Source organism: Motacilla alba, chromosome 26 (assembly GCF_015832195.1).
Source record: "Motacilla alba alba isolate MOTALB_02 chromosome 26, Motacilla_alba_V1.0_pri, whole genome shotgun sequence".
Lineage (NCBI taxonomy): Eukaryota > Metazoa > Chordata > Aves > Passeriformes > Motacillidae > Motacilla > Motacilla alba.
Window position 1 is genome coordinate 5,146,963 of NC_052041.1, and position 69,276 is coordinate 5,216,238.

The 69,276-nt window shown below is 52.6% G+C and overlaps 2 protein-coding genes and 1 long non-coding RNA gene across 3 annotated transcripts; 2 read left to right on the forward strand and 1 right to left on the reverse strand.

The window, feature by feature from the left end:
* The first annotated feature begins 325 nt into the window (after positions 1-325).
* Positions 326-41,049, forward strand: CR1 (complement C3b/C4b receptor 1 (Knops blood group)). Its single transcript, XM_038162310.1, is given in 64 exon segments — positions 326-495; positions 1,989-2,180; positions 2,681-2,872; positions 3,063-3,159; positions 3,329-3,414; positions 3,663-3,875; positions 4,438-4,497; positions 4,597-4,623; positions 4,730-4,793; positions 4,918-5,052; positions 5,252-5,443; positions 5,652-5,747; positions 5,996-6,091; positions 6,964-7,175; positions 8,484-8,488; positions 9,728-9,821; positions 10,435-10,614; positions 11,289-11,471; positions 11,639-11,818; positions 11,944-12,126; positions 12,607-12,789; positions 12,950-13,129; positions 13,255-13,437; positions 13,688-13,906; positions 14,193-14,384; positions 14,624-14,723; positions 15,322-15,407; positions 16,294-16,488; positions 16,838-17,017; positions 17,110-17,255; positions 17,257-17,302; positions 17,891-17,990; positions 18,147-18,232; positions 18,766-18,960; positions 19,444-19,626; positions 19,959-20,138; positions 20,744-20,926; positions 21,057-21,239; positions 21,329-21,511; positions 22,439-22,630; positions 23,168-23,350; positions 23,563-23,754; positions 23,987-24,086; positions 24,618-24,703; positions 25,411-25,590; positions 25,994-26,041; positions 26,257-26,439; positions 26,719-26,901; positions 27,102-27,281; positions 27,689-27,718; positions 27,863-27,938; positions 28,195-28,265; positions 30,419-30,664; positions 31,479-31,670; positions 31,876-31,972; positions 32,599-32,684; positions 33,060-33,266; positions 33,789-33,971; positions 34,453-34,641; positions 34,741-34,932; positions 35,235-35,261; positions 35,898-35,964; positions 37,425-37,522; positions 39,274-41,049. Coding segments are annotated over 63 exon segments (8,856 nt in total). The 5' UTR covers positions 326-413; the 3' UTR covers positions 37,519-37,522; positions 39,274-41,049.
* Positions 41,050-46,183: 5,134 nt separating this feature from the next.
* On the reverse strand, positions 46,184-56,161 carry LOC119711942. The gene is made up of 3 exons (XR_005259777.1): positions 53,881-56,161; positions 51,377-51,482; positions 46,184-46,375 (listed from the first exon to the last, which is right to left on the reverse strand). It is a non-coding gene; the product is annotated as an uncharacterized LOC119711942 (long non-coding RNA).
* An 11,319-nt stretch (positions 56,162-67,480) lies between these two features.
* Positions 67,481-68,295, forward strand: LOC119711777 (translation initiation factor IF-2-like). Its single transcript, XM_038162311.1, has one exon. It carries the CDS (start codon positions 67,481-67,483, stop codon positions 68,087-68,089), a length of 609 nt encoding a protein of 202 aa, XP_038018239.1. The 3' UTR covers positions 68,090-68,295.
* Positions 68,296-69,276: the final 981 nt, after the last annotated feature.

Sequence of the window (69,276 nt, forward strand, 5' to 3'; positions counted from 1 at the left end):
AGGGAAACAGGAAGGTGCAGGTCGGCTGCTGCCCTCTCCTCGGGCTGGGAGGACACATTCCCCTTCCTGCCCTTTTTGGTTCGGGTATTTTCTTTTCCTTTGGGGCTCGGCAGCTTTGGAGGGAGGGGGGTCTTTCCTGGAAGTGCAGAGTAAGGCTAGAAGGAGAGGCTGAGGCAGCAGATTCCCGGCCAGCCGCTCCCTGGGATGCCGGGCGCGCCTGGCACCGCGCACCCCAACGTTCCACACCCAGCCCCGCTCCCCGCCGCGCTCACGGCTTTCGTCAGCGCCTTCCCGGAGCTGAGCTGAGCTCAGCTGAGCCGGGCTGGCCGGGAGGGGCGGGCGGGGGCTCCGCGGAGCTCGGAGCAGCCCCGCGGGAGGGGCTCCGCTGCCCGGGCAGTGCCGGGGAACCCGCGATGGGCTCCGGCCGCCGCTGCTCGCTCCCGCTGCTGCTGCTGCTGCTGCTGCCGGTGCTGCTGCTGCCGCCCGCGGCGTGGGGTGAGCCCCGGGAGGGGAGGGGGCTGCGGGGAGCCGGGCGCTCCGGGCTGGGAGCTCCGTGCGTGCGGGAGCGCTCTCTGCACCCGCGGGTGTGCGAGTGTAGGATCCGTGTGTTATCCAAGGGAGTGTGGGTTATCCATGGCAGTGTGGGTTATCCGCGGTAGTGTGGGTTATCCATGGGAGTGTGGGTTATTCATGGCAGTGTGGTTTATCCATGGCAGTGTGGGTTATCCAAGGCAGTGTGGGTTATCCAAGGCAGTGTGGGTTATTCATGGCAGTGTGGGTTATCCAAGGCAGTGTGGGTTATCCCAGGCAGTGTGGATTATCCATGGCAGTGTGGGTTATCCAAGGCAGTGTGGGTTATTCATGGCAGTGTGGGTTATCCAAGGCAGTGTGGGTTATCCAAGGCAGTGTGGGTTATCCAAGGCAGTGTGGGTTATCCATGGCAGTGTGGGTTATCTGCGGTAGTGTGGGTTATCCATGGGAGTGTGGGTTATCCATGGCAGTGTGGTTTATCCATGGCAGTGTGGGTTATCCCAGGCAGTGTGGGTTATCCATGGCAGTGTGGGTTATCCAAGGCAGTGTGTGTTATCCATGGGAATCAATGGTCCATGTGTTATCCATGGCAGGGTGATGTGTGTGCATGTGTTCCCTGTGTGTGTGTGTGTGTGTGCTCCATGTGCCCCGTGTGTGTTTTCTGTGTGCTCTGTGTGTTATGTGTGTCAGTGTGTGTTATCCATGTGCACGTGCTCCGTGTGTGTTTGTGCTCCTTGTGTGCTCTGTGTGTTCCTTTTGTGGCTCTGTGTGTGCTCTGAGTGGGTTCTCTGTGTGTGCCCCATCTCCCTGTGTGTGTGTGCCCCATATCCCTGTGTGTGTGCCCCATCTCCCTGTGTGTGTGCCCCATATCCCTGTGTGTGTGCCCCATATCCCTGTGTGTGTGTGCCCCATATCCCTGTGTGTGCCCCATCTCCCTGTCCCTGTCTGTGCCCCATATCCCTGTGTGTGTGTGCCCTATATCCCTGTGTGTGCCCCATCTCCCTGTGTGTGTGTGCCCCATATCCCTGTGTGTGTGTGCCCCATGTTCCTGTGTGTGTGTCCCATATCCCTGTGTGTGTGCCCCATCTCCCTGTCCCTGTCTGTGCCCCATATCCCTGTGTGTGTGTGCCCTATATCCCTGTGTGTGTGCCCTATATCCCTGTGTGTGTGTGCCCCATATCCCTGTGTGTGTGCCCTATATCCCTGTGTGTGTGTGCCCTATATCCCTGTGTGTGTGTGTCCCATATCCCTGTGTGTGCCCCATCTCCCTGTCCCTGTCTGTGCCCTATATCCCTGTGTGTGTGTGCCCCATATCCCTGCGTGTGTGCCCCATCTCCCTGTCCCTGCGTGTGCTCCCTGTGCCCCCCTTTCCCACCGGCTCTGTGTGCCCCCTGCCCCGCCCGGGGTACAAGAGCAGCAGAACGAGCCCCGCTAAATCCCCGTTTATTTTCCCACAGGGGACTGCGGGCCGCTGCCGAACATCAGCCACGCCGAGCCCCTAGGGGACACCAAACACCAGCAGAGCTTCAGCGTGGGCTCCACAGTGACCTTCGGCTGCGTGCCGGGTTACACCAAACTCCCCTTTCTCCCCGACACCATCCGGTGCCTGCCGAACTCCCGCTGGTCCAGCCTGCCGGAGTTCTGCGGCCGTGAGTGTTTCCCCTCCTCTGACACAAGCAGGGCGCGGGCTGCCTCCGGGAACACCCGCAGCTTTGGCAATCGCTGCCTCAGGGCTTTCCTCATCACACAGGATGAAGTGGTTTGGCCACTTCTCCTGCTGCCCCTTTTTCCTCCACTCCACCGAGCCGTCGGAGCCACTTGTGTGGCGCTTGTGGGTTAATGAAAATAGAGGAACAGCCGGGGAAGCGCATGGAAAAGGGGAAGGAATGCAGGGGCAGGGCACTGAGTGACCAAAGGGTTAACCAGGCGGGGAGGTTTGGCTCTGGGGGTTTGGAAACCTTTCCAGTGAGAGCTGGCTGCACTTCCCCACCTCAGACAATTCCCTGGTGGAAGTGGCCAGGGAGGAGGGCCCTGTTTGGGGTGTCCATGGGAGGCTCCTGCGTTATCACTCGGATTTGTGTTTACAGTTGAAAGCAAAGTGTTATTTTTGCTCTGTAACCGGACATTTGGGTGTCTCTGTGGTGGCCAGGCAGCTGTCCCCGACCCAGAACCGTGACATTTGCTTCGTTGTCACCAGAAGACAGAATGCAGAATTTTTACGCCGTGAACACCACGGTGAGGTACGTTTGTCGCCAAGGTTTTGAAAACACCACAGCCCAGCCCCCCACCAGCACCTGTTTGGACAACTTAACGTGGACAGAAGTTCCTGAGCTGTGTCAGAGTGAGTGTCCCCATGTCATTTCATTTTCCCCAAAGCTGTGTTCCAAGTGCCACGCCTGTATTTTAAAATCGCTCCTTTCTAATGGCATTTAACATGAAATACCATTAATTGCCATACTGCCGTGAAAACTCAGTTTGTGGGGTTTTTCCCAGCCTCACAGTGTCCTAAGGAAATTCTTACTCTCTTTTAGAGAAATCTTGTGGTATTCCAGCCAATCCAGAACACGGCCAAGTTATCCTAAAAAAACATGAGCTGGGTGCAACAGCCAGTGTGGTTTGTGACCGTGGGTGAGTGTGAAGCCACTGCCCTCTGCTTCCCAGTTGCCTGGCCAGAGTCACTGGGGTGTCAACTGGGACATGAGGCCCTGCCCATGCAGAGTCCTCAGCTCCTCTGTGGTGACACATTCTTGGTTGGTGCCAAGCAGCTGATTTTGGGATGTGCTTTCTGCCCCTGCAGGTACAGATTAAAGGGAGCATCACCTTCTATCAGTTGTCTCCTACAGGGAGACAAAGCTGTCTGGAGTCCTCTTCCAGCTTGTCAGGGTGAGTGAAGTTGTCCAGCGCTTGACTGGAAAAACCAAATATTCCAACCCAGAAATTCTGAATGTTTGGTTTCCTTCACTAAGTGAAGTCAGGTCAGCATCTCTGCAAGGGGACAGCTGCTGTCACAAGCAGGGAGTCCCCGGGAGCATCACTGGTTCCTGCTGCCCGGGCAAGCCTGACAGGAGCAGCGTCTGCTGAGAAGAGCGCCCCGGGGTCACCCCCTGAGTTCTTCCCTCTTTCTCCCACAGTTATTTCCTGTCCCCCTCCTCCAGCCATCCCCCACGGGCAGCACAGCGGGAACAGCTCGGAGGAGTTCGTGCTGGGCTCTGTCACGACCTACACGTGCGAGCCGGGGCTGGAGCTGGTGGGGCAGGACACGCTGCGCTGCACCGGCGACAGCGGCGACAGCGGCGACAGCGGCGACAGCGGCACCTGGAGCGGGGCCCCGCCCGCCTGCCGCGGTGAGAGCCATCCCCTGCTCACCCCCTTCCCCGCTGTGCTCATCCCCGAAGTGCTCATCCCCTTCCCCGCTGTGCTCATCCCCGAAGTGCTCATCCCCTTCCCCGCTGTTCGCTCCTGCCGGGCTGGCAATTGCTCCCGATCCCGTCCTGGCTGCACGGGCGCTCGGCAGGGTTTGTTTCCACCTGCCTTGCAAGGCGCCAGGCTCTGCTGAGGAGCCAGCAGCAGAGGCAGCCACGGTTTTACATTTTCCCTTCGAGAGGAACAGGCAGAAACGTAATGAACGATGTGGGGAATTATCGGTGACTGCAAAGCTGGTGGAGGGGACTTAAAGGATTTATGCCTCGTGTCCAGCAACACCCAGGCAATAAAGCCAAGTGGAACAGAGAATCCCCTCTGCCCTTAAGGCCTGGAGGGGCACAAGAGGTCCCTGCCACAGCCTGAGATGCACAAGTCACCTGCCCGTGTGATGTTTACTCCTCTCTGAACTGTTTTATATATTAAGCACAAGTTGAGCACCATATAAAATCACATTTTGAGTGCTTTTCCTTTGTCTCTCCCTAGTTAAAACCACAGCAGAGACGAACCAAACCAAACCCTCAGAAGAGAATCCTTACTGGCTGGGTAAGAGCCCCATTTCTTAGAAGTCCTGTTAATTGCTCTAATTGCACCACATTTTGGCCTTCACCTGTTTAACATCCCTTTCATTACTTTCCTCCCCAGCAAGCATCCTCATTCCGAGTTGCATTGGTAAGTAGCTTAAAATTGGAAAGATATTTTCCTACCCCAAAGCTGTTTGCTGTTAAATACCTGGAGTCAGTGGTTGATTTCACTCTCCCTTTCCCTTCTTTGTCAGTTCCCCCAGTAGCCCTTGGAATTCTAGCTGGGATCATCATGAGACGGAAAGAGAGTGAAAAGCAGTAAGCTGCCCCTCGAAAATCAGAACTTTCCCTGGGGATTTTTCCTTTCAAGCCCTATACCTTCAGTATATTTGCATGGTTAGCATGACTTTTCCATGTTGCTAAGCTTCTTTTTATTCCACAATTTTCCCCCTTTCTGTCTCTCCAGCTCTTACAATGTGAATTCACAAAAGCAGGAGATGAAGCCAAGGGATGCAGCGGTGCACCCGGAGGTTACAGATGAGAAGAAGCACCCCAAGCCCTGGAATTCCTATTTTTGGTAGGTTTGCTTGTTCACCTGCCCAAAAACTTGTGCCAGACTTCTGCCTATAGCCAGGGGTCTCACTGCTGCTGAGCTCACCTGTGCAGAAGATCTTTGAGCACTTTTTGACTTTCAAATGCCACCCTGCTGTCCCAAGGGTGCTTCAGGGGGGTTTGGGGCTTGCTGGGTGGATTTCCCCCATCTCTCTCCTCCACAGCCACACAGGGAACTGCCACGTGTGTCGCAGCTGTGAGGAGCAGCTCCACGGTGACCTGGCCCCTCTCTCAGAGCCCCCACGCCACGGCTGCGCCGCCTGCCAGGACTGGCTGAGCTCCCAGCCCCAAAAACCCCGCAGCTACTCGGTCCCCAGCATCGGTGGTGGGGACGGCCAGAGCCCAGCAGGCACCAGGTACAGATCCAACAGGGGAGCCCATGGGAGGCAGAACTAGGGGAAAGGGGGAGGAAGCATCTTTGGGTGGATAAAGTGAGTTTTGCAGTTGGAGTTTGTGTGGTTTCTGTTTCAGCAGGAGCTATATCAGGGAGCAGTGGCTCTGCTGGGCAGTAGGTGTTTTTGGGGAGCCACACACTCAGGTTATTCTCTCCCTGTGTGTGCTCAGCTCTCCTGCCAAAGCTGTGGATGTGCTGAGGGCCGATGGCACGGGAGAAGCTGCTCCACGGTGGAGTGAGGCAGAGCAGCCCATGGACCACCAAAGGTCAGTCGTCCACCTCAAAACACCCAGGTGCCACGGCGGGCATGGACAAAAATCAGCGAATTTCGGAACAGAGTAGAAATGTGTTTATCAGAGAATCCCAGAATGGTTTGGGTTGGAAGGGACCTTAAAGCTCATCTCATCCCGCCCCCACACCTCCCACTATCCCAGGCTGTTCCAAGCCCCAGAACCATGGCCTGGAAGGCGGATCCATGCTCTCAGTGCTCATCCTCAATGGTTCCTCTCCACAGCGACCACATCTGTCCCATCTGTGAGAGCTGGCTCCGTGCCCACACTGGCCAGGGTGACAGCAGTGCTGTGACACCGGGGGAGTGGTGGCACAAGGGGTGAGTGTGGCCGGTGCAGGCAGCTCCTGTCCAGCTCCTCTCAGCACCACAGCGTGTGCCCAGTGCCCTCCAGGCTGAGAGCTCACAGCTTCACTCAGAATGAAAGCAGGGGCAGCGGGTGAATGTTGGTTGCTCCTCGCCCCGTGCCAGGGTAGAAGTGTGGTGCTGCTCAAGCAGAGAGATGTGGAACTGGGTGAGGTTTACTCAGATGACGCTCGTGGGGTTTCGCTGGGGGTCTCTGGAGCAGCCTGTGCTCCTCAGCTGTGCTCACCTGGCTCGTGTTCTTTGGGGCTGTGGTTTTGGTTAAGCAGCGAAGAGCCCGGGTGAGGCCCTGCAGTGGGAGCCTCTTCCCAGCCACTGCCCAGTGCTTTTCCCACCTGTGGGCACGGCTCATTTGCTTGTGGCAAGGTAAGGGTTTGGGCCAGGGCAGTGATGAGGTAAAGCTGTTTGCTCGGTTTATTTATTGATTTCTGACACTCGCCCATGCGAGTCTGGCGCTCCCTCAGGCTGACAAAGCTTCTTTAACAGAGTCACCATTGACAGACCCAAATTCACAGGAAAACCCAGATAAACATGGTTGGACACGTGCATCTGCTTGCTTTGGCTTTGGGAAGTGTGAACTCCTTGCTGCTGCACTTGCCCCGGGGTTTTTCCATTTATTCCTGTGAGTGCCTGTTCCACTGGCTGTGAGCCCCAGTTGTGGGGGAGCTGGTCCAGCTCTGCATTCTTGAATCACTGCCTGTCGGGGTTTAAAAAGGGAAATTGTGGAGGAAAGCAGCTTCTGTGGGCGCTGGAGCCTGTGCAGGGTGGTTTGGAGAGGGGCAGGTCCTGTCACAACCCCGCTGGGACTCACCTCACCTCTCTCCCCACAGCCCCCAGGGCCCCGTCTGCCCCCCCTGCACGGACAGGCAGCTCCTGTCCCTCGTCCACGGGGACACAGCCAGCAGCCCCGTGTGTCCCCTGGCCGGGGAGGGGACCCCGGCCCACCTGGTCCCTCTGCACAGCCCTGGCTGCCACCTCTGCCCCGTGTGCTCGGTGCCCACCCACGCCCACCTGTGCCAGCCCCAGCGCCTGGCACCTGATGGTAGGAGCTGCACGGGGCACCCCGAACACCCCGGGGGCCCTGGGGAGGGGGACAGGGCTCCTCACGCCCTCCCCAGGCCGAGGGGCTCCCCCTGATTCCTGCGTGTTTCCCGTTGCAGGATAAACCCAGGAGCTGAGGAGGGAAGGGGAGTTCAGCACCGATCCCCGGCAGGGATCCAGCTCTGAGTGCAATACCTGAAATCAAGGCTCTGACTTCACCTGGGCTGGCAAAGAAAAACCCAACATACTTCAAACCCACCTCTGTGTTGGTTTAATGCCTACTTTTTTGTTTATTTTTGTACGAACAAAGTATTTTTCCAGCTCTTAAAGTGAGACTTTAAAAAGTCAGTAAACGTTTCTTTGCGCTGGGAAAATAATTTCCTCTTCACACAATCTTACAAGATTTATTTGTATTTCTTAAACAACTTCTTTTCAACTGAGGTTCTTTTCCTAGTGTGCAGATAAAAGTGCAAAATTTACAGTATTTCTAGTAAAACTGTTTTGTAAATAAAAGGAATATAAAATAAGGAATACAGATATCTTGGCTCTGGGGTTTTTTTCATGTTTACTAATCAAGCCTTCCCATAGAGTGGCTTAAATGATTTCGCAGTCTCATTATTTGCAGATGTAATCAAGTTCACTAATTGCTTCTGCTCAGTTAATTGCTGCTGTTGCACTGGTGTCCAGTGCCTGAGCTTTCCTGGGAATTGTGACGAGGGAGGTGGGGCAGTGCTCTGCTTGTCCCTCCTGACAAAATGGCCTTGAAGCAGTGACTGCCAGGAAACCCTGGCACTTCTGGGTGGGACTGGAGTGCTTTGGAAGGCACCTGGAATGCTGCTCAGAACTTCTGCAATGCTGCTCGGAGCTCAAAGGCAGCTCCCCCTGTGTGAAGCCACAGAGATGCCAAAGACCTTTGTCCTGGGAGCGGGACTCCAACCCCAGAGCTTTTGGGCACTTTGTTTCATCCTGCCTGCCCCGAGGCACTCGTGGCTGTGCCGAGGATGAGTGTGAGCGTGGACAGAGGTGAGGGAGGGACCATGTGGGCAAAATGCCCTGGATTTGTCTGGCTGATGGCAAGGCCATGCTGAGGTGTTGGTGTCCTTTCCGGGCTGTCACTCAGCTAAACTCAGGATGAAACTCAGGCTCAAGGTCACTGGATAAGCTGTCATAAAATGGAGTTATGATTGGAAGGTTTCCTGTTTGGAAGGGAAACACCACGGTGGTGGAATTTTGACTGCCCAAGCCTGAGATACTTGGACTTTTAGCTGCTGCTAAAGCAAAATGTTGAGGTTTGGGGTTTTGCCTGCAGCAGAGGTAAATCACCCATCTGGGAGCTTCTCATGAGGCACACTGGGAACAGGAACTGTCCAAAATGTGTCTATACAGACCTTTGGTTTCTCCATTTTCCCCTGCTAGCAGGAACACGCCTCTAATAAGAAGGAAACTCACAAATAACCATTTCCATCCACACAGACCCCCCAGTTCTCCCTCCCCAGCAGAGCACTGTCCTGCCCGGCTGTCACAGGGGCACTGCAGATCCTGTTTTTTCAGCCTTGCAGAACAAGCACTTGCACATTGCTGGTTATTTTTATTTCTCTCTGTGACTAAATGGACAAAATACAACCTAAAGCCTCCCAGCTCTGGGTTCTGTTTGGCTTTGCTATTTTAATCCCAGCACATTTATTCCTACTGCATAGTCCAAAGCGATTTTTTTTTCAAATCATTTAACATGTGGTTTGGGGATCAGCTTGGAATCACCTCTCCACTATCAAATGAAAGGAATTGTGAATGCTGAAACATTGTTTACAGGTGTGGTCACCAAAATTTACCATTGGAGAGGGTTTATTTCCTGTATTTGTAATCAGTTGCACATCACTTTTCTTTAGAATCTGAGTGCAAATGACCAGCTGCGATTCTGAAGTGTGAACGCTGGGTTTGTGAGTATTGGAAGCTCTCTGTCAATAAAAGAAATAAAAGGACTTGAGCAGTTCGTGTCGGGCTGCCTGCTTTAGGCTCAGGAAGCGTCACCTGAGGGAGGGGAGCAGCTGGAGCTGCTGGGGCTGCTCCTCATCCAAAAGGCCTGTCTGGGGGTTTGTTCTTCCTGCCAGTGGGGAGGGATGAGCCCAGGGTCAGGTCAGGACGATTTGTGTCCCCAGCTGGTCCCATTTTTATGGGAAGAGGGAATTGCCCACTGCCCATCCCATCCCTGGGCAGGTGAATTGTGCCGTGTCCCTTGGGTGCCACCACCATCCCCTGGGGCTCTGGGACAGAGCCTGGGCCACTTCCCCTAGGGGAGGACGCTCTGCTACAGCACCTCTGCCTGCACCCAGCCCTTTTTCACCCCTCTTTCCACGTCGTCCCCTGCCAAAACCAGCAGCAGCAGCCTGGGGCACCTGCAGCCTCCCTGGGGGTGCTGGGACATCCTGCCTGCACGTCCTGGGGAGCCCACAGGTTCCTGTCCCACAGTCCTGGGAAGTCCCCCAGCAGCATCTCCTTCCTCCCACGGGGGCAGTGGGGGGAACTGGGGTGCCTATATCTGCCCCGTGCCCCCAGCAGCTGCTGTCTGTGCCAGGGATGGTGCCCACCTTCACCCTCTGCCTGCTGGGCAGCTCCGCTCTGCTCCTCAGCACCACGCCCGGGGCTCAAGGTAAGGCAGAGCAGCAGCTCTGCTCCTCTGGGGCCTTCCTCCCACTGCCCTCCTGCTCCTCATCGCTGCTCTATCCTCGCTGACCCCTGTGCCCTTCCCTGCAGAGGGAAACGGGAGCCCTGCACTGGTCCCACGTGGACCTTGGCATCACAGAGCCCCCGAGCTCCTCTGCTGAGGGCAGAGACCCTCTGGGGCCATCAGAGCCACAGCTGGCACATCATCAGAGCCACAGCTGGCACCCCCAGCCCAGCTGGGCACCTCTCTGCCCCCGGCACAGCCCAGATCCCTGGGGGCTGTTGGGTCAGTCCTGGGCTGCCCTGCCAGTGTTTTCCTGGGTGGGATTGGGCCCTCAGGAGGGGCTTCAGAGCCTGCAGAAAGGCAGGAAAGGCTCCTGACCCTGCTGGGTGTTGACGTGAAATCCTGGACACGCAGATTTTGTCAGCTGAGGTGGCAGCGGGGTCCCCGAGGAGTACAGGGAGGGTTCTGCAGCCCAGGGACCCCCAGCCCAGCTGCAGCCCCCCGTGCCCACGGGCCCCAGGCTGCACAGACACCCTGCAGCACGGCGGGATTCCCGGAGCTGTGAGGCTCGGCATTTCCCCTCTCTCCATCCCAGCTGCCTGGTGCCCGATCCCCCGCGTGCCGTACGGGAGGGTGTCCCCTCGTCACTATTCCTACCGCACATGGGACACCGTGAGCGTCACCTGCAACCCGGGCTACACCCTGCGGGGCCCCGGCAGCAGCACCTGCGGGGCTGCCGCCAGGTGGGACCCCCCTCTGCCGGAGTGCAAAAAGGGTGAGTGTCCCGTGAGGGTCCCGTGAGTGTCCCATGAGTGTCCCATGAGTGTCCCGTGAGTGTCCCATCAGTGTCCCATGAGTGTCCCGTGAGTGTCCCAGCGCTGGGAGCAGCGCCGGCCGCGGGGGAAGCTCCTCTTGTGCCCTCTCAAATTCACTGGAAGGCAAAGCCGGGATGGATCTGTCCTGGCTGCCCTCCCCAAGCTTGGCTGGCAGAGAAACAGAAACAGATCCGGTGGGACACGCAGGGGTGGGACACGGGCATGGCTGTGCCCTGTCCGGAGCTCCGAGAGGGATGGGGAGAGGTTAACCCCCTGGGATGGCAGGGTCTGAATCCCGGGGGATTGCTGACGTTGCTTCTGGGGGCAATTTCACCCTCACCTTCCACTTCATTGTGGGGTGGAGAGTAATGACAACCTCTCACTGCTCTCGCTGCCTCCATGCCAGTGTGGGTCCCTCCCGGCCCCTGCGATGTGCCCATGTTCCTGTCGGGACTCTCATTGCTGCCAGGGATTTCTTCCAGGTGCAGCTGCACCTCGAGTGACCTAAAGCCTTGACCCAGCAAACGGAACCCAGGGCAGCATTCAGGAGCTCGCTCTGCTGTCACCCGAGCCGTGCCAGCAGCACAAAACCAGCACAGAGCAGAAGCACAGGAGCCTTTCTTTCCCCCTGCAGAGGTGACATGTCCTCGGCCACCGAGCATCGCCAACGGGCTGCACAGCGGGCTCTCCTCGGACCGCTTCCCCCGGGGAGTGACCGTGTCCTACAGCTGCAGGGAGCGCTTCCAGCTGCTCGGCAATGCGTCCATCGCCTGCACGGACTCCGGGCGCTGGAGCCGGCCCCTGCCCCGCTGTGAAGGTGGGTGGGGGCCTCTCTCCTGGAGTGGGGGGCAGCAGAGGTGCTGGGTGTGCTGCAGGATCGGAACAGGCGGGGTTATGGCACTGAGGGGAGGAGAAGGCTCTGTGTGTGCAGGATCCGGCTCCTCACGCAGTGAAGTTTAAAGGACGCTGTCGCTGCTCCCACAGCGATCGGCTGCCAGGTACCCGAGGTGCAGAATGGGAAGGTCCTCAACGTGCAGAGCACCTACAGGGCTGGAGAGACGCTGCACTTTGGCTGTGATGCTGGTTACAGCACAGAGGACACCGATGAGGCTCGGTGCCAGCCCGGGGGCACCTGGGACCCGCCGGTGCTCGTGTGCCAAAGGGGTGAGTGCTGCTCAGGAGCAGGGGGTGCAGGCAGGGATTTAACCCATCCGTGCACACCACTCTGCCTGCCTTCCCCTCGCTCCCTGCTCTCTCGCTGAGTTCAATCTCCCAACTCCCTCTCGCAGTCCGGCCGTGCCCGATGCCTCCGGAGGTCGCCAATGGAAATCACAACGGCCGGGACAGAGCAGGATTCACCGCTGGGATGTCTGTGCGGTACAGCTGCAATCCTGGCTATTACCTGGTTGGAAATGCCGCTGTGTCCTGCAGAGCATCGGGGAACTGGAGCCAGCCCCGCCCTCGCTGCGAAGGTGAGTCTGGGCTCTGTCCCCCCAGGGGACAAACTCAGTGCGGCTCTGAGCACAGGGGACACCCTCACCGAATCCACTGAGACCTTCAGCGAGAGACTAAATTCCATTTTAATGAAATATATGGGTTTATAATATGTAAAGAACAAGCTGAAATCCACGAGTCCAGAGCCAGCCCCCTCCTCCCTGTGCTCCAGTCATTATCCATGGATGGTGACAGTGCTGACACCAGGCATGGACACGGAGGGGGACGCAGCTTTTAAGGGAGACCAGCTGAGTTTAAATGAATCGTTTCAATACTCTTTGTCCGGAAAAGTCAGAGGAGAGACAGGAGACCCAAAGGCTGCTGGCAGGATGCAGCTGGCAGTACCCGGGGTTTGAGCCCTCTGTCCTCCCAAAGTCTGAGTGCGGGAGGGTGGGGCTGAGCTGGCTCCCCAAAATCAGCTCTCCCAGCCTCTGATGAGGTTTCCCCTCCCGCTGCAGAGGTGACATGTCCTCGGCCACCGAGCATCGCCAACGGGCTGCACAGCGGGCTCTCCTCGGACCGGTTCCCCCGGGGAGTGACCGTGTCCTACAGCTGCAGGGAGCGCTTCCAGCTGCTCGGCAATGCGTCCATCGCCTGCACGGACTCCGGGCGCTGGAGCCGGCCCCTGCCCCGCTGTGAAGGTGGGTGGGGGCCTCTCTCCTGGGGTGGGGGGCAGCAGGGGTGCTGCAGAATCAGAGCAGGAGGGATTATGGCACTGAGGAGAGGGGAGGAGAGGGCTCTGTCTGTGCAGGATCCCGCTGATGAAGTCAGGTTTAAAGGACGCTGTCACTGCTCCCACAGCGATCGGCTGCCAGGAACCCCAGGTGCAGAATGGGAAGGTCCTCAACGTGCAGAGCACCTACAGGGCTGGAGAGACGCTGCACTTTGGCTGTGATGCTGGTTACAGCACAGAGGACTCCGATGAGGCTCGGTGCCAGCCCGGGGGCACCTGGGACCCGCCGGTGCTCGTGTGCCAAAGGGGTGAGTGCTGCTCAGGAGCAGGGGGTGCAGGCAGGGATTTAACCCATCCGTGCACATCACTCTGCCTGCCTTCCCCTCGCTCCCTGCTCTCTCGCTGAGTTCAATCTCCCAACTCCCTCTCGCAGTCCGGCCGTGCCCGATGCCTCCGGAGGTCGCCAATGGAAATCACAACGGCCGGCACAAAGCGTTTTTTACCGCTGGGATGTCTGTGCGGTACAGCTGCAATCCTGGCTATTACCTGGTTGGAAATGCCGCTGTGTCCTGCAGAGCATCGGGGAACTGGAGCCAGCCCCGCCCTCGCTGCGAAGGTGAGTCTGGGCTCTGTCCCCCCAGGGGACAAACTCAGTGCGGCTCTGAGCACAGGGGATACCCTCACCAGAGCAAACAGATCCTCCAAGACGGTGATTCCACTCAAAGTGTATCATGGAATCAATTAATGCCAAGCCTTCCTACGGCTGGGGAGGTTTGTGTGGGCATCGCTCTGATTTTGTGATTCTGAGATTAACAGCCGGTGGTTTTGTGTTTTCTTTTGCTCCTCCTGCACACCCTCATTTCCAGGGAATGTCTGCATCAATCCAGTCGTAGCCAATGGAAGGCAAGTTGGTGGCCACGGGCTTCTCTCTGCACCCGGGCAAACGGTGACATTTCGGTGCCGCGAAGGTTACAGCCTGCAGGGCAGTGCCAGCGTGGCCTGCCAGGAGGATGGCAGCTGGCAGCCCCCTGCTCCTGTGTGTGACAGAGCACTGCCTTACCACGGCTCCTTCACCAGGTCTCCAGGTACCTGACATGACTGCCTCGGGCTGCACTGCTATTTTATGTCCCCTAATCCTGTTTTAAAAATGTTGTTAAACCCTTTGAGGGGAAGATTTAAGCCTATCCTGGGAATAAGAACCTAATCCTCTGCAACCCTTTGGGGAAATGTCTTTATTAATGGCTATATTAATCAAAATGAACATTTTTGCAAGGCAAACCAAACCCCTTTCCTCCTAACAGTGCTCTTTGTGTGCTTGCCCCCCAGGCGCCTGTCCTGCCTGCTCCTCACATCTCTTTTCTCTCTCACCAGGTGCTTGTGGTGCTCCCACAAGGTTACAGTTTGCTGAGCTAAATGAGGAGCACAGAAATGCCATTGATTTTCCTGTTGGGAAGACTGTGCAGTACACTTGCCTCCCTGGATATGCTAAAGTCCCAGGAATGTCACCTACTATGACATGCCTTGAGAGAGGAGTGTGGTCAGAAGCACTAGAGTTCTGTAAAAGTGAATAGCTCCTTGATTTGGTGTCTGTTGGTGCAGGAGGAACAGGTCTCAGGTTCTGTCCATGCTGCCAAAACACTGGCGTTATTCTGAATATGTGACTAGTAAAGCCATGTAGCCCTTTGAAACTGGAAACCCGTGCTGGGGGGAACTGGGAATGTGGGCAGGGGACTGGAGCAATAACTGCATATTTTGTGCTGTGATGCAGAGAGACAGGATATAAGGGTGTTTTCCTTCCCCAGGGAAACAGTGCAGCCACCCAGGCGAGCCTGTGAACGGCAAGATTATTTCCCTGACAAATCTCCAGCTCGGGTCCACAGTGGTTTACGGCTGTGAGGAAGGGTAAGTCCTGCTTTGGAGGTGGATTGGGTAAGTGTCCCCCTTTTTAACCCCTACTCATTCACTCCCAGTACATGGATTCTGTAGAGAGGCCCCTGTACTGAGTTCTGTGCCTATTGTACCTATACACTATAGTGTGTGTATATACATATTTATATATCTATATCTATATATCTATATCTATCTATATCTATATCTCTATATATCTATATCTATATCTATATCTATCTCTATATCTAATCTATATCTATACCTATATATCTATATCTATATATTGATATCTATATCTATATCTATATCTATATCTATATATCTATATCTATATATCTATATATCTATGTATCCTATATATACATATACTATATCCCCTATATATACACACACACACATATACATATATATATACATATATATATATATATATATATATATATCCCCTCTAAATGCAGGGAAAAGGGTCAGGCACAGCAAGGAAGGAATTTCCCCTCCAGGCCCACAGCTCTGCTGCCAGCAGGGCTGATCCCACATCCCAGGCGGTCAGGAGGAACAGTAATTCCAACTGAAATGCCTTGGGGTGAATGACCAACCCTTTCAACACCAGGCACAGGTTAATTGGACAATCCAGCCGGCGCTGTGAGATCTCTGGGGGACGCGTCGCATGGACTGGTCACACTCCCCTCTGTCAGCGTAAGTAGCTCGTGGCTCTGGGGGTTTGCATGGATCTGGGAAATATTTTCCAGCAGAGGCTGCCACATCTTTCCAATCAAAGCTTTCACAGGCAATTTCCCCCCTCTGCGGGCAGGAAAATTACCAGAAGGTTTGGAAGTCATGAGAAAGCAGTCTGGGAAAAGATCCCAAAGCTGAAGGGATTATGGAAAGCAACACCTCAGCTGGAGCTTTTCCAGCAGTGCTGGAGTGTCCTGCTGCTGCCTGACACCAGGAGCCCATTGCAGGAGAGGAAGGGAAAACACGTTCAGCTTAGGGGTTGTTTTGTCAAACCCAGAGAGACCCAGGGTCAGTGCTAAGGGGAGACAGAGCGTTGAGGCAGGGCCAGCAGCGAATCCCAAAATCCCGGACCGTGGGTTTGCTTCCTCTCTCCACCACTGGTGAGTGCCCAAGAGCCGCTGTGCTGCTCCTCTGCAATTCCACCTGCGGGCTTCTCTGCTCATCAAGTAGCGGGGCTGATCAGGGCCGTTCCATACGAAGAAAGAACATTTGCTGGTACATTTTGGGGTTTTGAAGCATTTCCCAGATTCTCCAGGTAGGTGTGAACCACAGGCGACACACAGAGTGTGCCTGCTGCACAACCTGGCACCGGGATTCTATACAAGTGATGCTGAAAAAGAATTCGATCTCTTATTTCTTAAAAAAGTAGAAAATGCAAAGCATGCAGGTGTTTCCTCCACGGAGCTTTGGTTACTGCTCTGCCAGGGGGGTGGGATCCTGTTCCCAACCAGCTCTCACCCGGGAGGTCACTTCATCCCACCTTTGGAACGAGTGTTCGTGCCCCACAGCCTGAGGGGTTCCAGGAGCTCCGGTGCTGCTGTTGAGTCGAGGTTCTGCTCCTCTGCAGGCATCCCTTGCGGGCCACCCCCGGACATCCCCAACGGGCAGCACTCGGGCCGGCTGCTGAGCGAGTTCCACTACGGCACGGCCGTGACCTACACGTGCGACCGCGGCTTCCCCCTGCACGGGGAGCCCTCCATCCACTGCACCACCCGCGACGGCCGCAACGGCGTCTGGAGCGAGCCCCTGCCGGCCTGTGGAGGTGGGCTGGGCTGCCTGAGGGCGCGGGGACCCCCAGCCATCCTCCCAGCACTGCCGCTCCGTGTTGGGAAAGATTGGGAAACTGCAGCCAGCTGGAATTCTTGCCCCAGCATTTGCCGGGGCTAAAGCAGAGGCCAGGCAGAGCAGGGGAGGCTGGAGTGCCACCCTGCTGCCCCAGGGTCCCCTTTGCTCTTGGAGATGTTTGATATTGCAGGATGCAGGCACAACATCATCTCTAGGGAAAATGATTTTCAGCCTTGTGTCTTAAAATTGCAACCCTTGGCGGCTTCGCAGCTGCCCAGCTCTGCCCGAGGGCCTGTTCTGAGCACCTGCACCTCTTTCTCTTCCAGAGGCGAGTTGTCCTGTCCCACAGATCCAGCACGGGAGGATCGTGGCTGCCAGGTCTGCCTACGCACACAGGGACACCGTGACCTTCGAATGTGACCCGGGCTATGCCCTTCGTGGCCACAGAGAGATCCAGTGCCAGCCAAACAACACCTGGGAGCCTCCCGTGCCCGTCTGCGAGCAGGGCAAGTGTCCCAACAGGACCTAACCTTCCCCTGCTCTCCCAAACCCACCTTTTGTGGCTCTTTCACAGCCGGGCTGTTCTCTGTCCTGGCAGCTGGCTGCAGAGCCCCTGCCAGGCTGGGCTTTGCCGAGCTGAAGGAGCCCTACAGGAACCAGACGGTGTTTCCTGAGGGGAGCAGGGTGGAATTCGAGTGCCAGCCTGGCTACACTCAGCTCCTAGGGGGTGTCACCAGCCATCACCTGCCTCAGGAACCAGACATGGTCTGCAGTGCTGGAGTTCTGTAAAAGTACGTCCTGCAAGTGCTGAAAGCCTGAAGTGCGAGGCTTGGCTGGTTTCCACATGTCCCCAGCTTTGGGGGTGTCTCTGCCCGCTCTCTGTGCTGACATTCCTTGGCTGGTTTCCACATGTTCCCCAGCTTTGGGGGTGTCTCTGCCTGCTCTCTGTGCTGACATTCCTCGGCTGGTTTCCTTGTGTCCCCAGCTTTGGGGGTGTCTCTGTGCTCTGCCATTCCTCGGCTGGTTTCCACATGTCTTTGTGTCTCTGTCTCTGTGCTGACATTCCTCGGCTGGTTTCCACATTTCCCCAGCTTTGGGGGTGTCCCTGCCTGCTCTCTGTGCTGACATTCCTCAGCTGGTTTCCTTGTTTCCCCAGCTTTGGGGGTGTCCCTGCCTGCTCTCTGTGGTGACATTCCTCGGCTGGTTTCCTTGTTTCCCCAGCTTTGGGGGTGTCCCTGCCTGCTCTCTGTGGTGACATTCCTCAGCTGGTTTCCACGTTTCCCCAGCTTTGGGGGTGTCTCTGCCCGCTCTCTGTGGTGACATCCCTGCTGGGATGTGAGCACAGCTGAGGGCTGATGGAGGCTGGCCTTCCCTTCCAGGGAAGCAGTGCCCCAGCCCAGGGAACCCAGCGAACGGCAGAGCTGTTGTCCTGACAGATCTCCTCATCGGGTCCAAAGTTAATTACACTTGTGACAAAGGGTGAGTCCTGCCCTGGGGAGAGTGAAGTGGATTTTCAGCTTTACGCAACCCAGTTCCCAAGTCAGAACTCTTGGCTGCCACGTACAAGGGTTGTGAAGAAATCTCAAGTTGACAAAATCTCACTGTTAAAATAATTAATCCTTCTGTGTGGTCCAGGTACAAGCTGGTGGGAGGCTCCCAGAGAATTTGTGAGGTCTCTGGCACACATGTCTCATGGAGTGGGGATCCTCCTGTCTGCCAGCGTAAGTAGGCCACCACTACAGCCCCTTGGAGGTGGTTTACAAGATAAAGTGGAACTTCTTTCAAGCCAAGGGTTTTATTGCAAAAGATTTCTCAAGTCACTGAATGTGTAAAATATTTCCTTTTTCTTTTCATTTTGTTTTGGATATGCTTCTGAGAATGGTTTCAAAGGTCTTTTATTTATTCTGGTGCAAACTGGGAAGAAACATTAATATTTTAAGCTGCCTTTTAGTGGGTAAGTATTTCTCATGGGCCAGTCTCTCTCTCTGTGCCACCAATGGTTATGGAAAGGGAGGTAAGAATTGTCCCAGTGCCTCCAGACACGGGCAGCAAGGAAGTGACTCACAGGAGGGGACAGATTCCTTCCTATGTATGATTTCATCCATGCAAAGTTTGTTCCTGGAGAATCGGGTCATTGTGTCACTGCCGAGGTGACGCAGCACCATCAGCTTCCCCTCCATCCGTGCCCTTCCTGGGCAGCGTGTGTGCCCTGCAGCCCCGGGCAGTGCTGACCCTCCCCTTGTCCTGCCCACAGGTGTCACCTGCGCTGCCCCTCCGGCCATCCCCCACGGGACACACAGCGGGGGCTCCAGGGACACCTTCTCCCTCGGGGACGTGGTCACCTACACGTGCGCCTCGGGGCTGGCCCTAGCTGGAGACGCCTCCCTGTCCTGCACCTCTGCGGACGGGGAGCATGGCACGTGGAGCGGGGCAGTGCCACGGTGCCAAGGTAGGCTCGGGGCGTGCCCACAGCCAGCTCTGGCTGTCCTTGGCACAAGGGACAACCTGTGGCGGGGTCTGCACCCATGGGGACACAGCTCACACGGCTGATTTGATTCATTCGCAGCAGTTAATGTCAGTGTTCAAAACAAGTCAGAGAATTTACAATTTTTTAATCACTTTTCTAGGCATGAAAGGCTTATTTGCTAGCACTTCAGCATAACAGCTTTTTCTCTTTGATGCTGATGGGGGAGTACTATTACTGCTTCAGTTTTCATTACAACTTAATTTGACGTATTACTTCTGAAGAAGCTCTAAAAACCAGGGCGTTGGTCTCTGATGGAGCAAAGAGCTAAAGAAAATTCCTGGGAAAGTTACATATCCCGACTGATTGCACTTGTGTTATCTCCCTGTTTTGCTTTCAGGAGGTTGGGTTTTTGCTGTTTATCTTGCCCTGCCCTATTTCTCACCTGCCTTTCCTTGTTCCCGGCAGAGGTGAGGTGCCCTGCCCCGCCGAGCATTGCCAACGGGCAGCACAGTGCCAGCCCCGGGGCCGGGCACCGCCCGGGCTCGGTGGTGCTCTACACCTGCGCCGAGGGCTACTCCCTGCTGGGCAACGCCTCCATCCGCTGCACCGCCAGGGGAACCTGGAGCCGGCCCCAGCCCCGCTGCCGAGGTGCGTTCCCTGCCCTCCTCTGCCTCCTTCCTCCTCCTCGGCTCTTCGTTTAATCACTGCAACCAAATCCCCAGGGAGAGGCAGAGGGCAGAGGTGCCAAGGGCAGGAGGAGCCCCACGTGCCCCCGTGGGGTTCCCTTTCTGTTCTCACTGAGTACGAACGCTCAGGAACAGCTGAATAATGACATTTAGTGCAAGAGCAAGAGTCAGTAATGTTGAAATGCCCGTGGCAGTGATGGCAAGGCCCAGCGCTGCTCCTGCCCAGTGCCCCTCCACAGCCAGGAGGGGTTTCACATCCCCAGCTCTTCACATCCTCGTGCTCTTCCCTTCCAGCAATTGGCTGCACCAGGCCAGAGATCAAGAATGGAAACGTGACTGGGTCAGAGACCACCTACAGCCTGGAGGACATCGTCGTCTTCGAGTGCAACCTTGGTTACGCCTTGAAGGGCTCTCAAGAGTCCCAGTGCCAGTTTGGGGGCAAGTGGCACCCTCCTGTCCCCACCTGTGAGAAGTGTAAGTGCAAATGAGGGGCAGCTGATTTCTGAACCTCTGGGTGGAGGTAAAGGGGCTGCTCTCAAGGGCTGGAAAGGAAAAACACGCACATAAATGTCCTGCCATCCTCCTAATCCCCACCCAAACCCCTGAACAGGCCTGGGGACGTGTGGGCATCATCTGGCACCATCCCTGGAGGGATTTAAAAGACACGTGGATGTGGCACTTGGGGACATGGGGTAGTGGGCATTTCAAACCTAAATGTTTCTGTGATTCAGACCCTTGTTAAATGTAGGGCTCTTTAAATGAATCCACAAATCCAGGGTGGTGCCTGATATCATTCACAACCTCAGAAAGACCAGAGCAAGCTGTTAGGGTCACAGATGGAAACTAAGCACTGTAGTTGCCTGAATAGTGGGAAGCTATCATTTTTATGTCAATAAGCTCAGAAAAGATGAAGGCTGGAAGGTAAGAGAGGGTAGGATGGAAATACCATTCAGCAGCAGCCCTTGTTGCTGTTGAGCAGAAATTTATGGGAAAGAACAAAGTTAAAAGGCTGCCTCACCCTACAGGGGGGTTCGTGGTACCAGCTCTTGGCTAGCTGGGATGTTTTCCTCTCCTTGCAGTGCCGCCGTGTCCTTCCCCTCCGATCATCAGAAATGGCCAGCACGACAGCAAGGGGGTGACAGAGTTCATCCCCGGCACGGCAGTGAAGTACCACTGTGACCCGGGCTACGTCCTCACCGGGAAAACCACGGTTTCCTGTTTGCCATCGGGAGTCTGGAGCATCCCTTACCCCCGCTGTGAAGGTGAGCTGCCATGCTGCTACCCTCGGTGCAAAGGGAGAGCACTGCACTCACACGGCCTCCCAAAACCAGAGGAGGACCCTCAGCTCTGGCAGCCGTGCCCCAGCCCGAACTCTGTGCTTTTCCCTCCCAGTGATCACCTGCAGCAGCCCCAGCATCAAGGACGGGGTGGTGGCTGAGGGCCGGAGGGCTGTGTACCACCCTGGGGACAACGTCACCTTCCGGTGCCACCCAGGCTTCGTGCTGAGGGGCAGCCGTGGGGCCACGTGCCAGCCCGACAGCCGCTGGGTGCCTGCCGTGCCCACCTGCCAGCCAGGTGAGCCCGCGTGACGGGGTTGCTGTGGTACCAGTGCTCCTCCTCTGGGTGGAACCCCTAAACCTCTGCCCTCTGCTCCTCCCTGGCAGTGCGGCTGTGCCCTCCGCCCCCCGTCATCGCCCACGCCACGCTCAGCGCCGAGCCGGGGACCAACTTCACCAGTGGCACCTCCGTGAGCTACAGCTGCCAGCCCGGCTTCTCCCTGCTCGGGGACCCCTCCGTGCTGTGCACGGCCTGGGGCAACTGGAGCCTTCCCTACCCACGCTGTGCAGGTGGGGCTGCCTCAGCATCCATCCCGTGCCAGGCTCAGCCTCCATCCCATGCCAGGCTAGCATCCATCCTGTGCCAGGCCCAGCATCCACCCCGTGCCAGGCCCAGCATCCACCCCATGCCAGGCTAGCATCCATCCCGTGCCAGGCTAGCATCCATCCCGTGCCAGGCTCAGCATCCACCCCGTGCCAGGCTCAGCATCCACCCCGTGCCAGGCCCAGCCTCCATCCCGTGCCAGGCTCAGCATCCACCCCGTGCCAGGCTCAGCCTCCATCCCATGCCAGGCTCAGCATCCATCCCATGCCAGGCCCAGCATCCATCCCGTGCCAGGCCCAGCATCCATCCCGTGCCAGGCTCAGCATCCACCCCGTGCCAGGCTCAGTCTCCATCCCGTGCCAGGCCCAGCCTCCATCCCGTGCCAGGCCCAGCCTCCATCCCATGCCAGGCTCAGCATCCATCCCAAACCAGGCTCAGCCTCCATCCCATGCCAGGCTCACCCTGGATCAGGCAGACCTGCCAACCTGCAGGGTTGCATGGCACAGGGAGAACCACAGCAGGAGCTGTGCTCACTTTGGTGGCACTGGGAATAAGCTGGTGGCATTGCTCAAGTTTCCCAAAAGGAGACAGGCTTGGGTGTTCTAAATACTGAAATTGAAGATTTCTGTACTCCACAGCCCAGAGTCGTGTGAAGGCAGCATTCTGACCAAACAATTTTCTGGGCATTGTTTTATCCTGTTTTTTAAGGCCACATAAACTAGGTGCCTGTGTCCTTGCATGCTGGGTGTCATTTGATGCAGACAAATGTCAGACTACATAGAAGATGCATTAATAACTTGGGGTTTAGCAGCGCCTATCAGTGCACCTGTTTCTCTTTAGCTGCATTTCACAGCCAAGGACATTTTCCTCATGCCCATTTCGTTTCTTGGCAGCTGGTTGTGGCACACCAACACCGTTGCTATTTGCTGAGCTAAGTGAGCAATATGAAAATCAGACTGAGTTTCCTGTTGGGGTGACTGTGAACTATACTTGTCGGCCTGGATATGTGGAACAGCCACAGATATCACCAACTATCACATGTCTTGAAAATCTGACATGGTCTGAAGCCCAGGAGTTTTGCAAAAGTAAGTTTTGCAGCTGCTTCTGATTGGTTTAAATTGTTATGTTCCGAAGCTTTGTAATTTCCCCTTCACCACTCCCTCCTTTGGAGGGTTTGGGCAGACTCCTGAAAACAGTGATTCTTCTCCTGTGCCACTGAGTTAAAGAAGCTTAAAATGAGCTTGTTTCAGCCCCTGCCATGAGCACCTTCCACTGTCCCAGCTTGCTCCAAGCCCTGTCCAGCCTGGCCTTGGACATTTCCAGGGATGAGGCAGCCACAGCTGCTGGGCACCCTGTGCCAGGGCCTGCCCACCCTGAAAGGGAGGAATTCCTTCCCAATATCCCATCCAACCCTGGCCTCTGGCAGCGGGAGGCCATTCCTGTTACTCCATCCCTTGTCCCAAATCCCTCTCCAGCTCTCTTGGAGCCCCTTTAGGCACAGGAAGAGGCTCTAAGTTCTCCCTGGATCCTTCTCTTCAGGCTGAACAACCCCAGCTTCCCCAGCCTGTCCCAGGGTCACGGCCCTGCCCTTTTCTCAGTTTTGCTTTGTCCTCTCTCTTTAGTGCTGCAATGCCCTTCACCTCCAAATATTGACAAAGGAAACCACGACAGCCAGGACTTGGAGGTTTTTCCCACTGGGATGGTTGTGAACTACAGCTGTGACCCTGGCTACAGCCTCCGGGGAGAGGCATCCATCTACTGCACCGACTCTGGCAACTGGAGCCTCCCTCTGCCTCAGTGTGCAGGTACACTGGGGTTCTAAGCTTGGACTTATGGATAGCCTGGGAGTTCTACCTGTAGGACTCATCCCTACCCTTCCCAAAATTCGGAATCCTTTACCCTCCCCCTTTTTTACCCGTTTTGCGCAACGATTTTAAGCCGTACATACCAAAATACATTTTAAAACAATTTTTGTAGTTGACATCTCCATTTCTCCCTATGTTTTCTCCCCTGATAGGTGGCTGTGGTGCACCTCCAAACCTCACCTTTGCTGAGCTAACCAGGGAATACAAAAATCAGCTGGAATTTGCTGTCGGGGACACCGTGCGCTACAGCTGCCGGCCGGGACACTTGAGACGCCCCGGAGTGCCCCAAACTCTGACTTGCCTCCAAAACCACACGTGGTCTGAAGCCCTAGAGTTCTGTAAAAGTGAATAGCTCCATCCATTTGGTGTTGGTTATTGGAAATTGTCTCTTTTGTGGGTTTTTGAAGGAAAGATTCGTACATGGCTTTACTAGTCACATGGTCTGGGCCGCTTTGGGCCTTTTTGAAATCACATCTTTACTGGTGGCAGAACTTGGACAGAGCCTTAAGGTACCTTCTCATGGTGTGTTACACAACCTCAAGAGAGGAGTTTAAACTCAGCCTTGTTCTTTCCCAGGGAAGCAATGTAGACAGCCAGAACCCCCCAGGAATGGCAGAGTTGTTGTTCTGACAGATCTCCTTTTCGGGTCAACCGTGAGCCACACGTGTGATGAAGGGTGAGTCCCACGCTGCCTTCGCTGCCTCCGTGTCCGAGTTTGGTGTTGGGTGAAGGATCAGAGCCCACTCTTCTGCACAGCTGTTCTCCCACAGCCGACCTGAACTGGAATTTTGGGTCCCATTCCACCGTAGTTGGCTGCTCCAGAAAAGGCAGAATTGTCTCGTTTTTCCCTCCTGTGCTCAGCAGATTACTTTGCCAACCAGTTTCAGTTTTCCTTCTCAGATGGCCTCGAGCAGGAGCTGAGAGTGGGAGCAAGGCCGTGCTGCAAGGAGGCTCCAGCCCTTTGGAAATCAGTTGGTCCTGATTTATCACCTGACCTATCTAACCCAGAGTTTTTGGGGTCAGTGCTGCTCCTCTTGGATCTGGGAAGAAGGAACTCGGTGTCCTTCATTCCCACATGTCCAACCAGCAGAGAGACCTCGGTGATCAGCTGGAACCAGGAGGCTGCAGAAGGAAACCTCTGGGGAGGGGAAAATGCAAGCTGAGGGACTTGGTATGAGCTTGGATATTTCTCTCTCTGCACCTCCAGGTACAGACTGGTTGGACAGTCCCACAGGAGATGTGAGAGTTTGGGACGAGATGTTGCCTGGACTGGTCTCCCTCCCATCTGTCAGAGTAAGTAGGTCACCACTATATTGGGGCCAGAATTGCCATATTAAGTCCTTAAAATTAAAAAGCGTTTCCTTTAAATAAATAGAATTAAATGAATAAGACTATTAAAGGATAATATTCCTCTGGGATAGTTTTTTTTTTTTTTTAATGCTTGTATATTTGGTTTCTCCTAAAAACCTTCTAGATGTAAGCTTTGATCTGTCACAGCAATGCAGACTGAAGAGTTGTGAGATGCCTGCAGGGACTTGTCCCTTTTGTTTCACAACAATAAAGGAGAAATCAAGTTTAAAAATGTGTTTTGTAGAAGAGTGATATTTTGAGTACCACTGAAGTGGAATTTTCCAAACTCTGTACTGTTATCTGAAGCACAAGGATGTTTTGGAGGGGTTGATCATTGCAGTTAGTCTTTTTTTCAGATGGAATTGCTTTTTGAGGTTGGGATAGTAAGGAATTCATGAGAGTGACAGTGCTGACAGATTTCTACCCAATTTCATGTATTTATTAGAATATATTCATACCATCTATGTTTATATATATACCCTTAAGGTACCTAAAAGAACTAAAACCCCTCAGTTCTTGGAATTATTCTTATCTGAGTCTCTAAGTGCTACCAGTGAAACTGCCCTGAGCACCCTGAGAATGGACTCCAGGATGTGTTCATTGCAGCACCCCCACGGCTTTGTACCCCTAAATAGGAGTTTCTCTTCCAGGGGTGGTGTGCCCTGCCCCACAGATCCAGAACGGGAGGGTGGCTGTCCCCAAGCCCCGCTACACCTACAGGGACTCTGTCACCTTCAAGTGCCGCAGAGGCTTCACCCTGCGAGGCCACCCCACGTCCCAGTGCCGAGGGGACAGGAGGTGGCACCCACCTGTACCTGTCTGTGAGCAGGGTAAGAATCAGCTCTTGGGCTTGCTGGGATTGCACATTCCTCCTGGATTCTCCTGCCCACTCACCGAAGCCAAAGCTGGTTTTATTTTTCCTGTTTGCTCCAACTGCTTTAAGGAGAACCCAGAAATTTTTCCCTTTATTTATGCCTCTTTTCACACCCAGGAGATGAGCCAGGGCTTGGGTAATGCTGTAAGTACTGGCATGATTTGCACTTTCTTACACTGCTCTTTGCAATCCATAATCCACATTCTCTTAATTCTTAATTTGGTAGCTGCAGGACACTGACTATCAGAGAGCTGTGAATTTTTTCCTGGAAATGTAACACCAGGATGATGGGAAATGAAGGTAAATGTGTGCATTTTATTTGCTCAACCATGTTTTTAAACTCTTACTGCTGCATTTAGATGGAATGTCAGAACGTTATCACCACCCTGACACCACAACAAAGCCAGGTAGGTCTCGTACCTGAAGAGGCAAGATTTGATTTACTAATCACTAACTCCTCCTTCCAATCTGTCCTGCTTTTTTGAGGGAACTTTGCAGAGGGTTGGGCAGGGCTGTTGGGGTCAGTGCTGTGGGAGGGAGTGTTCATCCTTCCCCAGCTGCTCAGAAGTTTTCCCTCTTGTCTCTCTGAGCTCTGCTTTGATCTGCACGTCTCTGTTTTCAGTGCTGCACTGCTCCAAGCCTGCAGACATCACCCATGGGTCTTTCCGTGGCCCAGCAAAAGCAGTTTTTACTGTGGGAACATCTGTAAACTACATCTGTGAGCCTGGCTTCTCCCTCCTGGGGACAGCATCCATTTATTGCACAGAATCTGGAGCCTGGAGCCATCCCCCTCCTGTCTGTCAAGGTGTGTTTTGGCTGCAGAGAGCAAAGAACAAAGGACGTTTAACAAGTCTTGCCTTAGGGGAAGGTCTGTAGAAGGTCTAAATCTGAGTACAGAATGTGTGATGAGAACAAACTCGAGTTTTTAGCCTTTCAGAAGCCTGCTGGAGTTACAGGGGTCCGTGCTGTTGAGTGCAGGGGAAGAAATTCAAAGGGAGCAGCCGAGGCTGCAGAGGGTCAGTGCCTCAGCCACTCCCTGGCCACCCTTCAGCACCCTGTTGGTTGTCTCTCCCTGACTTTCCAGCTGTGAAGTGTCTACAGCCTCCAAACATCACCAACGGGAGGCTGAAAGGCAACAGCTCTGCCACCTTTCCCCCCGGAGCCGCTGTATCCTACAGCTGTGACCCCGGTTACTCACTGGTTGGGAACGCTTTCATCAACTGCACGGGGTCGGGATCCTGGAGCCAGCCCTTCCCGCAGTGCAAAGGTGAGCCTGGGCTTCCTTTGATGTCTGCAATTCCACGTGGGGCTGAGGCACTTCCCCAGTTCTGCAGAACGCGGAATGAGAATTAATTCCTGGCAACCCTCAGAAGGAATTCAAGAGCAATGTCCTAAATAACCCACAGCTGTGTTTCTCATATTTTGTGTTCCCTCTAAATGTCCTCTTTTTATTGCTTCCAATTTCAGAGATCAGATGCGAATTCCCGGATGTCCAAGGCGTTAAAAAAGCCATTAAAGGAAGCACTTACCGCTCTGGCACTAACATCACCCTTGAATGTGACGATGGTTACGTGCTGGAAGGCATCAGTCACACCCAGTGCCAAGAGGATTTCAGCTGGGACCCTCCCGTGCCAGCCTGTAAACTGAGTGAGTGGAATGTAAACAAAGCAAAGAGCAAACAGAAGCATGCAAATGTATTTCCAACATGCAAATATCTGTCAGTATTTTTTTTAAAAAGGAAGTATACAAGGGAGTGGTTTTCAGAAACCTGGTGCTGTGGGTCTTAGCAGTGAGACGCTGGCAGGGGGAAGCTGTGGCTGCTCCTGGATCCCTGGCAGTGCCCAAGGCCAGGCTGGATGGGGCTCGGAGCAGCCTGGGACAGTGTGAGATGTCCTGCTCATGGCGGGGGGGGGGAACTGGATGAGCTTTAAGTCCCTTCAACCCAAACCATCCTGTGATTCCAAGAGGTTTATTGGTGCTCGTTGAGGACAGTTGAGAAACGCTGTATTTTGGTAGAACAGTTTGCTGATTTTCCTTTTTTCCCTTCCCTCCAGCATCCCCCAAGCCCGGGTCAGTAGGCTTAGGTAAGCAGCTTACAAACATTTTTGTCCCCAGCTCAGTGGCCCCAGTGGCACAGCCTCCCTCTGCTTACTCGGCAGATACAACCTGTTGTGCATTTCGTGTGCTTCACACTCACAGTGAGAATAACCCGGGTTCTTCTCTCTCAGGAGTGGCAGCTGCAGCAGTTCTGCTGCTCCTGGGGGCAGGTGTTGTCTGGAAAATAATTTCCAAGCAGAAGGAAGGGTAAGGCAGCTCTGGCTCTTTGTTCCTGTCCCTTGGTGCCAAGTCCCAAGCTTCGTAACACTTGATACACTTGAAATATTTGCCTCAGTGTGTCCGGGCCTTGTAATTTTGTACCTTCAGCTCAGGCTTGCAAATGATACAACCTGGAACTCATGGTGGGGTTATGTCATTTTATTTCAAGCCTCTGTTTCTTAAAGGAAACCAAACCGAGTGTTCTTTTACAAGGCAATTCATTGTTTTCTTCTTTTTCACATAGCTATTATCATACGTATGAAAACTATAATTACAGAACCCCCCTGAACCCAGACACTGAACACAAAGACTCCTGTCTGCCATAGGAGGTATGGATTTATATTCCTCAGCACAAAATACCAGTTAGAGCTGCAATAACTATACTGTCCTTTGTTTACATTGCTGGCTGCTTCGTCTCCTTGAATGACTATTTTCCTAACACAGCCATTCAAGTAGAAACATCTTTCCTTTTTGTCTTCTGATAGAATATTTTCTTTTGCTGAACAGAAGATGTTTTGAACATATTGGGGTTTAAAAACATCCAGTTTTCCTTCTGACACCACCCCCAAAGTGTGCCTTTCCTTTTCTACAGTCTGCATGGTTGGTGTGCACAGGTCAGACTTCCAGACCAGTCCTTGCTTCTGACTTAAAGCTGCTTTTAATTTGTACAGGTTATGAAAAAGCTGAAAAGCTGCCTCAGCAGTAGCAGAGTCACAAAAGAACACTGAACTTGATTCCTGGGGTTTTTTATTGCTTTCACACTTACTACGATGGTGTTTTTACTTACAAGTGAATCTGTTCTCTGTGGTGGCTCTATTGCAGCCAGCAGTGAATTCTCACTGTTAGCAGCACTTCACCTGCAAAGTGGGACATGTAAACAGTATCAGCTTTGGGTTGCTGTGGGTGACTTCTTTGAAACAAAGCATTTCCCAGAAATTCCCTCCTCCCTCTCTGGGCGGCGATGGAATCTCTAAACACCGGTACAAAACCAGGAAATCCCGATTTCAACACCAGGATATCATTTCTTTCCTAGGCTGGAAAGAGATCTCATCCCCGCTGCTGCTAACCCGGCACCCGGCTCGTTCCCTGCAGCGAGGAAGCGCCGCTCACGTAGAGACTGGAATTCTGTGGCAAAAAAAGGACATTTTACTGTAAATCTTCAATGCTCTTCTGCTCTCAGCAGTTACTGTAGGGATCTAGTGAGGCTCAGACTGCATGCAGTGCGGGTGCTGCCTCGGAGGGAATTCTGTGCGCTGCTCCTGAAACGTTCCTGAAGAATATTTCCTTTGTCCCCCAAAAACTGGATAACCAAGTGGATAACCCCAAGCCGTGGTAGGGAGAAACAATCAATAATGCACTGGCCCATTCCCTGTCTCTCTGTGCCCACCAAAACATACCTGCACAAGGGTGGGAGTAACCAAGTGTTAATTAACATTTACATCTTTATTTCCTTCCAGCAACGCTTATGTGCAGTGTTCCTCTACCAATGCTTAACCTAATAAAAGCTGATGATGACAATTGTGTGTCTTCTTTTATGCCTACCCAGACTTTAAGTCTTTTCTGTTCTGTTTTTTTTTTCTTTTATAATTTTTTTAAAATTTTTTGGCTATTCTATTTTAATGCTGCTCTGCCATACACGGGATTTAATTTCCAAAGGCGAGCAGCCCTGCACAGGATGTCCATCCTGAGCTGGCTGTTCTTTTTAATTTATCACTGTTGGTTCCAAGTGTGGCGCCTAAACACACTTTGATTTTTTTCCTCTTTCCTTGAGCTGCCCGGGAAAGGATTCAACCTCCTCACACCCAGAGCTGTAACGCACTGAGGGTGTTGTAAAATGTGGAATATGTCCACATATTCCAAGATCACTTTAAGTCAGGGCATTCTTTGGTGGAAGACCTTTGTGTACTTTCAATCTTAATCCATAAAAAAGCAGCAGGCAGGAGCATCCCTTAGGAGCATACCTTGGTCAGGAGCATCCCTTAGTCAGGAGCATCCCCTAGGACCATCCCTTAGTCAGGAGCATCCCTTAGTCAGGAGCATCCCTTGGTCAGGAGCATACCTTGGTCAGGAGCATCCCTTAGGAGCATCCCTTAGTCAGGAGCATCCCTTAGTCAGGAGCATCCCCGAATTAACTAGCTTTAAGGATGAAGGAAACCAAGGTGCTGATGTATGTATTTGGCAAAATACTCAAGGCCGACGTGTTCTTCAGCTGAACAAAGATTATTATCCAGCTAAAATTCACTTTCGGGTCAAGCAGAGCCTTCCCCGAGCATGCGTTGAACTGAGCCGGGACTGCGTCATTAGCGTGGCAATTAACTCATCACAACACAGCGGCCGCGCCTGGAAACCGCCCTGACGCTGCAGTGCTGTGTGTAACACCGGCACGGAGAGCTCGCTCCGTGGATTCTCAGCGACCCCCGGCCGAGCGAGGCCCCGAGCTGTCCCCAGGGTGCCGCCCCGGCGCTGAGGGGACCCGGCGGGCGGGCGCGGCCATGGCGGCGCCGCGCTGAGGGCGGGCCGGGCGGGGCGGGCCGCGCATGCGCACCCGGCCCCGCGCTGCGTCTCCGGCGGCGCCGGGAGCGAGCGGAGCGGCCGCAGCCGCGGCCCCGCTGCGGGCATGGCGCGGCTCTCGGTGCCCGTGCCGCTCTCGGTGCCGCTGCTGCTGCTGCTGCCCGTGCTGGTGCTGTGGCAGCTCGGCGGAGCCCGGGCTGAGGGTGAGGCAGCGGCCGCTCGCTGTTTGCGGTGCCGGTGGGGAAGGGGCGCTCGGAGCGGCGGGCGCGGCGCGGAGCCCTCAGGGGGCCGCGGCTGGGAGGAGAGATCGGGATGGGGATGGGGATGGGGGTCGGGATCGGGATCGGGATCAGGGTCGTGCCCGTGCCCTGCTCCCCGCTGAGGGTGCCCTCGGGGCCTGCCGGGGGGGCGAGGGAGGCGGGAAGGAAATGGCTCTGGGGCGGTGGTGCCGCCGCGAGGGTTTGGGCGGGTTTGAGTCGGGGAATTGTGACATTGTTCGGGTGGGGAGGGACCTCGAAGCGCATCCCGTTCCACCCTGCCCTGGGCAGGGACACCTGCCGCTGAACCTCCGTCCAGCCTGGCCTTGGAGCCGATTTTAAGCTCCGCTTTCTGTCCCTTAGACCCGCTTTCCTTTTTCCTTAAGAAGGGACAAAGGGCTCTGTGAGTGGGGCTGGCTTGTTTGTTTTTCATGCAGCAAACGAAATGGGTGTACGGTGAGCGAAGTCGTGTGTTTAGCTACAAAAAAAGGCAAACAAACAAAAATCTGAAAATAGGATTTGCAGGAAGTGCATTGTCTGGGTAGAGTGACTAAAGAGCTTGAGGAACAATGAGTAACGTGCCCTATACGTGTGTAGGGCTGGATGCTGCATGCAGTTAAAACCTAAATTAAAAAATTGGAAACGACTTAAACATATCCTCAAGAGCTCTTGGATGATTCTGTCTCCGGTGCTGTTGCACCTCAGTGTGTTTCTCTTCTTGTCCCTAAGGTGCTGTGTTGTTTTTTCCTTCCTCTCCCAGGCACGTGTCCCAGGCCAGACCGCCTGCAGTACGCAGAGCTGGATGAACGCTCCAGGGAAATCCAGGATTTTCCACCTGGGACCAAAATCTCCTTCATCTGCCGGCCAGGATACATGAGGGTCCCAGGGAAGTCACTGACCTGGACGTGTGGGAATGACTTGCAGTGGTCACGCACAGACGAGTTCTGTACAGGTAATTTGTTGTACCCCTTTTTTCCCGCTGATGTTTAACAGTTTCAGTTGATTTGCAAGTGGGAATTAGGGTTTTGCCGTATTTTAAATGAAGCTTGGAAGATGCTGGTGTGGGTAAGAGCAATAAGTACAAAAGATTTTGTCTTTGTATGTAACTACAAAAATTTAGATTTTTTTCTTTTCTTTTTTTCCCCCCCTTTCCCCAGTGAGAAAATGTATGTACCCAGGAGACTTGGAAAATGGTTATTTTGATGCAGCAGATCTTACATTTGGTTCAAAACTGACATTTCAGTGTAACGAAGGGTAAGTGTTTTGGTGAAGTTAATGATTCTTTTTTTCTTCTTTTTTTTTTTTTTCATGTTTGCACCAGATTTGAAATAAACCCAAATTTTCTGTTCCCGTTCTGCCGTGAAATCTGAATTCTACCTGTAGCAAATGAAATTTAAATTTACAGCTAAATTTGATATGATTTCCTGGTTTAATTACTCTTTGCATCAACCCTAAGCTTTTTGGTGAGGATCTGTGGAACTGCAGTGTTACCTCTGGTGACTTCTTTTAATGCTCCTGTGGCAGAGGGAGCAGATATATATTCATCATCCTTCATTATTGAATAATTAAGTCAACAACACTAAGGAGGTTTTTTTTCCCTTTTCCTTGAGTATTAGTAATTTTAGGACTTTAATGTTAGAGGGTATTTCTGAAAATGGTAAGACTTCCACAGTTCCTTAGTGATGTCTCTTCTGTTTCTGTTTTGTTTTCAAAGTGAGACTGACAGCAAAATAAACGAGATTCTGTTCTCATTACAAAACCTTGCTGTGTTATGTCTCTGTAATCACAGAACAGAATTATTGATAAGAACCAATTTTTTGGTGCTTGTTGGAGAAATGAGAAATTGAAGTTTCACTTCTTCAAAATTTTTACCTGTCTAGATATAGATTACTGGGTAAGGAAGAGATTTCCTGTGAAATCAAGGGTGAAGGTGTTGGCTGGAGTGGACCTCTGCCTTACTGTGAAAGTGAGTAAATTACTGCTGTGTTTGATTTTCTGTTCAGAGAGGGGTAAGTTCATTTACAAACAGCTGTGCCACCAACTTTCCAGTATAAAAAAGGATGGGAAAACAGGGATGATTTTTTTCTTAACTACTTGGCTTGTGTCTGAGGAATGACCACTGAGAAATGTCAGTTTTGGTGGTAATTTTCTCATATTAAAATCATATTATCTCATATTATTATCTCGTGTTAAAATCAACCTCCTGTTGAGGCTGAGCTTCTGTAGTGTGACTTTGAGTGGCTGTGTCAGATTTTTCAGTGAAATGACTGGAAAACCAAGGCTTGCTCTTTGAGATGAACCAGCTAACACAGCAAAACCAACGTTTGTGCTTTATTGACAGGAATTCCTTGTGAGCCACCTCCCAAAATAGCCAACGGGGACTATGAGGAGAGCAGCAGCTACGTGTACCAGAGCTCAGTGACCTACAGGTGTCGGGATGTCCCCAAGGGCAGTGATCCCTTCTCCCTCATTGGCACGGCCACGATTTACTGCACATCTGATGCCCACTCAAATGGAGTTTGGAGTGAGCCGCCTCCAGAATGTCGAGGTTGTTGGGATTTTTCATTCTTTGTTACCCTGTCTGTTCCCTTTCCTTGGAAGCAGGGTGGGGAGAATGGACTTTGCCTCTAGGAAAGAAGGAAAAAATGCTCTGGTACGAGGTTTGGTGCAGTTCTAGGGGAGCTGGATTATGGCACAGAATATGACTAAGATTTAGGTTAAAGCTTGAAAAATATCTGTGTGAGTGTCTTGTTGGTAGAAGTGACAAAGCCAAAGTGAAGGAGCTGGGACACCACAAACCCTGCAGAAAAATCGTGTCAAGGGCAAGGATGTGGGGGCTGGATTAGGACTTGTGAAAAGCTAAGGAAGAACCCTGTTCCTAAAAACACAGCCAGTATGGAAGAGCAGGAATCAATGTTTCTACAAAGCTCCTCCAAAACAACTTGGGGAAATTGGCACGTAGGGAAAAGGATGTTGTGCTTGGTGCAATGTTTGTGTTAACAGGCGTTTCCAAGCTTTGTTTTCATTTGTTAGCAAATGTTTGTGTTAACAAATGTTTCGCCTCTTTCAGTGGTCAAGTGTGAAGACCCCAGAGTTGAAAATGGGAGAAAAATATCCGGATTTGGACTTGCCTACAGATACAAGGACTCAGTTGTGTTTGAGTGTAATCAAGGCTATTTCTTGGTTGGAGCAGAGGTGATTACCTGTGAAGCAAATAACAACTGGCATCCTCCAAAACCAACTTGTGAGAAAAGTAAGACTTTCTGTGATATTCCCTTTTCTCTTGTGTGTTGAAGGTGTTTTAGCTTAAATAGAGCATCCTGGTTTTCTGGTGATTCCATGGGTGAAGGCAGGAGGGAAGATTTGATACAGAGAATTAGGAGTATGCATGGTGAGGAAAGCTGTAGCATCCTTCTGGAGTAGTTGAAGTCTTTGTGTGTGGTTTTTTTATGGAGCTCTTCAGCTCCTACTTTCTAGAAATGATTCTAGAGAAGTAATGAACCAGTGAGGATTTCTGAGCTGCCACGCCACAGGATTGCATTATCCTAATGAATATCTACAGTGGTGTTTAAGTTTTCTAAGGGGAATATTTGTACTTAAAATTGGGGTAAAGTTATCTTCTGACATGTGCTGAGCTATTTTTCTGACATGAAGGCAGCTTGTGTTTGTGGAATGAGTGACTGAGTTAGAAATAAAGTTTATTCTCACTAAACTGGTTTAAATTCCTGTATTAGTTACTGCAGATGTGTGTCCTGCCCCCACGATCCCCAATGGGGTCCTGGTTCCAGCCAAACCTGCCTATGCAAGAGGAGAGTCTGTGCAGATCAGGTGCAATGCTGGCTGCTCCTTCCCTGGTGGCTCTGCAGAGATGACAGTGACCTGTCAAGGGCAGAGTTCCTGGGGTGCCTTACAGCACTGCTCCTGTGAGTAAAATTGCTCCAATCAGGACAGACTGACAAGTGTTGAATATCTGATGTTGGAATACATCTATTATTATTTTTTCCCCCCTCTTTTCTCTCCAGGTGAGTCTGAAGGTTCCGGTTCCACTCCAGTCATAAGCTATGGGAGAGTGATAGCTGGACAGAAGCCTTCCTACTCCGTGGGGGATTTCATCACCATTGAGTGTTACTCGGGGTACACCCTGCACGGGGAGGCTCGCATTCAGTACATTGGGAACAACCAGTGGGCCCCTGCAGTGCCAACCTGCCAGCTCAGTAAGTATGGGCTGCCAGATCTCCCCCGGGTGAAAATTCATCTGACAGAACAGCCCTTTGATATTCAGGAGAAATAATTGAATGCAGCTTCCTTCTTTATTTTGATGTGAAAAATGGGGTTTGGTAAAATGAATTGAAATATTCATATTCTGAGTTAAATATTATTATTTAAATTAGTCTGCCTCAAAGATTGTGTTGATAGAAGTACTTGGCTTGAAATTGCTCTGTGAATATTTTTATAATAATGTTTGAGTGAGAAACACCTCTGTTCCTCTTGTGATACTGATTCTTTCTGTTTTTAGGTGGATATATTATAGCCATCATCTGCGGTAAGTATTTTCTAAAACCCTAAAAAAATACTGTACAAATTTTTTATGTGAAAATCTATTTTTGATTCCAATCACCTGGGACTGCAGCAGGGGGATTTTGAAGTTTTGGTTAAAGCTGCACGATTCAAAGAAAGATTGCTTAGCTATTATGTTTAATTTAGTGTGAAATGTGTATTTTCTCATGTGGTGAGGTCACATTTCAAAGGCACTTTTCAACAACTTGGCCACTTGGATGAATTTCAGAGCTTGGGTTTACTGGGGGTGTGAGTAAATAACTCTGTCAGTGAACAGAGGTGTTCAGTCCATCCTCTGTCCTTGCTTGTGTTACTCAGATTTGTACAAACTTGTAAAGTAACCCTGGGGCCTTGTCATTCCTGTTTTAGTTTCTGGGCTGGTGGGTTTTGCCATCTTGGTGGTTGCTGGTTCTGAGCTGACCTGTCTTGAAGAGTCAGATATTTAACTGACATGGCTCATTCCATAAATAAGTCGGGTTGTGGGGTTTTTTGGGGGGGGTAGAGGTGGGATAGACATGAAAACAAAGCTATTTCTGCAAAATTTTTGTTGCTTTTTTGTGGCCTGGAGATGATCTTTATCACTCTAAGGTGCTTTTTTTTTTCACTTTAATTCTTCCTGAAGTGATTGTGGTAGTTGTGGTGCTCCTGGCAGCCTTCTGGATCTACAAGAAATTCTTCTCACAGAATGGGTGAGTAAGCTTCCTTTTTATTAACACTGCAAATTTCCAAATGACTGAGCCAAAGCTGTGCTGATGTCTAAGTCTCTTGAGCTTTGTGTGCCCTTTCTTTTGCAAATGTCTGATTTTGTGTGAGCTTCTCCCAGCAGCTGATGGAAGCTAAAGCCTAACCATGAATTTGACTTTGGTTTTGGATCTGCTGTTCAGCTAAGCTGCTAATTAACTCTTGCACTAATTTCAAGGAAGGAAAAACCCTGTTCTCGAGCTCGTTTGGCAGTGTCCACTTGCCAAGGAAATGATTTTGTCCATCTGCTTCAAACATATCAGTTTATCTCCTAAAGCCAGGGGCAGTCTTGGTTGTGTGGGCTCGTGCTGCCAGGTTTTCAGGTTTTTATTCTCCTCCTTCAGCCCCAGTGTTGGTGTCCCTATGTTAAAGACTTCCAAAATCAATTTTAAAGTATTAGATTTGTGCACAAGCAATTAGTGTTCTGTTTTTAATGAGACATGTAGGGTGTTTTAAACTTTTTCTTCAAAACAGCTGGGGTTTAAGTGTGGTTTTTGATGGAGAGGCAGGAGATTTAAATTCCTCTTTGTGCATTGCTTTTTGCTGTGATGTCTGATTTTATCTTCTGGAAAAAAACCTTTTTGTCAGAGAAATATTTTGTGAAATGCAAAACACTGACAGTTCAGAGAGGTTTGGTGGTAGGCATGGAATGTCAGGAGGAGCATCTCATCGGAACAGTGTTGTCTTTTTCCAGAGTCTGTTGGGATTTATTTGGAGTACATGGAGCAAAGGAAGGGATGCTTTAAATGAAGCAAACCAAAGGGAATATTCCTGTGGTTCGTATTTGTAATGAAGCCCACACAGAGGACTTGGGAGAGCCCTGGAGGTGGTTTACAACCAGTGAGATTTTAGCCTTAAAAACAGGCAGTGCAGTATCAATCCAAGGGCCAGGGTGTGCTGCTCAGCAATTTGGTGCTTTTGCCACTGCTTTTATTCAGTGCTTGGATATTCTGCAGCCTGGACGGGCCCGAGCAGAGCTCTTGGCAGTTCAGGGAGCTCTTGCTGCCTTCACCTGTGGAGAGACTTCTCAGGGCGTAGAGAGCAGGAGGGATCTAAAGCAGCATCATCAACAATTAAACTCTGACTCTGCTGAATATCTGACAGCATGAAAAGCCTTATTGTGCCTAGTGCTTCCCTTCATCTTCCTCTCTGGACATCTGACTGTTAAAGCTCTTTCTTGTCTGAAAAGCCTGATCTAATCTCCTTTTGTGAAAGCCTCCATCTCCCTGTTTAGTGTCCTGAGTTCCTGATGCAGCTGAGCCTTTGTGACTCTTGTGCTTCCAGCCCCTGGTCCTTGCTGGTTTGTAGCCTCCAAATGAGAGCAGATCTTTCCTTGGCCTCTCTTTTGTGTGTGACATGCCCTCGGATGGGACATTCAATTAGACCTTTCTCCCTTTCTGCTGTTCAGCTCGTACACAGTTGATGAGAGTTGCAAGGAAATTTGTATTTTAAAAGCTAATGCCCCAGCTGAGATGGAAGAAACTGCACAAATGAATAAATGAAAAGGTATAACTTTCCACTTCATTTGGACTTTTTGCAATGCAGCTTAAGTGTCTTTTTTATTGTGGTTTGCTTGGAATTTCAGGAGTGTGGAATCCATCTAGCTGGGAGCCTTGGCTTCCTGTAGGGAAGAATATCTTAACTTTTCATTCATTTTGGGAGAAGAGGATATAATCCATAGAGAATTATCATTTAGCAGTGTCAGTAAGAGCTTCCAATGACTGTAAATCACATTTCTTGGTGTTGTGTTTGAAGAATGAGTAGCATATTGCCTACAACACTCAGAAGAATGTCTGCACCCATCCCAGTGGTGAGTTGCTTTTCTTAGCTAATAGTTTCATTCCCTGTGATTAGAGGCTGGAGCCACCTTTGGGCACTGAAACTCTAAAGGTAGCTGTGCATCCCTTCAGAGAAAACCAGATCACATCTCTCACAATTACTGATTCATCTGCATTTTTGCTTTCTAGAAGAGAATAAAGGAAGGGTCTAACAACATCTTTTGAAACCTTCTTATGAAAAGGTGATTTCTTTTTCACATTCAGAGTTCTGCAGCCCTGAAAAGAATCAAAATTCAGTTGCTTTGAAGCTGATGTCCTCTCCTGTATTTTTTGAGATGCATGTGATGAATGTTGGGGTTCCTCCTGCACTTGTGTAGGGTCAAATGAGCTCTTCCAAAATCTGCCTCTTCCAGCCTTGTTTGAACAGAACACTTTGCAGACAGAACAGCTCAGTTTGATTTTCCTTGCCAGCGTTTTGTCGTTGCTATCTCAACAGAGCTGGAACTACAAATATTTTTTTTTAAATCAGCATTTTATTTTTTTTTTGTTGTTGCTTTTCTCCGTTGCACAAATCCTGAGGCGGTGATGGGTTCTCTTACTGCAGCTTAATGCAAAGCTCTTTTCATGTGCATAATCTTGATTTTATTGACTGGTAAAGGGCAGGTGAATTTTCAGTATTTTTGGTGAGTTTTTACATGAACAGTAGGCTTGGAGTTTATTCCAAAATGACGTCTAGATTAAGGAACATCTAAATTAGATGCTTCTAATTAAGATAGGATCTGCTTTTTGGGTTAATTTAGCTTATTTTTGGAGAGAAAAAAAAATGAATGAGGAGATAAAATAGAATTCTTCATTCCAAACTTACCTTTACACACAATAAGAGAAATTACTGGTGTGGTGTGTCAAACCACTGGTAATTCTGAAAGTTTTCTTGTGGAATGTGGAACTCCTTAGAGCCTTGCAGTCATAGCACTGAGGTTTGGTATGGGGTGGGTTTTTGGTAAAGCAGAACAGGAGTTGTTCAGGAACTTGGGACACACAGAAGAATGTCATTGTGAATTTTAGTTCTTGTAGGTTTAAGTGTTGTAAAGCTGCTGTTAGTGGACTGCAGAATCAAAATCCACACAAACTAATATTTCATTTTTGGTTAGAAAATATATACTAAACAACACACTGTAATTAAAATGAATCCAGGGTGCAGCTGGTGGAGTTATGGGAATCCTGTAACTGTTCTGGTGTTAGTTTTGGTATTACCAGCCATCACTTGGAATGATCCCTTTGGATCCCAGGCTCTCCTTGGGTCATTGCTGACAGTTCAGGATGAAGCTAAAATCTCAGTCCAGCAGTTGCTTGGTGAAGAGAGGCTAAAGACTGACCAGGTTGTGACTTTAATGCCAAAGCTAAGGATGTGCTTTCAGTGTAAATGTAAAACCTCTTGCAATGCAAAACCTCTGATCTGACTTGTTTTTTTGTTTGTAGGAAACGTGACAGCACTCCCAGTTCTGCCGAATATAAGATGTGTAAAGCATGACTGCCCTTGCTGGGGGGTGGGAGGGTCCCTGTCAGAGCTGCACAAGGACTGAGTGCCCTTGCAGTGAGTGGCTGTCCCTGTGTCTTGCTCTGCTGGTGAACTGGAGGAGGAGATGCTCGATAGGATAAAAAGCGTGTGTGCATATAGCTAACCCAGATCCTGCTTTGCCTTCTGGGCCCCTCGCTGTCCTCCTGTGCTCGTCAGCTGGGGAAAGGCCATACCTGTAGCATGCCAGAGTCTGTGGGAGTGCTGCAATGTCCCTGTCCCCGTGCCAGCTGCTGCTGCCCGCTGCCTGCAGTGCCACCTCTTGGCTTACAGAAGATGTCCAATATTCTGCTCTCCTGTAGAGCCCTGCTCACTCAAACCTGGCTGTCCTTCCCATCCCTTTTTGCAGTAGAGGTGGTGGAAATGGTTCTGTTGTTTTTGTTTCTGTGTTGTTGCTCACTCCCTGAAGAGTCTGGTGCCCTCGAGGGCGATGTCTTTTGGAAACTGTCACAATCAAGATCTTATATACTCTACCTCTTTGGCAGACAAAGTTGGTTGCTGTGTATATAATGAATTAAAGTGTGCCTTGAAATCAGAGTTTTAGAGCTTTTCCTTTGCTTTTAAGAAGGAAAAAAGCCATATATATTTCTGATTCTTTGCTATAATCTCCCAAAGACTGTGGTGGATTTGTTGGACCTGAAAACTGAAGGGTTCTGTAGCAAAGGCATCTCCTGCCTGTTGACAGGAGATGAGCACAGTGCAAGTTCCTTCGGGTGCTCAGTTTTAGTGAGCCTTGATGTCATGTCTGGAGATCTTCTGTTGCTTTCAGGGGTAGAAATGGGTGCTGTGGGATCCACCTTCCTTGACGTAAAGTCACGTATTTCACATTTCTAACCTCTGGCTGCAGACTGGGATGTTAAATCAAGCTCTGAAAAGCTGGGTTTAGCATCAGATTCCTGTTTAGAAGCAGAAGCTTTTCCCTGTCTCTCGCTTTTCGTGTTAAAGGAAAACCAAAGCAGTTCAGTTGTGTGCGTGCTGGGAGATGTGGTGGTCTCTTGTTTGCTGCTTGGTGCTTGCTCATCAAATGTTTTAGTCCAGATTCTGATCCAGGAGCTCCCACCACTGCGTTTGCCATTAGTTTAGAGTCACTGCTACTTCTAATTCCTCAGCAAACCCCACATCTTAACTAGAACAGGTTTTAGCTCCGTGAATCTCGCTGTCAGCATCCAGGCAGCTTCTCATTTTCACAGAAAACCCAAACAGCCTCCCTTCAGACGCCTGAGGCAGCATTGGAAGTGCTCTGGCTTGTCTGTGGCTGCTTGGCACCGCTCTCCCTGTCATCAACAGATTGTTGGAGTGGCACAGAGCTGTTTGGGGCTTTATAGGGCTTTTTGGGACAATCCCAGCAGTCTTATTGTTGGAGTTCATAATAGGCTGTGGTTGTTAGAAAGGGGCTTTGGCTCTGCAGAAGGATTTGCTGTTCGTGGCCTGGCTGATAGCTCAGTTTGAGAGTTGTTTGTAAACACTGGGATGTGTGACTGGGCCTGAGTGTGGTGCTGGTCAGGAGCTCAGCTTGCTTTGTGTGGCATCTGCAATGTGCTGAAATACACTGGAATGTTCTTAATTGGGAAGTGAAATCACTGTAAAAAGGGGCCGTGTTTTTGCTCTTCTTTCTGGATGTAAAGATTAGCCGTGATCTGTAATATTCCAAATAAAAATGTTAAATTATTTAGCAGTAAGTGTTTGTCTTTCATTCATCGTTGTGCTGAGCAGCTCTTCTCCCATTGCTATCCAGATGATTTTTCATGTCCCAAATGTCAGGTGGAAACTGCTGAGATTGAAGTTGGCAGTTTGTACACAGAATTACTCAGTGGTAGTGTAGGGGATGGGGTTTAATTTGCTGAGCATTTTTGGGGTTTCCTTCTAGAACTGCAGAGAATTTCCCAGAACCTGCAGAATTTTAGTGTTGACTCCTGAAAAAATTGGTGAAAAGTTGATGGAGAAGAGGAAATTGGGGCTGTTCTGGTGGAGCACTTGAGACAAAGCCCAGAGGGTGCTTTGGCCCTTTTTTCCCAGTGTGTGACAAATACAATCCTTAGGGAATACAGCTCGGGTGGGTTTAGGTGAGCTGTGAAGGAGAGGATTTAGGAGTTGTGTGAGTTTCACACTTGAAATGGACTGAACTTGTGTGGAGTCAGCTGCCTGACAGAGTGAAGCCTCTCAGAGGTGGAATAGAAGAAATAACTTCATATGCTGTGTGGCAGTGCAGTTTGTGCTGGGGACACTCAGAGTGAGTTGGTGTGGAAATGGTGCCAGACTGCACAACTTTGCCCTGTGGAGTTTGGGTTTGCAGTGAGCATTGAGGGGATAGCCAGAGTTACTGGGAATGGGGCTCCCTTCCAACCCAAACCATTCTGGGATTCTGCTCTGGGATTCTGTGAATCTGACTTAAACACTGCAAATTAATTGGGCCTAATTGTCACGAGACCTGTGCTGTTTTTCTAAAACTCAGTGCTGCATGAATTATTTCCTTTTGGAGTCTGGAACTGATAATTAAAGGGATGTGAACTCTGCTAAAGGAAAGCTGCATGGAATAAAAATGAGCTGTTGCCATCTACTGGTGACAGGGCAGCGGGAGTAACAAAACAGGTGCAGAGTTATCTGGTTTAGGGTTAAATGATGTGGATTGTGGTTGGTGGGTTCTCAGTGTCACACTTCAGATCAGTATAAATTAAGGGGTTGGAACTGGATGATTTTAGGGTCCCTTCCAAACCAAACCATTCTGATTCTCTGAATCTGAACGCTTCTGAGGGTGGTGGAAATGGAGCTGGGAGCTGAAATGAAGAGACTTGCAGCACTTAGGTGTTGTCCAGCAGGGAATCAGGTGATCTCTCTACCTGAGACAGAGCCCAGGAGCGTAGAGCACACAATTTTATTTAGAAGGAAAAAAAAAAAAAAATCTGTGTAAAGAACAGGTTAAGGCAAACAAACAGCACATGGAGTAGAAGTGGTCAGAAGGTTGGGCGGCTGTGTTGTCACACCCAGGCCCTGGCTTGCTTGAGTTGAAGAAGCTGAGTTATGTTTGAAGAGATGCTTCTCTCTGTCTGGAAGCATCCCATCCTCACGTGAAGGGGATGCTGACTGTCCTCCTTGTGTGCAGGATGTTCAGCCTGTGGGGGAACTTCAGGTCAGAGAACAGCAAGCCAGTGGTGTTGGGCAGGCCAGGTGGTGCTCTGGATGGTGTTTGTTTGTGACCTGGGGGGTGAGGGAAGGAAGCTCCCCATTGCTGTTGCTTTTCCCCCTACATCATAACCGATTTCAAATGGTGCTAGACAAAAACTGAGACTCTGAACACCAAGAGAAATCGGTCAGCCTGTGTAAGAGACGTTTTCCTGGCTCACAGAAGGATCCTCTTGTAGATGACTGCTATGCATTCTTTAGAGATGACTACTCAGTGCTCTGATCAAACCTTCGTCCACACAGGGATCAGCTTTTCCATGTCTGGGAACACGCTGGGCAGCAGGGAGGGCAAAAAAAAAGAGTTCAGCTTCATTCTAGGTTGGGCTGCAGGGCTGGAGAAGTGAAATATTGCCAGGAGGGACCAGCAGCAAACTGGGAGATTATTCTGGAAAGAGGAGTGGGTTCTGTGTGTGCTGGAAAGTGATTCTGGAAGAAGGAGTGGGTTCTGTGTGTGCTGGAAAGTGATTCTGGAAAGAGGAGTGGGTTCTGTGTGTGCTGGAAAGTGATTCTGGAAAGAGGAGTGGGCTCTGTGTGTGCTGTGTGGCATCTTCGTGATGCCCATGGCAGGGGCTTGGAACAGGATGATTTTTAGGGTCCCTTCCAAGCCAAGCCAGTCTGGGGTTGCTGAAGGCACTTCTGTGTCTGCCTGCTGAGGTCAAATACTTGGAGGGAACTTCTGTGTTTGCAGAGCTGTGGAATGACAGTCCTGTGGTGATGGAGCCCCCAAGCAGAGGGTGGAAATCCTTTTGCTCTGAGGCACTGAATTCAAGGCTGATGCTAGTTGTTGGGTATCAAACATACTCTGCCTGTCAAGGTACAAGAGATACCACGTTGGTTTTCATGCAACCTGCGGATCACTTTACTCTGGACACCTTGAACTCATATCCATTGTTTATTGAGCAGAAGTACAGGAGCAGGAGGCTGTGCTGGTGTGGCCCTGCCTTGGGAGGGTGCACACAGGGGTTGGAGAAGTGTCTAGGAATCAGATGATGTTACAAAGTGGATGGCTGGCAAAAAAATCACCTTTGGAAAAGGGGCCGATTTGAGGAGCAGAGGATGTTGTTGGAGTGAGCAGGTGCTTGGTCTCCTCCCACGCTGTAATTCTTGCTCCTAGAACACTGATTTCAAATGGTGCTAGATACAAAGTGGGAAAATCTAAGCCACCATGTGAAACCAGCTTCCAGAGGAAGACACATCTTGTGCATGGCTGCAGGCTGAGGGAGAAAATCCTTCATCTCCACCGTACCTAGAGAAAAATTCATTTATTTAATTTTATCAGACGGCAAGACAGTTACCTCGGGCTTAGCTACTGTGTGGATACACAATTTTGTGGCATCTTGTGGATGGTTGGGGCTGGTGTAGGAGAAATGAAATGTGTGGTGAGGAAAACCCCCAGCCTGGCAGTGAGTGCTGTTTCCTGCCCTAGCCAGGTGGAATGCACTCAAGTTCTTCCCAGCAAGTGATGATCAAGGTTTTGTTTCTTGCTAGTGCAGAGCACGATGCTGATGGGCTGAGTGTGGGAAGTTTGTGTTTTTCTATTTCACTGCAGATGAAACCAGGTTATAAACCTCATCCTGTCTAAGGCAGAGAGTGTTCTGGCTTTCTGTCACTTGCTGACCAGAGAGTACAGGACAGATCAGGTGCTTTTTGTGACAGGGAAGGAAAGTGTGAGTGTCCTGATGGAACTTCCTCTCTCAGCAGTCCCTGTGCTTTAAGTAAGCAAGGACTTGCAGATCTTTGTGAGGCAACTTTCAAATTCCGCAGGCAGAATGAAAATAAATTGGGTCGAAGGTACTTTGAGTGTGGGTCAGAACAGAAAGGGAGCGTTCACAAATTGAACTGTAAATGGTTCAGTGGAAGTTGTTGAGGAAGGAGAGTGTGAAAATGAGTGGCTGATGGTTCCTGGAACTGCAGCAGAGCTGAGCACTTAACCTGCAGTGTCCACAGCTCAGAGCAGAGGGAATAGAGGGGGTGTTGAGAAGCCTCTGAACCGCTCCACACATGCATAATTCAGGAGCTATCAACCTTTGGCTAAGTGTCTGACCTGTGCTGGAGTAGAGGCCAATGTGAAATGGAACAAAGCACAACTGGAGGCAGCAGTTTCACTTATTGATGCCCCGGCGTTTTGGCAGCTCTGTGTATTCCTGTTGTAACCACATCCAAAAATCTGCTCCTGTGCCTCCATCCTAATGCACACTCCCAGGCAGCAGAGGGAAAGCTCAGAGACGGGAGCTTGTCCTTCCAAGAAAGAGGGGTGGAGGAAGGGGAAATGACTGGACTAGATTCCTTGTCTGGATATTTACTGTCGTTTCTAAATCCATTATCTGGGGCAACAGGGTGAAAGACGAGTGGAAAGCAGGTTCCCTCCCCAGTGCCTGCTGTGTGGCACAGTTATTTAGGAGGCACCCTGGATTAGCAGGTGAGATTTACTCCTGAAAAGCTGCACCAGGAGTTGCTGCTGAGGGAGGCAGGTGCAGAATCACAGCAGCATCTCTGAGAAACAGGCTCGCAGTGAGGCTTGCTTTGGTTTTTCCTCAGTAGTAAGCATTGCAAAGAAATCTTCATTAGGGTTTTGAAAAATAGTTGGAGGAAATGTCACTCGATTTTGTGCTGCTGAAAATGGGAACTTGTGTCAAAGTATGAGACTTAGAAGGACTGAACACCTCTGCACATCTTCCCCTCTGCAAAGGAGACCAACCTTTCCAGAAATATCATGCAGCAGAGGAAGACCAATGGCTCATTTATTATTTATAGTTTTGATGAAACCAGGTTTCACTTCAGCATAATTAAGATGCTGCTGCCCCTCCTCCAGGCTACCTGGAGTTTGTCCTGTTGCCTTCACAAGCTCCCCAGAAGGTGTCAGCCCTTCTTGGCAAGGTGCAGGTGCACATTTGGGAAGGGTAGATCTGCCTGTGCTCTCCTTTCCAAGGCTCCCAGTGTGTCTGGGCAGGAGAAAGGAGCAGTTCAGGATGCTGTGATCCACGGCTCCCTGCTGGGAACGTGCACATGGGCAGGAAGACAGGGACACAGGATGGTTTGGGTTGGACGGGACCTTAAAGCTCACCCAGTGCCACACCTGCCATGGGCAGGGACACCTCCCACTGTCCCAGGCTGCTCCAACCTGGCCTTGGACACTCCCAGGGGTGTGGCAGCCACAGCTTCTCTGGGAATTCCATCCCAGCCCCTCCCAACCCTCGCAGGGGAGAAGATGAAGCAGTGCTGGTCTCAAACATTTGCTGTGTGGAGAGCAGCAAATACTGTCACCTGTGCTTGGCTTTATCACAGTGGTCTGGACTTCCCAATAAATAACAGTAGGGAAAGTACAATATCATTCCGTGGTTTTCCTCTTTTTCAGATGTTTTAGTGGCAGTGCTGTTCTGTAGCTTCTTTCAGAGGAGCAACTCAAAACCTTTCATGTACTTCACACTGCTTTATACATTCCATAGGAGACAAAGACAAAAAGGGAATCCCTGCCTTCCCTGTGAAAGGGAACTTCCTCTCTACCCTGAGACCTTCAGTCTGCAGGAACAAGGCAAGCCTGGATGTCACAGAGCTGATTTTTCACAGCCTGCCCCTTCTGTAGAAAGGCAGTTCCAGGGTTTTTACAGAAAGCAAAACAGATCTCAGTGTGCATCGTAAATTTTCTCCTCCATTTTCACATCACAGGGTGAAACTCGTGGTTCATCAGGCTCTGGTCTCCCCTGGAGAAAATAATCCCTGTTTCACATGCTGAGAATCTGAGCTTGATGCATCATCCTCCCAGTGAAGGAATGAATCAGCCCAAGGCCAGGTGCAGGACAAGGGTGTGACAGTACAAGTGCTGACCTGTAAGGGGAATGGAAATGAGTGAACTTCTAAGGTTTCAAAAAAAGCCTCCTCGGCGTGGGGAGCCTGTAACTGCATCTCTTTGTTGTGCAGGTCTGGTGCTGCGTGGGTCAGCTGTGGACAAATGTGCTCTGGCTTGCACTGGGAGCCAGTCCTCAGTGTGGAGCACTGGTGTGTCAGAGCGCTGGCCTGGGCTGAGCGGAGGCAGAGGAGGGGCTGCGCTGCTTAGGAAAATGATATTTGTGCCTAGGAGATGGCTCTGGAGAGGCCACTGCTGTTACGGGCAGCGAGAACAGGTACTTCCTTCACGAGTTTGAAGCGTAAGGGAGATATTTTTTTCCTTTATTAAGACCACAATAAAAACTCCACATTCCAATCCTGAATTGAACGTAGCCTGTTCCTTCAGTCCTTCTCTTGCAGCCTTACAACTGCAGAACGAATGGAGTTAAAAGCCAGACACTCTGTGTCTGAAGCCCCCCAAAACCCCAAGGCAGGCTGAACACTGGGGCAGGATGGGGGTAAAAGCCTGTGGAGCTTTGTGTCCCTTTTAGCTGTGAGCAGTGGGACAGTCGGGCCTGCTTGGTTTGAGTCACTGATTTCAATTCCTGTTAAGGGGAATCTGTCAGAGCACTCTGCAGTGTCTCTTTTGGCATGGTGACCATCAGAGGTGTGCTTAGATATTAGTGCTGTAGTTCCCCATCTTGTGATCCCCCCTGCTCATCTGAAATTGCTTTGACTTGCCTGGATTCATCCAGTTCTCCAGCTTTGCTCTCAGGAGAGTTCCTGGGCAAAGCCTGAGCCTGTTTGGAGGGCACAGGAACTGCTGAACCCCTGGATGCTGGGGAGAATTCCAGATTTCACAGGGAGCAGTGAGGTGAAACCGGGCAAACTCAAGAAGAGCACTGCACTTACATGGCCGAGGTCAGGGAAGGGCAGTAGGAAAGAAAACTCATCAAATTTAGCCCTCCACAGCCTGAGTGAGCAGCACATTGCAAAACTCGCTCCACTCAAACAAATGATCCACCTAAGCAGCTGCACCCAGAAAGGCCATTTTCTATTCCTAACTCCTGTACCTAAGCATCGCTTTAGAATGTAAAGTACTGATTGCAGGGCTTGAAAGCTCTCACAGGGAGATGATTGTTGTGATTTGTACAGTCAGTTCAGGAACATGGTGTTCCCCCAACACCACTGCTCCAGCTCCTCCAGGTAATGGCAAGGGAAGCCATATTTTTCTTTTGTGTCACTCTAGAGACAAAAGAATGTCCTGTGCCAGGGAGGAGCATAAGGAAACAAACCCAGCCAGATGTTCACTGAAGTATAACCTGCCTTTAAACCAGGCATCTGAAAACAAGCCTTTAGTTTAACACTGCCTGCAGTACAAGGGCCTGGCAAAACAGCTGGAGAAAAGCACTGACCAGACACTCCTGGCTGGCTCCCCCAGGCACACGAGCTGCTGGTCTGTCCCTGTTCCCAGCATTTCCGTCCCTGAAATGTCACCGTGTGTCCAAGAGCCACTGTCAGTGCTTAAGAAGCATTTGGGCTGGATATCCAAATGCAAACCCAGTGGCTGCTGTTGGACTCCTGAGCGCCATGAGTGTTTGTGGGGGGAGCTGCAGAGATGAGCCTCACTCAGAAATAGCTCTTCCTTGGAAAGCTGGAGGGCTGAATCACAGTGTGTTGGCTCAGTTTTTAGCAGACGAGCCATCACATCTGCCTGCCTGTAGGCGAGGAGCCGTCACTGGCATCGGGATTGGCAGCCAGGTTCTGTCCCTTTGGAAACCAGGGAGCGATGATGGGGAAGGCGAGGGCTCAGCGTGGGCAGGGTCAGGCTGGGCTGGCAGCTCTGGGAGCAGGAGGGCTCTGCTCATGGTCCTGCTTGGCCTGCACTGCTCCCCTGTCCCTCTCTGTCCCCCAGGTTGAACTTTGGGCACTAAATGAGTTCTTTTGCTCAGAGGCATTAGCCACTGCTCTGCTGCCTGGGAGGCTGAGACAGCCAGAGCCATCCCTGAGCGTATCCATGGCTGGTGCTGTCCTGAGACAGCTGAAAATACGAGTGAGATGGGCAAACAGGAGCACCAGGGGAAAAATGGGGAAACCTGGGAGGGGACAAAACAGCTCCTGAGCTGAGGTGTCTGAAACTGAAAGCAGCTGAGAGACACCCCTGGCTTGACAGGCTCTGGGGAGCCTGCAGAGTCCACCTGATAGCCACAGAAATGCAAATGTACACAGAGGTTTTCTTCCTAGAACAGAGTGTGAGCCCTTAAATACATGTCACTCCTGGTTCCCAGAAGTCCAGAGGAAGTCTTGGGGGAAAAGGGGATGAGGGAACTAGTGGAAAGTTTTTGGAGCTAGCAAAGAAACAAATTAGAGATACGGATTTTAAAATCTTTCAGAGACATGGGATTTTTTTTTGGAGCTACGGTTTTGGGCTCAGTGCCCCCACTGCTGCAGTAATGTTAATTTTCAGGCCTCCCCTCCAGGTTCAGGCATGGGCACAGTCGCAAGAGAAGTAGATTGGGAGTTCCTGAACCAACTGGTTGCTGACCATGAGTCAGGGGAATGACCTTGCAGCAGGCGGCTCACGGTGCTGCTCTCGGAGCCGTGCCAGGATAAACGGCACTGGCATCTCTGAGTGCTGGTGGAACCATTTTGTGACATTCCAGCTTGGCCTTTTCTACTGCTGCCTTTGCACCGAAATTGTTTGGGTGGGTAGGAATGGGATAGAGTATTCCCTTTTTTCCTCACAGCCTGGGCTTGGGACTGTCTATATATAGAGATAAAGAGGACATGGACAACTCTTATCTCTTGCTTACATCCTTGTCCATTAACATCAGCATTACAGATATTTAACCAAATTAAATCTTACTCTCCCCCCCAGCCATACCCATATTAAACTGTAAGAAAACACCATGATAAAGTTTAAAAAATCCTACGCAGCAGCACTGAATTTTCTGGATAGGTCTGGGAGAGATTTGTCAGAGGAGAGAGGGTAGAACATTTGGCATTTAGACGTTTTAATGAATGTTCCCAAATAAGAAAAGAAAAACATTTGCTTGTAGACTTTAAGCTTCTCACAGCATCAGAAAGCTCCTGACACAGAGCCCAATGCTGTATTTGTATAACATGGAAATGAACAGCAGCAGCAGCAGAGCTGCAGGCTCCGAGCCTGCTCTGCCAGCAGCAAAATGGCCCGGGGTGCTGGGGCTCATCCGAATTCCTTCACCATTTGGGGGGGTCACCAGGTGGACCTGATACCCCTGACCCTTCAGGTGTGGTTTGAACTCTAACATCAATATGAAATGAATATTTCTAACCGTATTCAAGCTTGTGTCCCCATCAGCTCCACTCCCTAAAGCACCGACAGGAACCAACAGCAAAATTCGTCTGCGTCACAGATGTAACATGACCATCGGCAAAACAAGAGCAGGAGGAGATCATGGCTGTCTCGTCCCTCACAGAGCCTTCCTTCACTAGCAGACAAGAAGAGGTAATGCTTTCAATTTATACCATGGGCATGTGGAATCCTGCCCTTCCTTCCCCGAATCCCGCGGTCCCCGAGCGGTCAGAACGCCCGAGAAAATTGCGTGTGTTTTGTCGGCGTGGTACCGAACGCTGCGTCACGATGCTGCACCAAGGCCGAGGCAGAGCAAACCCCACTCCCCGGAGCAGGGAAACCCAGATACAGGCAAATGAATCAGCTCATACGGTGTCACACACACAAGTGTCAGAGGGAGGGAGAAATCACAGCTTTCCCCAGTCCTTTTGCGGCACTGTGCGGAAAACGATCATGGAACAGTTACCCAGGTACAGCTCACGGTGACAGTGCCACCCCTGTGCACACACTCACTGCTGTCCTACAGAAATATGCCGTGTCCCCTTCTTAGCCTTGTTTCCTGCCAGTCCCACAGATTTACCTGCTGACAGTAACCTCAATTCCTGAGTAATGAGATTTACAGCTGGAGTTTAACATTGAAATAACTCCTCTTATATCCGTCTCCCTACCCTCCCTGCGTTTAGGCACAGTTAAACCCTCGCTGTGGCCAAAACGTGGTGGCAGAAGGAATTAAAGCAAATACATCCCTGCGCTGAACACACTCGGCAGCCAGTGGCACCTCCTTGAAAGCCATGAAACAGCACCAGCTTCACAAAGTCAAGGCTTCTCCACCTCACAGCCACGATGGGAAAAACCACAAAAAGCTGTCCATGCAGCCAACACTCGGCAAAAGAGACTCAACACACCCATCATCCACACAACCCAGCGTCATGCCTTGGTCCAGCTCCTGGCAGAACCCCCTCCACAGCTGCCTGGGACTGTTCTCGTGTGTGTGTGTGTGTGTGTGTGTGTTTATGCCTGCCTGTCTGTCTGTCTGTCTGCAGGGACCACCGTTGTCACTGCTGTTCCTGTTGTTCCCCTGCTCTGCGGATCTGGCGCTGCGGGAGGCGAGGATGCTCCGAGGGAGCCAGCTACAGCCAGCGAAGGCTCAGTGAGTCAGGAGGGGTTGTGATGACTGCAGTAAGAGGCTGAAATTCCCTATGGAATCTGGCAGGAAAGGAGGGGAAGGAGGAAAGATGGAGATGGGAAAGAAAGTGGGGAGTGGCACGTACAGCCTGGTGGGTTCTTCCCTCCCCGTCCCTGCGCCGCACTGCCGTTGGAAATGGCGGCCCTGCGCAGAGGACGGCGTCGCGAAAAATCCGCAGCGCCTGCGGCCTGCGCCGCCAAACCTCCGAAATTCCGGGGTGTAAATCCAGCCCTGCCCTCTCTCCCTGTCTCCCAGAGCACCCTGCAGAGGCCAGGCTGCAGCCCAGGCGATGGGGACGGCGGCCGCGCGGTGCCTGAGCCCAGCGGTTGTTGCTAAACAACCAACCCTGACGCTGGAGATGTCAGCCAGTGAGTAAGAGAGATTAAACCCTCCTGCTAGCACATCCTGAAACTTGGGTAAGCCTCAGAACGATGAAAGGCTATGGAATAATGGTCCCTGTTGTATGAGAAAGCAAAGTTACCACTCCACTGCATAATCGGGAGGCTTCCTCGGCCAGAAGGACCAAGCTCAAGGCTGGCTGTGTCCTCAGCACTTCCAGGCAGAGCTGCCATCTTCATTGCTGGGCGCTTTAAGAAGAGAGGTGAAAAAATAGTATAGTAAATGGTTAAGAGGGAAAAGTGTTCTCCCCTTCACTTCCTTATCCTCTCTCTGGAGGTGCTCTCTGCCCTCAGTCTCCCATTCATCCTTAACCAGTTCCCAGTCCTTCCATCCTTGCTTTCTAATGCTCTTACTCCTTTGCAAACCTTTACAGACCCATCACTGAGGGCAGTCTCCATCTCTCTGTGATGTTACCGAGCCTGTGGCAAACTCACACTTGTGCAAACAAAAGCTGAGTTTGGGCAAGAGTTGTTTTCATTTCTTTAACTGTTCCCACAACATAATTTCCAGGTGCAATCCCTGCCCCAAGCAGTTCACAGTGCTGCCAACACTCCAGCACCTCACAAGAGAGAAGGAAGCGAGGAGAAAAGCCCTGAACCCCAGTACTTTCCCCTGCACCGTGAGCTGCAGCTCTGACACGTCATCGTTGTGACTGGACGGCGAAACGAGACCTCCTGGGAGCACCCATGGGCCAAGGGCTGCGCCCAGCACAGCCAGCAGTGACCAGCTCCTGCCCTGCCTGCTGCCCGAGGGACGCCTGGCATCCCGGGATCCGAGGTGGGCGCGGAGCGAGCAGCGGGCAGGGAGTGGTGGGCAGGGAGCTGGGAGCAGGCAGGGCGTGGGCAGAGATTGGGCAGGGAGCAGCAGGCAGGGAACGGCCATGGAGCATGCCAAGGAATGGGCAGGGAGAAGTTCGGGAATGGGCAGGGAGCAGGGGGAGCAGACAGGGAGCAGACAGCGAGCAGGCAGGGAGTAGGACGGGGGCAGCTGCTGGTACTCGGAGTACTGGGATCAACATTCAGGTTGCAGAGGCAGCCCAGAGCTCACACGGCTGCTCTGCTGATGCCCACGGGCAGGGAGCAGGGAATAGGGAGCAGGGCATTTGGCAGCGGGCAGAGGGCAGGAGCCCGGCACTCTCAGGGATGCTCCTCTGACATGAGCAGGCAGTGAGCAGGCAGGGAATGGGGAGCAGTGGGGAGAGGGCAGCCCCGCTTGCACGGCTGCTCTGCTGACACGCGTGGGCAGGGAGCAGGGCAGTGGGCAGGCAGGGAATAGAAGAGCAGAGAGTGGGCAGAGGGCAGAGGTAGCCCCACTTGCTTGCCCGCTCCACTGACACTCGCAAGCAGGGCAGGGAGCAGGCAGGGGATACAAGCAGGGAGCGGGCAGTGAGCAGTGTCAGAGGGCAGAGGCAGCCCCGCTCGCTGCCTGCTCTGCTGACACCCGCGGGCAGGGAGCAGGCAGGGAATACAAGCAGGGAGCGGGCAGTAGCAGCGGGCAGCGAGCAGTGTCAGGGGGCACTGGCAGCCCCGCTCCACGGCTGCTCCGCTGACACCAGTGGGCAGGGAGCAGGCAGGGAATATAAGCAGGGAGCAGGCAGTGGCAGGGGGCACTGGCAGCCCCGCTCCACGGCTGCTCCGCTGACACCCGCGGGCAGGGAGCAGGCAGGGAATGGGGAGCGGGCAGCGGGCAGTGGCGGCGGGCGGCGGGCAGCGGCGGCGGGCAGTGGCGGCGGGCAGTGGCGGCGGGCAGTGGCGGCGGGCAGTGGCGGAGGGCACCGGCAGCCCCGCTCCGCTGACACCCGCGCACGGCCAATGGGCTCGGGCGCTCCACCTGCCATCCCCGGCGCGCCCAATGGCGGCGCGGCCCCGGCGCTGCGCCCTCCCCGGCCAATGGGAGCCGGCGCTGGCTCTCGTTAATGATGCAGCAGTCCAGGGAAGACTATCACATGTGAGCTGGCCGCCTGCCAGCATGGAGACACCGAGAGAGCAAGGTAAACAACTTTCCAACGCCAAAATGATGACATTTAATCCCTAAATGCTGGCTTCCCGGCTCGACTCATCTTTAACCCCTTTCGGCTGGTGTGGAAGCGTCTGGAAGGCACCCGTCTACCTGTCCCCAGTGCTTTTAAAAACTGGACGACGTGCCCTGCAATGATCACTGCGTCACCGTTTGCCACTTTGCGAACTACGCAGTGACAAACCTCCGAGCTCCGAATCGCAGGGCGCCCGTTAACCCCTGCACCGAGCCCTCGCCGACACGCCAGCCTCCGGGGACACGGGGGGGGGATAAAAAGCCCAGACAAACCGGGAAAACGGCAGTCTTTGCAAAGTTGTCATCTCTCCCCCACGACTACTACCCTCCTCTGCAGTACAGCAATGCCGGCAGGAGTGACATTAGTACAACCTGTGCCGTCGCTCCATTGAGAAAACAGCTCTGACGCAGAACAGAGCAATCCTACCCAGCCAAAATAATAATAAAGGCACTTTGGGATCCCAGCTTAGGGACGCCGGGAGAAAAGGGACGCCCTGCAAATAATCCAAATACGTGGCTGCAGCTCCAGCCCCATCCCGATCAAAGGGTACGTACGTGAGGGAGACGAACCGGACCGAGGAGCCGTGCCCGTGCACCATCTGCGCAGTCCTCAGCCCTCCGCTCGCTCTGGAGCGCCGCAGAAGAGAAGGTTCCAGAAATTTCCTTCCCGTTAACCCTTTCGGTGTCTGCCCACTCTCCCTCCCCGTGGGATTAAGCGCGCCGGGTCTCCAGCATCGTCAATGGGCGAAGCCTCCTACGCCAGGCGAGCCCGAGGACGAGGTGCAAATGGCAGTGGATGGTGGCAGGAGCCCAGTCCGTGGTGTTGGTGCCACTTCTCTTCCTGGAGCCCTCTCTGCCTCTCTTGCTGCCTCTCTCCCCTCTTGCTGCAGCAGGGCTGTTGCTGGTAGACCTATCGACGGAGCTTGCTCTCTCACTCTCTCGCTGAGCTCTGTGACGCAGCTCTAAATTCTCCAGCCTGCTCCTTGTGTTATAAGAGCGGAACTGCAGCTTTCCAGGGAGCCCGTGCCAGCGGTGCCAGGGCCAGGCAGACCGGAGGGAACGTCGCTCCTGGACTCTGCACCTTTTTTTGGCAATTATTCTGTTCCTCACCTCTGTTTCTGCGCTTCCTCCCCGGCTCTCAGCCTCGCATCTCCTTCTCTGCTTCTGAGTCATACTTAGCAGGTTAACTCTTTTAGGATTGGTAGTCAGCAGTACAAATCTCGAGCGATAGCAGCTGAAACCACAGCCAACTTTTTTGGTGTTTTCTGCTTTAAAAAAACCAAAGCAAATCTTGCTGGCTCTAAAAAACAAAAACACGTGCACGCACACACACGTTGCAGTAGAGAGTTGGTGCTTTCTGATTAACTGTTTCGGTGACAGGAACCACTGCTTGACTTCCTGAAATAAAATATTTTAGGCCCACGTCCTGCAAATCCTCAGCAGGCAGATCCCCTGAAGCACAAGGCAGCTTAAGAGGAGCTGCTGCTGTGATCAAATGCAGGACTTGTGGCCATGAGGCGACTGCTGGTCCCACAAGCCCCTGCTCTGCTGGCCACAAGACGCTGATCTGAGCGTGGTTTAGCTGCTGGGCAGATGCGTGGCGTGAGATAAGGTGCTGAAAGTGCAGGAAAGCCATAGGATCTTCTTAATCTGAACAGCATTAATAAGTGTTATCGCACACACAGATTCAAAACGCTCGGCGTAGGCAGGGGAACTAATAACTGCGCTCCTGGAGTCACCAGAATCCAATAATCCCCAACAAAGGCAGTCCACAGGCAGCGCTGCATTTCAGCACAGCAGGCATCATCCCCAGGCAAGGAGCCTTTTGCAGCTGCACGCTCTCTCCTCGCCTCTGCCCCCCAGATCCCTGGAATAACTCCGGTGCCTCCGGCCAGCCCCGGCGCCCGGCAGGGGAAGCAGAGCTCTGCCAGCACCGGGAAGTGTGGAGGAGGATCCGTGGTAGGTGCAGCTCCTGGGAATCGGGGAAGCTGATGGAGAGGCAGCACTGAGAGGGAGTTGATGTGCACACACGGAGCAGCGAGGAGCAGTCCGTCAGGAAACACGGAATGCAGAGAGATCCCTGCTCCACTCCTCCGTCTGCCATTTTAATTCTGACTTCGGAGCCGGCTGCGAGCATTGGGTTTTTCACTACAACCAAAGCTGAAGTAACCACGGTTTTTTCTCCTCGCAGCGTCTGAAGAGCCTGAGCTATTTTGGGATTTGTCTGTACTACACTGAAAATGACACCTGTTACGCACAGACACAAATGAGGAAAATTACAAGCGCCCGGTTCCTCTGGCAGGATCCTACAAAAAATGGGCTGAGATCCCGTGGGTCAGGGCTGGGTGAGCAGCAGGGGCTCTGCCCTGGGGTGAAGGGGATGACCCCGGTGAACTGAACAGACACCACTGTGAGAAATGTAAAGTCTGTAGTAGCTGATGCAAGGGGAAATCAAGCCTCCATGTGACCAGAAGAAGTAGTGCATGATCAACTGAATGCCACAATACATGGTTTCTTATGCAATCGAGCCCATGGGACTCCAGGCCTTACACATCCACTTTGTGGCCAAAGCTGCAGGGATTAACTCCTTCCTTAATGACTGGGAGCGAGCACAGGCTCCTGAAATGAGTCATCCCCTCCGAGCAGGCCGGGATTTGCTGAGACTGGAGCTGCCTGTGCTGCTGCAGTCACCCCCGTTCTCTCAGGAGCCCCAGCACGCAGGGCCAGGGCGGGTTCTCTGTGTTCCCACTTCTCCCCGGTGGTTTGCACCAGGCTGTGCAGGCAGGCAGAGCCCACCTCGAGGTGCAGGGAGCTCCAGACGTGACAGAACGAGATGAAACAGTGAAACAGCAGAGCCAGATGAAAGCTGGGAGCCTCAGAAACAGGGCAGTTCACTGGTGCTGTCGGCTCACACCGCTTTTGTCAGGCCTGTGATGCGTTAGGAAGGTGAAACCAACTTTGATTTATCTCAAAAGTCTCTTTCTGGTTGCTTTCAGGGGAAATGCAGCGTTTATTTTATGGTTTGCTTTCCTTTGAAAATCACCAGCCCTGAATGTTTCTATCTTTGCCTGGCTCTGGGTGCTTGCTGGTGGCACTCAGGCTCCCAAGAAGAACTCAGAGCTCTGCTGCCCTGGGGAACAATGAACTACGTGAGAAATCTTGGGGCAGTGGAAAACTTCAGCCCACAGACCTGAGTGATGAGGCCTAAAAACATAAAGTCATTTTCTGACACTCTTGGGCAGGATTTGGCATTTTCTGGTTCGAACATCTTCGACATTCCACTATAAAAATCTAGGCTGCTTTTCTGGTTTAACTGGAGCCCATTTCCACGTGTAGCTACTGGTTTGGGTTGGTCTTTTTTTCTTTTCCTTCCAGATTTTAAAAGTAGGAGGCAGAGCTTTGGTTTGGTAAGAACTGCCTATGAGGGTGCAAAGTGCTGGGCTAGAAAGGAGACTTGGAAAACGGGAATAATCCATGGCTGTGGTCTGAGACAGGGGAGATCAGTGTCACCATCAGAATGGAAGGGTAGGAATCTTCCAAAACTGGGAGTGACCCCGTGGCTGATCACAGCTGGGCCCTGAGTGCTTACAGTGCTGATTAATAAAGAAAGAATTTTTTTAGTCCTGAACATTCTAACAAGACTTCAGGACTTGCAACTGGGATGGTTTGGGCTGGATGTTGGGGGAAAATACCATTTTTTGAGGATGGAGGGAGGGGATTGTCCCTCCAGGCTGTCATTGACAGTTCCCTCAGCACCACGAAAGGATCAGGGAGCCATTCCTCAGCCTCCAGAGGAAGTTTGGGCTTGCCCTGCTTCTGTGCCAGGCTGTACCTGGAGGTTCATCCTCACTTCTCCAGCGTCTCCCGTGCAATTTTCTGCTGTCACGCTACGATGACCTTAATAGCAACAACAAATGGAGTCTGACGCTCCCCAAATCTCAGCCTCGTGCACGTCTTTATTGCTGCTGGGGGTGATAAAATTGACCTGAGGGAGACCCTTGGTGTTTTGAGTGCTGAAGGAAACCCTCGTGGTCCTGCCCGCACTTCCAGCTTCCTGCCGGGGAAGCCTTGGCTCGGGTTTCGGTTCGAATGCCATCGGCCACACCTTCCCCCAGCGCAGGAAGCACGATTGTTAAAATCAGGGCATGTTCCTGTTTAACTGAAAGGCTGAGATAAATAATCCAAAGGCCTCGTTTATGCCAAGCGAATTCCTGCCCGGGCTGGAGCAAGTCTGGGCAGCTGTAAATGTGTAACCCCTCGACCTCGCGGCCTCGGAAGGGGAGCCTTGGCACATCCCCGCGGGAGTGGCTGGGCACAAACGGAAGGAGCAAAGAATCGGGCAAAGGTGGACAGGGCAGTGGAAAAGTTTCTTCACTTTACCAACCCAGAGGCTTAAAAGCTGCTTTAAAATGCAGAACAGTCAGTTTTTCAAGTGCTGGTGTGGGGTACCTCTTGTTGGATTTGCCAGTAATACTTCATTACCAAACACAGCCTCAGTGAGGGACAGAGTCACAACAAATGTTCAGGTTTCGTTTCTTTCCAAAAGGTTTATTGTTTTCCAGATGAGGTTCTTTAGTGAATTGCTGAGAAATGGCCAGTGAGTCCTTTCTCTGCCAGCCCAGCAGAATCAGAATGGTTTGGGTTAGAAGGGACCTTAGAGCTCATCCAGTGGCACCCCTGCCATGGGCTGGGCCACCTTCCCCCATGCCAGGGTGCTCCAAGTCCCATCCAGCCTGGCCTGGGACATCTCCAGGGATGCAGGGACAGCCCCAGCTGCTCTGGCACCCTGTTCCATTTGGAACACGCTGCTGCTCTCCCTGGGGTCCCAAGCAGCAGGAGGAAGGGCAGCAGGCACATAAAGAGCAGCAAACCCCTTCCCAAGCAGTTTCAAAGCCAATTCTGTGTCTGTTTGGGTGTGCACAGCTGACAGCCCCACAAAGAGGGGGTGGGGGGTTCACAGTGCCCCTCGGGAGGTGCTTCAGGGAATTGTGTGGAACAGCTGGTGCCGGGATCTGCCGGCGCTGCCAGAGGTGCGGGATCGCTCCCGGGCGCTGTCGGGGATGTGCTGGCACGGCTGTGCTGGCACTGGGGAGTCACATTTGCATGGAGCCTTTGCATTCTCGGTGCGAGCCCAGCCCACGGCTCAGAGCAGGCACTGAAATGGGAGCCCGCAGGTGAAAACCTGGCCCTCCCTCTGAAAACCTGGAATTTTTCCGGCGAAGTCTAAGAAACCCAGCTGGAAGAGCCAGGATCCTTTCCACAGAGGTGGCACCGCGTTAACATCGCAGCCGCTTCCGAGCACCGCGTCGTGGCCTGTGTTGGGGCCGGGGTATTTGGGATGCTCAGCCCGCACCAGAATTCCCGGTGGGCACAGGGACACCGCCCCCACCCCCGGGACCCCCGGCCGCCCTCCCCGCGCTGGCAGCGGCTGTGGGGGCAGCTTTCGCTGCCTCCCGATGCAAGGAGCCAACAGCGCGGAGACAAAAGGAATTATTTCAGCTATTAGCTGCTAAGAATAGAGGCGGCGGGGGTGCTGAGGTGCCTGACAGCGCAGCCGGAGGAGCGGGGATTGCAGGGGGAGCACGGAAATAGCCGCGCTCCAGCTCAGCACCCGCAGCTCCGTGAGTCACCCCGGCCCGGGGGGCACGGCTGGGGCGGCACGGTCCGAACCGGGCAGGGTCCGAACCGGGCAGGGTCCGAACCGGGCAGGGTCCGAACCGGGCAGGATCCGAACCGGGCAGGGTCCGAACCGGGCAGGTCCGAACAGGGCAGGGTCCGAACCGGGCAGGGTCCGAACCGGGCGGGGTCCGAACCGGGCAGGTCCGAACCGGGCAGGGTCCGAACCGGGCAGGGTCCGAACTGAGGAGGGTTCAAACCCGAGCAGGATCCGAACCGAGCAGGGTCTGAACCCAGCAAGGTCCGAACCGGGCAGGGTCCGAACCCAGCAGGGTCGGAATCCCGCAGAACCGGCCCCGGGCTGGGTTTGCAGGGCAGCTTTCGGCTCGGGATCCTGGTTTTCCCTGCGGAGCATCTTCCCAGTGGCAGGAGATGCCCGAAGAGCCGCCCTGGCTGCCCCGAGCTCTCCGAAGGTGCCGCTCCCCGGGCAGCGGGTCCTGCTCTGGCACGGGGCAGGAGGATTTGGGAAAGGCAAACATTCCCGGGCCGGAGGAGCCTCTTGATGTCGGTCCAGCTGTGTTCCAGGGTGTTTTCCCAAGTGCTAATCTCGAAGTTCCCTTTGCAAATACCTCATGAAAGGTTAAAGATACGCACGGCAGGTATTAAAATGCGGGGTCAGTAAATGGTGAGGTGCTCAGAGATGGCTTTAACATCTTGTCCTGCTGCTGGTTAACCAAAATCCTTTTGCTATCACTGCGTGGTTTTGTCCAATATAGCTTGGAAGAGGCAATTTTCCTTCTGTGCTGTTTGTGCAGCGCAGGGTACAACACATTCCTGATCTATGATGAGGTTTCCAAACTCCATAGTAAAATGAATAATAATGATAGTAAACGTTGTATAACTTTTTTTTTTTTTTTTTAATACAGCAACCTTTGTATTACTTCAGTGCTGGATTTTCCAGTTATTGTACATGGGGGGGGGAAGATTTTTTAAAAAAACAAAACAAGGAATAACAATGAATTGAAAAAAAAACCCCAAACCAAACCAAACAAATTCAAGGTTTGTAAGGAAAGAAAAATCAGTCCTGGGTGCCACTGCAGAAAGAGTCGAGCTGGACAGAATTAAACATCTCAGCTGGAGCGTGGACAGGGCAGCAGACAGCCTGCTAAAAATAGATTAATCCCAATTACAGCCACACTTCTGCCTTGCCCAGGTCCCCGTTCCCCGTGGGCGCAGGGGGCTGTGACCGGAGAGGGGCTCGGTGCCCGCAGCGGGGCCGGGGGCACTCGGTGCCCGTCCTTGCATAAGCGGGGGGCTCGGAGGGTGACACCGGCGGTGGCGGTGGCGGTGGCAGCGGCGGCAGCGTCCCCGCCTGCCGGCCTTGGCTCCAGCTGCCCAGCGCGGCTTAGCTCCGCTCCCTGCTGCGGATCTGCTCTGCCGGTGACCCGAGCTCTGCCCAGGGATCGAGCCCTGGCACTCCTGCCATGCCAGGCTCTGCTCAAACCCCTGCCAGGAATCCCGGCTGGTTTGATTTCCTCCCGGACAACGCTCCGAGCTGGCTGCTTCTCTGGCTGCTTCTCTGGCTGCTTCTCTGGCTGCTTCTCGTCAGCGGCGTTGCAAAATGTTTAGTGGGAAATAAACAGATTGAAGCCTCTGTTTTCCAAACTCTGGTAAAGTTTATTTGTCCCACCCAGCCTGAGAAACTCCAGCAAACAGCTCTTTTCCCACCAAAGGGATGGGTATTAATTACCAATTTAAATATTTAGTCAGAAAATGAATCCCTTCAGCTGTAACAACTTGGTTTTGTTTAATCAGAAACCAGGAGTGAATGCTCTGGGGTTTCTTTTCGTTTCTGTGGCACAAATCAAATTTAATATCTTGGATTTACCTGAGGAACAACTCCTGCAGGTACAGGGGGAACAGCATGGACTTCATTTAAATATCCAAGTGAGCCTGATGGGATATTTTATGTAAAAATCAAAGTCATGGTGAATGCCAGGAGCCAGCCCTGAGAGAGGCAGGATCGTGTCCAGGCTGGCAGGCAGCTCTGAGTGGGGATAAGGGTTTGGATGTGCTGGGGAGCAACACTATCTCTGCTTAGAACTGGTCAGAAAATATTTCAATTTACACTTTTAGGGCTCAATCGCCCTTTGCACTGAAATGCAGATGCAGGATTTGGCTTTTTTTTCCTGTTTTTATTTAAATGAGAAAGACTCAGTGCAGAGCAGTTGGTACCTGTGGGCTGCTGGGCAGAAATTCCCCTGCTCAGCCCTGTTTGCTTCCCCAAGAGAAGTCCCACGGAGCCAGTCTCCTGGAGCCCAGCAGAGTTTCTGGCTGTCCTCAGTCCTGGCTGTCCCTCCTGCTGTCACCTCCCAGCTGCCTGGAGCTGCACCCTGGGTACACAAAAGCCTCCCATTAAAAGTTCCGCCAACCTCGTCATGTAACAAAGCAACATTTTCCCACTGGGAGATGAACAAACAGGGGAAAAAAAAACCTGTTTGGGCATTCCTGAGCAGCTCGTTTGGCAGTGCTGGGCCAGCAGCAGCCCGTGGCCAGGAGCATCCCTGCCCCTGTGCCCGCTGCTCCTGGGATCAGCAATCCAGGTGAGCCCAGGCTGGGCCTGGCAGGGACATCCCGAGGGTGGCAGGGCACATCCCTGCCCCTGTGCCCGCTGCTCCTGGGATCAGCAATCCAGGTGAGCCCAGGCTGGGCCTGGCAGGGACATCCCGAGGGTGGCAGGGCACATCCCTGCCCCTGTGCCCGCTGCTCCTGGGCCAGCTCTGCCAGGTGAGCCCAGGCTGGGGGATCCCTGAGGGTGGCAGGGCACATCCCTGCCCGTGCGTGCGCCTGCCTGGAGCCGCTGCTTTGGCAGGGATTGGGAAATGGGCCGTGATTTGTGGTGGTTGCTGGGGTGCCAGGACGAGGGAAGAGATGAGAATCTGACTCTGTGTTTCAGAAGGCTGATTTATTATTTTATGATATGATATTATGTTAAAAATGGTATACTAAAACTGTATTAAAAGAAATAGAGAAAAGAATACATCAGAAGGCCAGACAAGAAGGAATGATAATAAAAATCCGTGACAGGCTCAGAGCTGGCTGTGATTGGTCATTATTAAAAACAATTCCCACGAGACCAATCGAAGACGCACCTGTTGGTAAACAACCTCCGGACCACATCCCAAAACAATCAGATAATTATTATTTACATTTCTTTTCCGAGGCTTCTCAGGAGGAAAAAAAAATCTCAGAGTGAAAGGATCTTTATAAAACATGCCGGTGGCAGTGATTCATCAGAGAGCTGCAGCCCCGCTCGGCACCCACGGGCGCTCGCAGCCGCCAGACGCGCGCGGAGCGGCTCCGGCTGCCAGGGAACGCCCGGAGCGTTGAAACAAAAAATAAAAAAAAAAAATCCTGAAGTGCTTTTTATTACCGAAAATTATCATATTTGGGATTATCATATTCATCAGCTCGGCTGGCGCTGGGCTGGCCGGGGTGTTCTGCTGCTCCTGCCGGGATTGGTGCTGGCAGCGCTGCCTGAGCTCTCTCCCTGCCTCTTGTCTCAGCCTGGAAACTGGGATTGGAAATTATTTTGGCCGGGGATAAACTGGCCTAAATAATTTGCTTGTGCAGTGCTGAGCCACGGTGGCCTCTGGGTCTCAGCTGAGCCTTCTGGAGGCTTCTAAAAATAAGGAGTTCTAAGCCATTATCTTTTAAAATACATGGAAAAAAGAGGGGGCAAGACAAGGGTTCTTTCACAGCTGTTTTGGCCTCAAACTGCCAAGATTTATTTTTTTAAAAATGTGTTTTCTTGATCAGTTCTCTCCATAGCCTTTCATTACAAAAGGGCTCACAAATTTAGCACAGGTGTTTTGTACTTCCATACAAAAATCATTTGAAAACCACCAGTAACTTCTAAAATCCGAGCTACCAGTAATGCAATGAAGATGAATCCTAAAGCAGTATTTTTTATGCATGAGTTGATTACTCTTCCCAGCCTGGAATTATTTTGCAAACAAACCTCAATTAGAAAATGAACTTTTCTATTTTTTTTCTAAGAAAAAATAGACATTGTAATTTTTGAAGATATTTTGGACTTTTTTCTTGCCTAGCTAATGCTCATTAATCTCATTAGTCCCAACACAGATTTTTCCCCTTTGCCAGAATGGGAGAACTTTCTTTTGAGTGATTCCTTTGTGTAACTCGTAAAGTAGAAAACAAAACATTAAACATTACGAACCAAAACAGATGAAAATACTTTCAGCCTTGCTCATGTACCTGCCAATTCTTTTCCTCTTAAAAAAAACCCCACATAAACCAGCTCCTTCCCAGCCTATTGTACTCCTTTAAAGGGGGAAAAAACCCTGAGGATTCTCATTTATCCTGCAGGAAGGGCCAGCACCTGAGGAATGGTGAGGACTGGGTTTAAGCCTCTAAGCCAGCATCTAACACTGATCCTTAAAAAACCCCTGAGAAAATAAGAATAAATTTACATGGGATGGTTTCGGTTGGAAGGGACTTGAAATTTCATTTTGTTCTATGGGCAGGGTGTCTTCCACTGGCCCAGGTTGCAGCCTTAAAATTTGGGGTGCCCAGTTTGGGGTGCTCAAACACCAGCCAGAAGTGACAGAAGGTGCCAGGGCTGGGACAGGCTCCTCCTGCCCGTTGTCACAGGAGGCTGCTCTGCCCCGAGCCGTGCCATCCCCAGGCTGCTGCCCTCTGCCCTTCCTGGCTGGGAGCTCTGGGGCAGTTTCCAGCTCTGGCCTGGGGGCTCAGGGGGTTCTGGTGCCCTGCTCACACCGCCTCGGGTGTCCCCAAATGCCACAGGATGCTCTGCTCCGCGTGCCGCTGGCCCCAGGTAACCCATAGCCCAGTTTTCCACCTGTACCCATGGCAACCGGAGTTATCTCCCAGAGGTGCCCGTCACCCCCTGGTAGTAACATCCTGCTCTGGCCCAGGGATCCTCCACCAGCACAGCCCATCCCAGCCCATCCCAGCCCATCCCAGCCCATCCCAGCCCATCCCAGCACACCCCAACACATCCCAGCACATCCCAGCACATCCCAGCACATCCCAGTACAGCCCAGGACAGCCCAGCACACCCAAACACATCCCAGCACACCCCAGCACATCCCGGCACAGCCCGGTACAGCCCAGGACATCCCAGCACATCCCAGCCCATCCCAGCACACCCCATAACATCCCAGTACACCCCAGCACTCCCCTGTGCCGCCCCAGCAGGGCAGGGCAGGGCTAACCCTGGGTTTGCACCGTGCCAGTTCCATGCCAGGCTGTGCAGGGCAGGGCTAACCCTGGGTTTGCACCGTGCCAGTTCCGTGCCAGGCTGTGCTGGGCAGGGCTAACCCTGGGCTTGCACCGTGCCAGTTCCATGCCAGGCTGTGCTGGGCAGGGCTAACCCTGGGCTTGCACCGTGCCAGTTCCGTGCCAGGCTGTGCAGGGCAGGGCTAACCCTGGGCTTGCACCGTGCCAGGCTGTGCTGGGCAGGCAGCGTGACGGGCCAGGCTCACGGAGCACCTGGGGGAGGCCAGGTAAACACAGCAGGGACAGTTCCAGGCTGTTCCCAAACACAGTTCCTGCCCATTTCACAGCCCAGCGTGGCCAGCACTGAGAAATGCACCGTTAAATCACATTGAAAGGGTGCAAAGTCTCCATTGCTCCCTCTCCCAGTGCTCTGTGGAAGTGGAAGCTGGCTGGGAATGCTGCGGCAGGGAGAGCCAGGTAGGAAAGCACTGGGAACACAAGGGAAGTGCCCCACTGCAGCTTAAAGGCAAATATTCCTTGCCCAGATTGCCAAGGTTATTCCCGCAGCACAAAGAACAAAAATTGACTTCTGTAAATCCCTGGCAGTGTCCAAGGCCAGGCTGGATGGGGCTCGGAGCAATCTGAGATAGCAGAAGGTGTCCCTGCCATGCCAGGGGAGGAACGGGGTGAGTTTTAAGGTCCCTTTGATGGTCCCCAACCCAAACCTTCCTCTAAATCCTTTTCACGGATGCGAGACAGGGAAATCCATCCCACTGGGATGGGAGGGGATGCTCAGAATGGCCCAGGGATGCTTCCAAGCTGGAATTCCATGACTGGAGAGGATGGCAGCGAGGGATCCACCAGAGCCAACACAGCCCGGGGGGAAGGAAAGGCAGAAGTCGTGGGATGGAGACCACACAGGTTCATTTGGGAAGGACCTCCTGCCTCCTAATGACCTGAAATAAACCACCCAGTCCCCACATCCATGGAAACTCCTTCCTTGAAAGCACTCCTAATGGAGTTCACCCCCTGTTCCTGAATTCTCTGCTGGTTTGGAACAGACCAGTCAAGGCTGGAGGGCTGGACCACAGGTGAGAAACCAGCTCTGCCTTGGGCAGCAGGGGACAGGCAGAGCTTCTGTCCCCTCCCAGGAGACACCTGTGGCACCTTCACTGTGAGGACACAGGAAAAACCAGCAACCTTTGGTGTTCCTGTCCTCCCTGGGCAGGGCAGAGCTCAGAGGAGCCACCCGGGCTGGGGGCACCTTACAAACCCTGCCCCAGGCTCCAGAGCCGTGCTGGGGCACAGAGCAGTCCCAAAAACAAATATTCCTGAGCTGGACCTCGAGCAGGGCACAGGACATGCCTCCAGTGACTGATAACAGGAGCGAGGAGCCTTCTGTCAGCCGGGCCCTGCGTGAGAACCGGCAGAGGAAACCTAAGCCGTGAAATATTAAAGTTCCAAAATTAAACCCTTGTTTACGTAACCACTGGGTCACTGCTGCTGTGGAACACGGGAGTTTGAACCAAAAAAGGCCCTTTGCAGCGGGCCCTGCTGTGCTGCTCTCTGCCAGACCTGTCCCCACTGCTTTCTGCTGCTCATGGCCCCGGGCAGGAGCACACCTGGCACCTGGCCCCCGGCACTCAGCTCCTCACCCTGCTGCTCCTCACCCTGCTGCTCATCAAACCCTCACAGGGCTGGGAATCCTCCTCGGGGCCCTTCCCCAAACTGCCCTTCCCCAAAGTGCCTGTCCTCGTCCATGGAACACAGTCCTCCTGCAGGCCCCAGCTGGGTTTGGTGGCTCCAACCCCCTCTGAAAACTGCATTCGGGGCTGTCCCGGCAGAGGCAGGAGCTGATGGTCCCGTGGGCCCCTTCCAGCTCAGCATATTCCATGATTCCATGGGTTTTTCTCTTTGAAATAAGGAATAAAACTGTCTGCAGCCTCTACAGAAAACAATGAAATGTCCTTGCTGCTTCAGATTAATTACAAATATAACGCAGCAGACTAAAAATAAGATGATTTAAATGCAAAATATAAATAAAGAACTTTATGGAGCTTCCCCCCTGCAGTGTCTTTAAAAAGCCTTCTAAAAAGCCTTTTACCACATGGCTAAACGCACCTTTATTTATTATTTTTTAAGAAAAAGGAATAGAAGAACTTAATCCAAACTAAATATTTAATCAAAAGCAATTAACTAACAATGATGAATGGTAAACAGTCCCAGTCCCACGCTAGGCCGGGACTTTAAAGCCCGTTTATCTAAGCTAAAGCTGCTCAAGGGGAAAAGCAAGTTTATTGAGTAAACTTTGTCTCAGCCACCTTGCTATTAAAACAGTCCACAAAGAGAACCTGCATCGTGTATTCTGGGAGGAGAAAAAGGAGCAAGAACCCAAGCCCATGGCGTGGAGCTGTGTGGAGCAGTTACCCCTCAATAGAAAAGCAGGGAAAAGACGAAGCTGTGAAGCAGCTCCTCCCAGCCCTGTGGCCTTGGGTTAAAACAGGAAGAATGAGAGACCCCAAAATTCCACCTGACATTCCCACTTGGCCTGGAGCTCTCATTCCCACGTATCCACTGGGAAGGAGGGAGCCTGGGCAGAGTTGCCTAAGAGTTTATGCAGTTGGATCCATTCATTTAAATGCGTTATTATTATTATTATTATTATTATTATTATTATTATTATTATTATTCCTTCTATTTGAATGTAACATAATTATGATATTATTATCATAGTTAGCATTATGATAATTAGCATTATCACCATTATCATTATTGTTACTATTATTTCTAGTATTCCTATTTATTATTATTATTCCTACTGACATTATCATCATCATCAATCAGCATTATCATGACTTTAAATCATCCTCGTCACTCTGGAGAGGGGGGCTCGTGCCGGGTCCCACGCCAGCCCCCCCTCGGGCCCGGGGCTGCTGCGGGGGGGTCCCGGCCCCAGCGAGGAGCGGGGGGACAAGGGGCGGCAGGACGGGAGTGGGGGCGGGGGGGTGAGCAGGGCATGGGCAGGGGGGATGCAGGGGATGGGCAGGGGGATGCAGGGGATGGGCAGGGGATGGGCAGGGGGATGCAGGAGATGGGCCGGGGATGGGCAGGGGATGGGCAGGGGGATGCAGGAGATGGGCAGGGGATGCGCAGGGGGGCAGGGGATGAGCAGGGGATGGGCATGCGCACAGGATGGCGCAGGATGATGCAGGAGATGGGCAGGGGATGAGCAGGGGATGGGCAGGGGGATGGGAGGAGATGTGCGCATGGCAGTGGGATGTGCGCAGGATGTGCGCGGGATGCGCGCAGGGACGCAGCGGGATGTGCGCAGGATGTGCGCGGGATGTGCGCGGGGATGCAGCGGGGCGAGCGCGGGGATGCAGCGCGATGTGAGCGCGGGTGCGGCGGGGCCGCGGCGGGCTGCGAGCGGGGGCGCGGCGGGGCGAGCGCGGAGATCCAGCGCGACGTGCGCGGGATGTGCGCGGGGATGCGGCGCGACGTGCGCGGGATGTGCGCGGGGATGCGGCGCGACGTGCGCGGGATGAGCCCGCAGATCCAGCGCGACGTGCGCGCCATGTGCGCGGGGATAGAGCGGGACGTGCGCGGGATGTGCGCGGGCTGCGCCCGAGCCGTGCCCGGCCCCGATCCCCCCGCTCCGCGCCCGCGGTACTCGCCTGGCGCAGCATCCCCGGCCCGGGGCCGCTCCCTGGGGGCCGCCGAGAGCCGGGACCGAGCGGGGCCGGCGGAGGCGGAGGAGCCCCCCGCTCCCTCCTGGATCCCTCGCAGAGGCGGCGGCCGCGGGGCCAAGGTCACCCCGCAGCGACTACAATTCCCAGGAGGCGGCGAGATGCCGGGAAAAAGCCCGGGGGGAGCGGGGCAGGACTGAGGGGTCCGCTCCAGACCCCTCCGAGCCGCCCTGCCCCAGCATTCTCCTCTTCTTCCCCATCGGAGCTGGGATGTCCCATCCCAGGGGATGGCGGCGCAGCCTTTGAGAATCCGGCACAAACAGACGCGGATCTATTTCGGGATTAAAAAAAAAAAAAAGAATTGCAGAGCGTGAGGAGAAATAAATGTCTGACGGTCGGGTTTAAAGTGCTGCGTGCTCCTTGCAGGGCTGCAGCCCCTGCGTGCGCCGCTGCACATCGCCGGGACCACCTTCCAGGACCTCCACAGTCATCAGCGGGTATTATCCTCGCTCCCTCTTAGGAAGTGGTGGGATAATCATTCCCCATTTAACGGCTGGGAAACTTGGCACAGCACACATTAAGCGATTTGCTGACAGGCACACAAGAAAATTGCGCTAGTCAAGCGTTCTCCCAATTATGCCATCCTTGGAACTGCATAATTTCCCTGCGTGATTCCAAACACGGCTCAGGCTCCCTGGGCAGGGCTTCCTCTCTGCAGAGCGTGCCGCTCGAATCCGGCAGGACCCGCCGGTGTCCCCCCCCGGGGCTCCGCGGACCCGCAGCTCCGGTGCCACCGCAGAGGTGGCCAGGACGCGCAGGTACAACCCGGGGGACACGCGGGAGCTCCGGGGAGGCGGAGGGACGCTCGGCTGCCCGGGGGTGCCGCACGGAGCCCCGCTCCAACCTTCCCCGAGCGCCGCTTCAGCTCCGCGCCCGCAGAATTCCGCAGCCCAGTGGAAATTCCCCAGCGGTGCCAGCGCTGGGGCCTCCGGGGACCGGCACAACCTCCCTGGAGCCAGCCAGGACCTGGGGCGCTGCCACCGTGAGAGCGCTCCGGCCGCCGGGAGGGAGCCGGGGGAGCGGGGAGCCGGGGGAGCGGGGGTCGGGGGGAGCGGGGGTCGGGGGAGCGGGGATGGGGCCCCTCGCCCTCCCCCGCGGCTCTCCGGGCTCCCCTGCCCTCATTGCGATGGGCCCTGCCCGCCCAGCCTCTCCTAATCTGCACTAAGTGGGACTGCCGATGAAGGCTGCGATAAATTTAGAAAGAAATCTTTGTGTGGGTCAGAGGAAAAACACGGCGGCGGGGGAAGCCGAGCTGCGGCGGCGCTCTGCTGCGCTGTGCTGTGCTCCTCTGCACTGCTCTGCTCTGCTCCTGTGCTCCTCTGCACTG

Bases quoted from the DNA above. Each gene is read 5' to 3' on its own strand.
- LOC119711777 (XM_038162311.1), top strand. From the start codon at position 67,481: ATGTGCGCAGGATGTGCGCGGGATGCGCGCAGGGACGCAGCGGGATGT.